The sequence below is a fragment of the Monodelphis domestica genome, chromosome 1, assembly GCF_027887165.1.
Source record: "Monodelphis domestica isolate mMonDom1 chromosome 1, mMonDom1.pri, whole genome shotgun sequence".
Classification (NCBI taxonomy): Eukaryota; Metazoa; Chordata; class Mammalia; order Didelphimorphia; family Didelphidae; genus Monodelphis; species Monodelphis domestica.
This window is the reverse complement of record NC_077227.1, coordinates 502,463,139-502,529,371: the sequence shown is the minus strand read 5'-3', so window position 1 is coordinate 502,529,371 and position 66,233 is coordinate 502,463,139. Positions and strand designations below refer to the sequence as shown.

At 38.6% G+C, this 66,233-nt stretch overlaps 1 protein-coding gene across 5 annotated transcripts; it reads right to left on the bottom strand.

Moving 5' to 3' along the window:
• Positions 1-28,965: 28,965 nt before the first annotated feature.
• KCNG1 (potassium voltage-gated channel modifier subfamily G member 1) lies at positions 28,966-50,294 on the bottom strand. Of its 5 annotated transcripts, XM_056812942.1 has the most exons (6): positions 49,999-50,235; positions 49,334-49,511; positions 48,961-49,111; positions 48,795-48,848; positions 34,218-35,024; positions 28,966-29,989 (listed from the first exon to the last, which is right to left on the bottom strand). In XM_056812942.1, exons 5-6 carry the CDS (start codon positions 34,980-34,982, stop codon positions 29,219-29,221), a joined length of 1,536 nt encoding a protein of 511 aa, XP_056668920.1. In that variant the 5' UTR covers positions 34,983-35,024; positions 48,795-48,848; positions 48,961-49,111; positions 49,334-49,511; positions 49,999-50,235; the 3' UTR covers positions 28,966-29,218. The 5 variants fall into 5 exon arrangements, with proteins under 5 accessions (XP_056668920.1, XP_056668919.1, XP_016283962.2 ...); XM_056812941.1 differs by lacking the exon at positions 48,961-49,111 and having other exon boundaries at positions 49,317-49,506; positions 49,999-50,294; XM_016428476.2 differs by lacking the exon at positions 48,795-48,848.
• Between the last annotated feature and the right edge of the window lie 15,939 nt (positions 50,295-66,233).

Here is a 66,233-nt window from a genome sequence, read left to right as displayed (position 1 = left end):
TGTATACTATTCTGTGTTCACCTAATATACTTATAGTTTCCTTCTTTATATTCAAGTCATTAACCCATTTTGAGTTTATCTTGGTGTAGGGTGTGAGATGTTGATCTAAACTTAATTTCTCCTATACTGTCTTCCAATTTTCCCAGCAGGTTTTATTTTGGTCCCCTCAGGTGGATTTTGGTCCCAAAAGCTGGGATCTTTGGATTTGTCATAGACTGTCTTGCTGAGGTCACTTACAAGTCTATTCCACTGATCCTCCCTTCTGTCTCTTAGCCAGTACCAAATTGTTTTGATGACCACTGCTTTATAGTATAGTTTGAGATCTGGGACTGCAAGGCCACCTTCCTTTGCCTTTCAAATTATTTCCCTGGATATCCTTGATGTTTTGTTCTTCCAAATGAACTTTTATTTTTTTCTAATTCAGTAAAACCGTTTTTTTGGCAATTCAATGGATATGGAACTAAATAAGTAAATTAGTTTGGGTAGGATTGTCATTTTTATCATATTAGCTCATCCTACCCATGTTTTTCCAATTGCTCAGATCTAGTTTTAATTGTGTGGAGAGTGTTTTGTAGTTGTGTTCATATAGTTCCTGTGTTTGTCTGTGCAGATAGATTTCTAAGTATTTTATATTTTCTGGGGTGATTTTAAATGGAATTTCTCTTTCTAATTCTTGCTGCTGAGATGAGTTGGTAAAATGTAGAAATGCTGATGACTTATGTGGGTTTATTTTGTATCCTGCTACTTTGCTAAAGTTGTTGATTATTTCCACTAGCTTTTTTAGGTGATTCTCTAGGATTCTTTATGTAGAACATCATATCATCTGCAAAGAGTGATAGCTTGGTCTCCTCAATGCCTGTGCTGATACCTTAAATTTCTTTTTCTTCTCTAATTGCTACTGCTAGTGTTTCTAGTACAATGTTAAATAATAGAGGAGATAATGGGCATCCTTGTTTCACTCCTGATCTTCTAGTTTGTCCCCATTGCAGATGATGTTTGCTGATGGTTTTAAATATATACTGTTTGTTACTATTTTTTTGGAAAGGCCCTTCTATCCCTATGCTTTCTAGTATTTTCAATAGGAATGAGTGTTGTATTTTTCAAAGATTTTTTCTGCATCTATTGAGATAATCATGTGATTTTTGTTGTTTTTTCTTGTTAATATGATCAATTATATGAATGGTTTTCCTAATATTGGACCATTCGTGCATTCCTGGTATAAATACTACCTGGTCATAATGAATAACCCTTGTGATCACTTGCTGGAGTCTTTTTGCTAGTATCCTATTTCTGTTTTTTGCATCTATCTTCATTAGGGAGATTGGTCTGTATTTTTCTTTCTCTGTTTTTGATCTGCCTGGCTTTGGAATCAGCACTATATTTGTGTCATAAAAGGAATTTGGTAGAACTCCTTCTTTGCTTATTCTGTCAAATATTTTTTATAATATTGGGAATAGCTGTTCTTTGAATGTTTGATGGAATTCATTTGTGAATCCATCAGGCCCTGGGGATTTTTTCTTAGGGATTTCTTTGATGGCTTCTTCAATTTCTTTTTATGATATGGGGTTGTTTAGGTATTCTATTTCTTCCTCTTTTCAGCTGGGAGATTTATATTTTTGTAAATAGTCATCCATATTACCTAGATTGCCATATTTATTGCCATATAATTGGGTATAATAGTTTTTAATGTTTACCTTAATTTCCTCTTCATTAGAGGCGAGGTCTCCCTTTTCATCTTGGATACTGTCAATTTGGTTTTCTTCTTTCCTTTTTTAAATTATATTGACCAGTACTTTGTCTATTTTATTTGTTTTTTTCAAAGTAGCAGCTTCTTGTCTTATTTATTAAATCAACAGTTCTTTGACTTTCAATTTTATTAATTTCTCCTTTGATTTTTAGGATTTCTAATTTAGTTTTCATCTGAGGATTTTTAATTTGTTCACTTTCTAGCTTTTTAATTGACATGTCCAATTCATTGACCTCTGCCCCCCATAATTTAATATATCAATTCAAGGATATAAATTTTCCCCTGAGTACTGCTTTGTCTGCACCCCATAAATTTTGAAAGGATGTCTCATCATTGTCATTTTCTTCAATGAAGTTGTTGTTTCTATGATTTGTTCTTTAACTAACCGATTTTGGAGAATCGTATTGTTTAATTTCCAATTAATTTTTGATTTACCTCTCCATGTACCCTTACTAATTATTAATTTCATTGCATTGTGATCTGAGAAGGTTGCATTTAGTATTTCTGTTCTTTTGCACTTGTTTGCAATGTTTTTGTGCCCTAGTACATGATCAGTCTTTGTGAATGTACCATGTGCTGCTGAAAAGAAGGTCCTTTGGACCTCTATTTATTTTTTTCCACATATCTACTAACTCTAATTTTTCTAAAATTTAATTCACTTCTCTTACCTCTCTAGTTTGATTTATCTAGTTCTAATAGAGGAAGGTTCAGGTCTCCCACTAGTATAGGTTTTCTATCTATTTCATCCTTGAGCTCCACTAGTTTCGCCTTTAGAAATTTGGATGTTATGCCATTTGGTGTATACATGTTGAGTACTGATATTTCCTCATTTTCTATACTGCCTTTTATCAGGATGTACTTACCTTCCCTATCTCTTTTCTCTAGATCTATTTTTACTTTGGCTTTGTCAGTTATCATGATTGTGACTCCTGCATTCTTTTTCTCAGTTGATGCCCAATAGATTTGGCTCCATCCACTTACTTTTACCCTATGTTTGTCTACCTTCCTCATGTGTGTTTCTTGTAGACAGCATATGGTAGGGTTTTGGTTTCTAATCCACTCTGCTATTCACTTGCTTTTTATGTGTGAGTTTATTCCATTCACATTCAGAGTTATGATTATCAGCTGTGTATTGCCCAGCATTTTGCTTTCCACTCCTAGTCCTGCCCTTTCTTCTTTTATTATTTCCTTCTATACCAGTGTTTTGTATTTAATTAGTCCCCCTAATTCCCATCCTTATTTTACTTCAGTTTTTACCCCTCTCCTTTCTTATTCCCCTCTTATTTTCTTCATAGTCTTTTTAAACTACCCCTCCCACCCTTGCCCTTTGTATTGATTCCCTCCCCACCAGTCCATTTGTTACACTTCTATTTCTCTGTAGGGTGCAAATCAATTCCCTGCCCCAATGTATTTGATTGTCTTTCCCTCTTCAAGTCAAATTTAATGCATGTAAAAATCGAGTATTTCCTATCTCCAACCTCTTTAGCTTTCCAGTGTATTGATGTTCTTCCCTCTCCCACCATGAGCTTCTTTGTGAAATATAAATTTACCCTATTTTGTTTCTTTCCCCATTTCTCTTAGTATTAACCGCTTTTTAAACTTTAGTTACGTGTATACATACATACATATATATATATATATATAAATATATCCATATCCATATTTATGTTTTGGCATTTCATCCTATACAGGTTGTCACTGTTACCTCTAAGTATAATTCTTCTAGCTACCCTGGTGATAATAACAATTAAAAAAAATTTTTATATGGTGAATTTCAAACATTATTCCTTGGTTACAAAAATCATTTTGTATTCCTCCTTACCATTCCCCCACTGCTCCCATAGCCGATACACAGTTCCACTGGGTAACGCATGTGTTCTTGATCAGAACCCATTTCCATGTTGTTGGTATTTGCACTAGGATGTTCATCTAGAGTCTGCATACCCAATCATATCCCCTTCGACCCATGCCATTAAGAAGTTGTTTTTCTTTAGTGTTTTTACTCCCCAGTTTTTCCTCTGAATGTGGATAGTGTTTTTTCTCCTGTAACCCTCTGTGTTGTTCAGGATCAATGAATTACCACCAATGGAGGAGTCCATTACACTTGATTATACCACAGTGTATCAGTCTCTGTGTATATTGTTCTGGTTCTGCTCCTTTTGCTCTGCATCACTTCCTGGAGGCTGTTCCAGTTCCCATGGAATTTCTCCACTTTATTATTCCTTTGAGCACAATAGTATTCCATCACCAACATATACCACAATTTGTTCAGCCACCCCCCAATTGAAGGGCATCCCCTCATTTTTCAATTTTTTGCCACCACAAAGAGCGCAGCTATGAATATTTTTGTACATGTCTTTTTCTCCATTAACTCTTTGGGGTACAAACCTAGCAGTGCTATGGCTGGATCAAAGGGCAAATAGTCTTTTAGCGCCCTTTGGGCATAGTTCCAAATTGCCCTCCAGAATGGTTGGATCAATTCACAACTCCACCAGCAATGAATTAATGTCCTGACTTTGCCACATCCCCTCCAGCATTCATTACTTTCCTTTGCTGTCATGTAAGCTAATATGCTAGATGTGAGGTGATACCTCAGAGTTGTTTTGATTTGCATGTCTCTGATTATAAGAGATTTAGAACTCTTTTTCATGTGCTTATTAATGCTTTTGATTTCTTTCACTGAGAATTGCCTATTCATGTCCCTTGCCCATTTATCAATTAAAGAATGGCTTGATTTTTTGTACAATTGATTTAGCTCTTTGTAAATTTGAATAATTAGACCTTTGTCAGAGTTTTTGTTATGAAGATTGCTTCCCAGTTTGTTATTTCCCTTCTGATTTTGGTTACATTGGTTTTGTTTGTACAAAACCTTTTTAATTTGATGTAGTCAAAATTATTTATTTTACATTTTTGGCTCTTTCTAAGTCTTGCTTGGTTTTAAAATCTTTCCCTTCCCAAAGATCTGACATGTATACTATTCTGTGTTCACATAATTTGTTTATAGTTTCCTTCATTATGTTTAAGTCATTCACCCATTCTGAGTTTATCTTGGTGTAGGGTGTGAGGTATTGGTCCAAGCCTAATCTCTCCCACATTGTCTTCTAATTTTCCCAGCAGTTTTTATCAAATAGTGGATTTTGGTCCCAAAAGCTAGGATCTTTGGATTTGTCATAGACTGTTTTGCTGAGGTCCATTACCCCAAATCTATTCCATGGATCCTTCTTTCTGTCTCTTAGTCAGTACCAAATTGTTTTGATGACCACTGCTTTATAGTATAGTTTGAGATCTGGGACTGCAAGGCCACCTTCCTTTGCCTTTCAAATTATTTCCCTGGATATCCTTGATCTTTTGTTCTTCCAAATGTACTTTGTTATGGTTTTTTCTAATTCAGTAAAAAAGTTTTTTGGAAGTTCGATGGGTATGGCACTAAATAAATAGATAAGTTTGGGTAGGATGGTCATTTTTATTATGTTAGCTCATCCCACCCATGAGCAGTTAATGTTTTTTCAATTGCTCAGATCTAGTTTTCGTTGTGTGGAAAGTGTTTTGTAGTTGTGTTCATATAGTTCCTGTGTTTGTTTTGGCAGATTGATTCCTAAGTATTTTATATTTTCTAAGGTGATTTTGAATGAGATTTCTCTTTCTAATTCTTGCTGCTGAGATGTGTTGGAGATGTATAGAAATGCTGATGACTTATGTGGGTTTATTTTGTATCCTGCTACTTTGCTAAAGTTGTTGATTATTTCCACTAGCTTTTTTAGGTGATTCTCTAGGATTCTTTATGTAGACCATCATATCATCTGCAAAGAGTGATAACTTGGTCTTCTCATTGCCTGTGCTGATACCTTAAATTTCTTTTTCTTCTCTAATTGCTACTGCTAGTGTTTCTAGTACAATGTTAAATAATAGAGGAGATAATGGGCATCCTTGTTTCACTCCTGATCTTCTAGTTTGTCCCCATTGCAGATGATGTTTGCTGATGGTTTTAAATATATACTGTTTGTTACTATTTTTTTGGAAAGGCCCTTCTATCCCTATGCTTTCTAGTATTTTCAATAGGAATGAGTGTTGTATTTTTCAAAGATTTTTTCTGCATCTATTGAGATAATCATGTGATTTTTGTTGTTTTTTCTTGTTAATATGATCAATTATATGAATGGTTTTCCTAATATTGGACCATTCGTGCATTCCTGGTATAAATACTACCTGGTCATAATGAATAACCCTCGTGATCACTTGCTGGAGTCTTTTTGCTAGTATCCTATTTCTGTTTTTTGCATCTATCTTCATTAGGGAGATTGGTCTGTATTTTTCTTTCTCTGTTTTTGATCTGCCTGGCTTTGGAATAAGTACCATATTTGTGTCATAAAAGGAATTTGGTAGAACTCCTTCTTTGCTTATTATGTCAAATAATTTGTATAGTATTGGGATTAGCTGTTCTTTTAATGTTTCATAGAATTCATTTGTGAATCCATCAGGCCCTGGGGATTTTTTCATAGTGAGTTCCTTGATGGCCTGTTCAATTTCTTTTTCTGATATGCAATTATTTAATAATTCTATTTCTTCTTCTGTTAATCCAGGTAATTTATATTTTTGTAAATATTCATCCCTATCACCTAGATTGGCATATTTATTGCCATATAATTGGGCAAAATAGTTTTTAATGATTTCCTTAATTTTCTCTTCATTGGAGGTGAGGTCCCCCTTTTCGTCTATGATACTGTTAATTTGGTTTTCTTCTTTTCTTTTTTAAATTAGATTGACCATTACTTTCTCGATTTTGTTTGTTTTTTCAAAATACGAGCTTTTAGTCTTATTTATTAGTTCAATAGTTCTATCATTTTCAATTTTATTAATTTCTCCCTTAATTTTTAGGATCTCTAATTTGGTTTTCTTCTGGGGGTTTTCAATTTGTTTGCTTTCAAGTTTCTTGATTTGCATGTTCAATTCATTGATCTCTGCCCTTCCTAATTTGTTAATATATGAACTCAAGGATATAAATTTTCCCCTGAGTATGGCTTTGGCTGTATCCCATTAGGTTTGAAATGATATCTCATCATTGTCATTTCCTTCAATGAAATTATTAATTGTTTCTATGATTTGTTCTCTAACTGGTTTTGGAGAATCATATTATTTAATTTCCAATTAATTTTTGATTTGGCTCTCCATGTACCCTTACTGATCATTATTTTTATTGCCTTATCATCTGAAAAGTTTGCATTTATTATTTCTGCTTTTCTGCATTTGTATGCCATGTTTTTATGACCTAGTATATGGTCAATCTTTGTGAATGTATCATGTGCTGCTGAAAAGAAGGTGTATTCCTTTTTGTCCCTATTTATTTTTCTCCATATCTATTAACTCTAATTTTTCTAAGATTTCATTTACCTCTTTTACCTCTTTCTTATTTATTTATTTATTTATTTGATTTATGTAAGTTTGATAGTGGTAGCTTCAGGCCTCCCAGTAGTATAGTTTTACTATCTATTTTCTCCTTCAATTCTCCCAGTTTCTACATTAGAAATTTGGGTGCTATACCATTTGGTGCATACATGTTGATTAGTGATATTTTCTCATTGTCTATACTCCCTTTTATCAGGATGTATTTACCTTCTCTATCTCTTTTAATGAGGTCTATTTTTACTTTGGCTTTGTCAGATATCATGATTGCAATTCTTGCCTTCTTTCTGTCAGTTGGGGCCCAATAGGCCTTACTCCAACCTTTAATTCTGACTTTGTGAGTATCTACCCTTCTCAGGTATGTTTCTTGTAGACAACATATGGTAGGATTTTGGATTCTAATCTACTCTCCTATTCATGTATGTTTTATGGGTGAATTCATCCCATTCACGTTCAAAGTTATGATTGTCACTTGTGAATTCCCTAGCATTTTGATATCCTCCCCTAGTTCTGTCCTTTCTTCTTTTGCTATATCTTTTTAAACCAGGGGATTAATCAATCCCCCTAATCCCTTCCCTTGATATGCTCCCCTTTCCGACCCCTCCCTTTTCATTCCCTTCTTGTTTTTTTAGGATCTGTTAATTTCCCTACCCATCTCTCCTTCCCTCCCTTTTTGTTCCCCCTCCCTCTTACCCCTCCTTAGTTTTACCTTCTCCTTTACCCTGTTATATAAGAAAGAATTCAAGATCCCAGTGGATCTAGATGCTCTTACCTCTCAGATTTTATTTCACTGAGTGTAAGGTTTAAGTATTACCTATTAGCAGTCTCTTCCTCTCCTTCTTATAAGAGTATTCTTCCCCTCCCCTTCCCATGTGTATCTTTGTGTGAAAAATATTATTCTATTTATTTTATTTTTTCAAATATCTTTTGGTACCATCATCAATTCCCCCTACCTTTTTTCCCCTATATCATCTTATAGCCCTTAATGCCCCAATCTTTCCCTATGAGTGATTCTTCTAATTACTATAATAATGAATACAATTTTTGAGAGTTTCAAATAACATTTCCCCCACATATTAATATATATATAAGTTGATCTAATTGTAGCTCTTAAAGAAGAGAGTTTGAATAAAAAACATTTTTCTCCTTTTCCCTTTCTTGCATATTTACCTTTTCATGTTTCTCTTGCTCTTTGTGTTTGGATATCATGCTTTCCACTGAGTTCTGGTCTTTTCTTTACAATTACTTGGAAGTCTTCTATTTTGTTGAATGCCCATACTTTCTCCTAGAAGTATATAGTCAGTTTTGATGGATAGGTGATTCTTGGTTGGAGACCCAGCTCTCTTGCCTTTCTGAATATTATGTTCCAGGCCTTGTGGTCCTTTAGTGTGGAAACTTCCAGGTCTTGTGTGATCCTGATTGGTGCTCCTTGGTATCTGAATTGTCTCTTTTTGGCTTCTTGTAGAATTTTCTCCTTAGCTTGAAAGCTTTGGAATTTGGCAATTACATTCCTGGGAGTTGTCTTTTGGAGATTTCGTATAGAGGGTGTTCTATCAACTATTTCAATGTCTATTCCCGCCCCCCCCCCCCCTTGTTCAAGAACATCAGGGCAACTTTCTTGGATGATTTCTTATAGTGTGGTGTCAAGATTTCTGTTTATTTCTGTTTTTTTTTTCAGGTAGACCAATGATACTCAAATTGTCTTTCCTTCCTCTGTTTTCCTGATCTGTCACCTTGTCAGTGAGATATTTTATGTTTTCTTCTAATTTGTCAGTGTTTTGACTTTGCTTTATTAATTCTTGCTGTTTTGCAAGGTCATTGTCTTCCAGTTGCCTAATTCTGGTCTTTAAAGACTGGTTTTCCTTTTCAGTTTGGTCTACCCTGCTTTTTGTGGCTTCCAGCTGTTTCTCCAATTGGGAGTTCTTGTCTCTCAGACTGTTGTTATCTCTTTGAATTATTTCCTATTTTTCTTGCCAGAAGGCTTCCATCTTTTGGATAAGCTCCAATTTGAATTCTTCCAGAGCTTGTGGACAATTTCCATTTTTTTGGAAGGTTTTGATTTTGTTTGAATTTCATCCTCTTTTTCCTTTGTAACCTGGGTTTTCCCTCTGTAAAATTTTTCAAGAGTCAATGTCTTCTTCCTGTTTTTCTTGGAGGGTGTCTATTGGTCCTGGGCACAACAAGCCATCACTGTGGTGGTTTTTCCTTCCCTTTTTAGTCAGAAATCTAAGTGAGATAGGCAAGTTCTCTGTTTATGGAGTTACGGAGCAAAGCTTTTGCCTGAGGCAAGCTCTCAAATCTTCACAGAGTCTGCTTTTCGCTAGAATGCCCACGGTTTGTGCTCTCCAATGTGCAGAGGTTTCCTGTGTATCTACTCTCATGGGTAGATCCCTGGCAGTCCTAGTCAGCTCCCAAGGACCTAGAGGTGCCCGTTGCTTACTCTAGAGGTGTTCCTCGCTCACTCGCTGTTTCTGGTATGCACCAACTCTGACTCTGGCTCCGTAGGTGGGGTGGGGAAGGGTAGATTGTCTTACATTTGGGTGGGAGCTTTTTCTCCTTATAGTGTGGAAATGCTCAAACCCCATGTACTTTCAATGCTGTGCCCTACTGTTGAGTCCCTCAATTCTTCTGAAGATGGTTTTTATGTTCTTTTCAGGTAGTGTATTTCGTTGGGTCTTGGGGAGAGGAAGGGTCTCGCGTATAGACTACTGCCATGCTCATCTGGGAGTCCGAAAATAACAATTTTTAAGTCTTACCAATATCCTCTTTTCTTGTGGAGATACATATCATTTTAACTTATTGGGTCCCTTAAAAAAGTTTTTTTCCCCATTTCTTAATTACTTTTTGATGATTCTCTTGAGTTCTGTGTTTGGGCATCAAATTTTCTGTTTAGGTCTGGTCTTTTCTTTACGAATGCTTGAAATTCTTCTATTTTATTAAATGACCATACTTTCTCCTGTAGGAATATAGTCAGTTTTGCTGGGTAGTTGATTCTTGGTTGTAGACCTAGTTCCCTTGCTTTCCAGAATATCATATTCAATGGCTTTCGGTCCTTTGGTGTAGATGCAGCCAGATCCTCTATTATCCTCACTGTGTTTCCATGGTATCTGAATGACTTCTTAGCAGCTTGTAATGTTTTTTCCTTGGTCTGATAGTTCTTGAATTTGGCTATAACATCCATGTGTGTTTTCAGTTGGGGACTAAGTACAGGAAGTGATCTGTGGATTCTTTCAATCTCCACTTTTACCTCTTGTTCTAGAATGTTGGGGCAGTTTTCTTGGATAGTTTCCTGTAGGATGATATCCAGGCTTTTTCTTTTGTCATGGCCTTCTGGTAGACCAATGATTCTTAAATTGTCTCTCCTGGATCTATTTTCTAAATCTTCTGTTTTGTGTATGAGGTGTTTCCTATTTTCCTCAATTTTTTCATTCTTTTGATTTTGTTTTGTATTTTACTGCTTCCTTGTTAAGTCGCTTGCTCCTAATTGTTGTATTCTGGTTTTTAACAACTGAATTTCATCCCTGGCTTTTTGGTTATCCTTCTCTTTCTGATCTTTCATCTCCTTTGCCTCATTTTCAAGCTGATTAATTTTGGCTTTCAAGACACTATTTCATTTTTTTAGTTGATGTGCCTCTGTTTCCAGATGACTTATCTTGCCTTTTAAGTTCTTTTCCAAGTTGTCTTCAGTCTCTCTTAATTGTATTTTGAATTGTATTTTGAGTTCTTCCAAAGCCTGTGTCCAATTCACTGGAGTTTCTATGTTTTTGCTTGGTGTTCCTTAATCCTCCACTCTTACATTTGCTCTTTGTTCATTGCCTGTATAGAAGCTGTTGTTGTAATTTCTTTTTTCTTTTGTTTGATCATATTTTCCCCTTCTTTGCCCCCTGGGGTTGTCTGTGGTCTTGCTCCTTTCATTATGTGCTGGATCTGTGATCTGGGGCTTTTCTGTCAGCCTTCACCCTTGGAGCTTAGCAAGGCTCTCAGAGCAGTCTGTGGGGGAGGGGTGTTTGAGCTTCAGCTTCCCTGCCCTCTGAAGGCATTAAGCTCAGCAGAGTTGAACCTGCAGAGCTGGATGTGCCTTGAGGATAAAACCTTGATTAGGAGGCGGGGGCAATATGGAGTGTCTCAGCTGGGATTGGGCTGCCTTCTTTGAGGTTCTTCTCCAGCTGCCACCTGCCACCTGTGTTCAAAGCCCTGAGCCTGGCACAGTTTTTCCTGAACGGTACTTCCTCTAGACTTGCACCCTTCCCTGTCCAGAGATTACAGCCACTGCTGGAGGCTCAGTACTGTAGGTCGGGGAGGGGTTCTGGAACCTTCCTTCTTCCTTCCCCTTAAAACTGAGTGTTCTCAAATTCAGGATTTTTGGGGGCATACCTTTTAAGTTGAGTCCAACAAGAGTGTCCCTTAGCTCTGTCCTGTTGTTAGATTTGGTTTTCAGTCCTCTAGGAGCATTTGGTTTTAATTGGTGAGGAAGGGTTTTCAGAAGTCTGAACTTTTGCTGCCTCTATGCTGCCCTCTTGACTCTACCCTTGTAGAAACCCATAATTTCTTATGGCACAGAAAATATTATCTTATATTATTGTACCATAATTTACCGTTTCCCTAATCAATGAGCATCTACTTTATTTCTAGTTCTTTGTTTTCACAAAAAAGTGATATGCTATATATAATTTGGTATCTAAAGGGACCTTCTTATCTATGAAGGCTTCATTGGAATAAAAGTTTAGTAATAGAGTCTTTGATCAAAGAATATGGACATTTTAGTCACTTTATTTGCATGATGCCAAATTGATTTCCAAAGTGATTTTAATAATTCACAACTCTGTCAAAAATGTGTCAGTGTGCTTATCCTTCTACATCCCCTCCAATATTGACAATTGCCATTTTTTGGTGGGAGTTTTCAGCATGTGAGCGTTGTTTTTATTTTATTGTTATATCATTTTTATTTTAAATTAATTAAATTAATGTTACCTCGTGTTAGTGACTTGGAGCATTCTTTCATGTAGTTATTAATATTTTGTAATTTTTTTTGAGAATGGTTTGTTCATATTCTTTTTGTCTTTTAATCAGTGATTTAATGGCAGAGCCCTACTGGAATCCAAACCTCCTGACAAAACTAAGGACCACTTTCTTTGAGTAGTTTTTAATTTAACATAAGGATCATAAGATTTGGAACTGGAAAGGATGTTGGAGGTCATCTAATTCAGTTCTTTAAAAAAATTAACTTTTATTTTCTACAGACAGATATTGAGACAGACATGTACACAGAGGCAGAAAGATAAAGTGATAGAGAAATATAGAGACACATGGAGACATAGACATGTGAAAATGAGACACAGATACAGAGAGTCATATAGAGAGTTGCCTGATTCACTTAAGTCTTTGAAGGTGATTCAAGAATGTCTCAGCAAAGGTTTTTAAATATCAGACCTCAATTTCATCTGTAGATGAAACTGACTTGTTTATAAAGAGGAAAAGCAGAAAAACACACTAGCTCTTATAGTGTCTATACCTAAAGCAGTTTAATATGGGTGGAAAATACTGGATTTGGACTTAGAAGGACCTGAATATTAGCTGTGCTATTGATTTCCTCTAAGATCTCAATAATAAGTCCCTTAGTTTTTATTAACCTCAGTTTCTAAGGTCCTTTCTAGCTCCATCTTCATCATATTCCATTAGTTAGTAAAAATTTATTTTGCACTTAAAATGTATTAGGCACTGTGGAAAGCATTTGGGCCGAAAGAAAAAGTGAAAATAGTCCTTGTCCTAAGCCCATTTTAATGCCCCCAGCACAGGTTGTCAGCTCTTCTTATGTTTTTTTTCTTCTGATTCTTTCCTTTTTTTAACTCTCCAGTCAAATTTAAGCCCCTTGAATGTAAGCTCTATTTCCTTTTTTCTTTTTCTTCTTGTTCTTATATCCAAACAATGCTTTGCATAGAGATGTTCAATAAATGTTGATTGAAAGTATTGGATCTGGCAAAGAGAAAGCCAGAGAAGCCAACCAGAGAAATGACTAACTTTTTAGAAAAACTACCCTCTCTTTGCCATCTTCTCTCACTATGCCTGTGATAAAAAGCTAATACCATTTGGGAGGGAAATGAGAGACAGTCCCTACTGGAACCAGCATTTCCAAACCAGCAGTATTGGATCTCATAAAGAAGTCCAGGACAAAGCCTGTTGGGCAACAAGGATGTTGGTCATAAGGAAGGAAAGTTAAATAGGTTTTGAGTTCAGTCACAAAACTCCATTTCTGGAGGCAAGACAGATGTAAGGACAAAAATTTATATCAATACCTTTCATTATGAACAGAAAAGGAGTTAATTTGGACTCTGTTTGAGAGGTGTACATTAGGCCAAAATAGGGAGGCCAGTTGATGGCAGCTCTAGGGTAGCAGTTCCTAAGCATGGCCTGGATAGTGTGAGAGAAAGGTAATAGCTATTTGGAAGGCAGAAATAGTTCTGAGGAGCCAGATGTCAAAAATGGAAAGGAATCTTAGTTGGTGTCTGTTTGATGAAGAAAATGCTCCAAAACATGAATAATAAGAGAAATACAAACCAAAGTAGCCTAGAGGTTTTACTTCACATGGAAGAAAGAGTAAAAGTGACAAAAGGTGTGAATAGTAGATGTTGGAGAGGTCGTTGAAAGATAGGCACACTCATGCCTATTGTTGGTAGAGCTAAGAACTGATATAATTCTTTTGAAAGGCAATTTAAGTTATGCAAATAAAGCAGAAAAAATGCCTATTCGTTATGACCCAGAGATTCTGCTGCCAGGTATATGCCACAAGAAGGTAAGTGAAAAAAAAAAAGAAAGATCTGATCTACACTAAAATATTTATAACAATGTTCTTTGAGGTAGCAAAGAACTGAAAACAAAGTAGATGCCCATCCATTGATTGGAGAATGGCTAAACAAGTTGTCATAAAAGAATGTAATGAAATGTTATTGTTATATAAGAAGAGACGAAAATGTTAAAATAGAGTAATATGAACAGATTTATATGAACTGATTCATAGTAAAATAGAGATAGGAAGTTAATATACAGAATAACATCAATGTTAATAGAAAGAACAATCACCACAGAGTAATTGCAATGAACGTTGCAAATTACAAAGAACAAATTTGGCCTCAAAGGTGAGATATGAAAAGACACTTCTGTCCATCTTTCTGCAGAGATTTGTGTCCATGATGTGGAACAATTATATACATTGTCAGATTTTTTTCAATGTATTCATCAGTTTTTGTTGTTTTTTACCCTCTAATTCCTTTATCCTAAAAAAGATTTTTTTTGTTATATAGGAACATTTTTTCTTTTTTCTTTTTTAAACCCTTACCTTCCATCTTGGAATCAATACTGTGTATTGGTTACGATTCAGAAGGGCTAGGCAATGGGGGTTAAGTAACTTGCCCAGGGTCACACAGCTGGGAAGTGTCTGAGATCAGATTTGAACCCAGCACCTCCTATCTCTAGGCCTGGATCTCCATCTACTGAGCTACCCAGCTTCCCCTTTTCTTTCTTTTTTTTAAACCCTTACCTTCCATCTTAGAATCAATTATGTGTATTGTTCCAAGGCAAAAGAGCAGTAAGGGATAGGCAATGGGGTTTAAGTGACTTGCCCAGGGTCACACAGCTAAGAAATATCTGAGGTCATATTTGAACCCAGGACCTCCTGTCTCTAAGCCTGACTCTTAACCCACTGAGCCACCTAACTGCTCCCAGAAGAAGGAGGGGAAGAATATAAGGGGAATAGACTATGTTAAAAAAAAGAACAATAATATTTATTTTTTAAAAAATACTACTAAAATAGGAAAGCTGAGCACCATAGAATCAATCCTTTTGAATTATGGTTCTGGAAAAGACTTTTCAGAGTCCCTTGGACAGCAAAGAGATCAAATCAGTCAATACTTAAAGAAATTAATTCAGGCTATTCACTGGAAGGTTAAATATGAAGCTGAAGCTTAAATACTTTGGCCACATAATGAGAAGTCAGGACTCATTGGAAACGACCCTGGTGTTGGGGAAGATTGAAGACAAAAGGAAGAGGGGGTGGCAGAGGGTGGGCTGGATCAATAGTGTTATGGAAATAATGAACATGAACTTAGATTTCAGGAGATATTGGAGGAGAGAAAAACCTGGCATGCTATGGTCCACGGGGTCATAAAGAGTTGGGCACAACTGAATGACTGAACAAATTAAAATAGGAACTTTGATCATCTAGTCCAGATGTTATCTGTGTTTTATTATATTTATATTTGTTTTGTTAAACATTTCCCAATGCCCATTAATCTAGTTCTTTTGGCACTTGGGAGTGTTTTTGGCCACATCTTCAAGCCTGCTGTTTGACATCTCTGATCTCTTCTAAGCCCTTCATTTACAGATGAGAAAACTTAGGACCAGGGAAATGAAATACCTCACACAGAATAAATGACAGAGTTGGGGCTTGAATCCAAATCTTCTGACTCTTAATCCATCAGTCTTTCTGAGGGCAAAAATAGGTACTGCCCAGAGAAACAAAAGACACGGTCCTTGATTTGCTACTCCCCCCCACTATGCTATTTTATGAGTACGCATTATCATCTCCAGGCATTTTGGGAGAGGTAGGAATACATGAACTGCCCATTTTATGGAATATTTGAAAATGGTGCATTTTTTCAGTATTGAGTTGTTGGGAAAAGGGTTGGCAATGATGTGGCAGATCCTACTAAAGGCAGGCCCAGAAAATGTGGAAGCATGATATTTCAGGCCCTGAGGATCCAAGAGCATCATATGACCGAGGATCAGAGGTTTAGATCTTTAAGGGACTTTAGGCATTAAATAGTCCAATCCCTTTACTTTACAGATAAGGAAATTATAGTTCAGAGAATTTTAAGTGACTTGCCCAAAGTCATGTAGTTTTTAATTGGTGGAACTGGGATTTGAATCAAAACTCTGACTTCAAATCTAGATGCATTTTTTTATTTTTCTCTGATTGGAACAGTGCCTGCAGTTAAAAGGAGAAAACTGTTTCCCTCCTAGAACCCGTCTCCGTTGTTGTGGTCATTGTTTTTTAATTTCTATTTTTCTTTGCTACAGAGAAACACTGAAAAACATAGGGCAAATGTGAGGTGTTATTACCTAATTGAAGAGGTGAAAACTACCAGTTAATAGACTTCCAAAGGTAGCATAGTATGTTTTAGGTGGTCTGGGAAAAGAGCACTGTACTAAGAATAATTAGACCTCAGTTCAAATTCCATTTTTGACACTTATTTGATGTGTGAATTCAGGCTACTCATATACTCATTAGAGCCTCTGTTTCCTCATCTGTAAAATGGGCATAGAAGTACTATTTCATGTTTAGAGTGCTTTTAAGACTTAAACAGTGTGATGATTTTGAGAGGTAGGCTAAGCAAACACCACTTTCCTCATTTTATAGGTGAGAAAATGGAGGTATAGAGAGATGAGTGACAAAGCCTAGAATTGAATGAGTATGTTGACTCCAGGTCCAATGCTCTTTCCCAGTACATCAATCTTATTAAGGCTTAAAGATGAAATGAGATCATGTATGTAAAGCATTTTGTAAAGTATAAAGGGCTATACAAAGGCCACTCTTTTCCTTAAGAAAGTCCTTCCTAAATTGTCTTTTTTTCCCCTTCAGAAACTCCTCTGGTAAATATTCTTTTCTTTTGTTCTTTTTTTTTTGTACCCTTATCTTCTGACAGCATCAATTCTAAGAAAGAAGAGCAGCATGGCCTAGGCAAATGGGATTAAGTGACCAGCTCAGGGTCACATAATTAGGAAGTATCTAATACCAGATTTGAACCCAGGTCCTCCTAAGCTAAAATTTCTTCCCTTTCTTCCTCTGTCCTCTAGTCAGGAGGGGATAAAAATAACTAACATTCATATTGAAACGCAGTGTTCAGGGCAGCAAGGTGGCTCAGTGGATTGAGAGCCTGGCCTAGAGAAGGAGGTCCTAGACCTAGAGGTCTAAACTGGCCCCAGATACTTCCTAGCTGTGTGACTCTGGACAAGTCATTTAACCCCACTGCCTCACCCTCATCATTCTTCTGCCTTGGAACCAAATACACAGGATTGATTCTAGGATGGAAGGGAAGGGTTTTAACAAAAACAAAACAAAACAAAGGAAGGCAGTGTGGTACAGTAGTTAAAGGGACTGAAGTCAGGGAGATCTGGGTTCATGTCTTTCCTCTGACATATATATTGGTTGTGTGACTAAGCAAATTTTAGAAGTTTCAGAGAAGATGCTACTTGCACTGGTTGAAATAGTTTTCCTCCTTGAGGGTTTTCTATACCAATGAAATCATGGGTACAGTTAAAATGCTAAAATATAACATTTTAAGTTTTGCAAAGTGCTTTGCATTTATTAATAATAACTAACATTTATTTATTTAAAACTTACTATGTGCCAGCCACTATGGTAAGCACTTTATTATTATGTCATTTGATCCTCACAATGACTTTGGGAGGAGGTTGACATATTATTATCCCCATTTTACAGATGAGAAAACCAAAGCAAACAGAGGTTAAGTGCCCTGCCCAGGGTCACTAAGTTAGTAAGAATGGATTTGAACTCATGTCTTCTGACTGCAGATTCCGTGTTTTATCCATTGTTCCATCTAGTTTTCTGTTATCTCATTTTATTCTCAAAAACAACTCTGGAATATATATATATATAAATAGCATATATATAATAATATACTATACATATATATAAAATATACTATATATATAATAATAATATACTATTATTATCATCCCCATTGAACAGATGAGGAAATGGAGGCAGACAGAGATTAATTGACTTGCCTAGGGTCATGTGGCTAATAAGTTTCTGGGGGAATATTTTGAACTCAGGTTTATGACTTCAGTTACAGAATGCTAGTCATCATGTCGCCTACATATCAAAACGAACAAACCAACCACCAACCAAACCCCCCCTACCCCCCCCCCCCCCAAATCAAACCCAGTTAGCTGTGCCTTCCATTCAGTTTCTCTTTACTGGACGTTCACGTCGAGCTGCCCCCTGGAGGGTAGCAGCCACATCACCAGGGATGAGGTTTTGACTTCTTGTTTCTTTCTCTGTGACAGTCCCTTGGCTCAGGATCCCAGATCAGGTGACCTTGTGCTAGGTTTCTCTGTTTCCCATTGAGAATGGAGGTAAAACCAGAGGTAGAGATTTCTGGCAGGAGCAGGATTCTGATCCATAGGAGGGTGATAACCGGCGCCTTCTTGCTTCCCCATCACCTTCTGCCTCCTACTATCTTTTACCTCTTTCCAAAAATAAGACCATCTCACATTAGATTTGCCTCCAAGCAGATGCTGATAATTACCCACTGTGCTGTTTCCTATGTAATGTACAACAGACTTGGCAGGTCTTCTAATTGGGAACCTTTTCATTCTCAGAGTTAACACATTTACTTAAAAGAAAACTGCATTTCTTTAAATATTTCCTATTACTGAGGTGTTCCATCACTTCACACCTACTTTCACCTTAGTCCAAAGCAACTGAACCCTGATTATAGTCTACTTTTTTCCCACTGCAATGGTAGATGGTATCGTAAAAGTATATTTTCTCTATTGTTATCATTTCCAACATGCATCCTTAGCAGTAACTAATCCTTGGCAACTAGATTGTGTAGGGGATACTATTACCATATGGACTGATAGGAACATCTGAGTAAAATTATGCCTTAGATACTTACTAGCTGTGTGTCCCTGGGAAAGTCACTTAATCTCTCCTACTCTCAGTTTCTTCCTAAGGAAATGAAGATAATAATAGCACCTACGTAAGAGGGCTATTGTGAGGATCAAATGTATATAATATATGGACATATATATATATACAAACATATACACACATATATGATAAGCACTTTGCAATTATTATCACATTTGATCCTTATAATAACCCTGGAAGTAGGTACTGTTATTATCCCCATTTTACAGATGAGAAAATTGAGGCAAACATATTAAGTAACTTGCCCTGGATCATATAGCTAGTGTGTGAGGCTGGATTTGAACATAATTATATACACATACATATGTACAGGTGTGCATGTGTGCAAGCATACACACATAACAGAAGAAGGAAAGCTTAAAAAGAAAGAGCAAAGGGCCAAAAAAAATCTGGCCATATTGAAGATATAATTTCTTCTGGCTATGTTTCTCATAACCTATATGACTTTGAGCAAGTTACTTTCACTTTCTGGGCCTCAGATATCTGGAAAATGAAGGAGTTGGGGTAAATGATCTATTAACTCTTATTTAATTCTAATTTTATCAACAGTTATTTTAACATTGGAGAAATGCCTTTGTGCCTCAGTTTCTCTATCTATAAAAAGGAAATAATTGGGGAATGGAGATAGAGAGACAGAGAGAGACAGAGACAGAGAGACAGAGACAGAGACAGAGAGAGACAGAGACAGAGAGAGACAGAGACAGAGAGAGAGAGAGAGACTGAAAGAGATTGAGAGAGCACTTCCATTTTGAGAGCCACAATATGGAAGTTAGGTGCCAGTCATTGGGGTTTTAGAAGGACTCACACTGGCATGGATGGAATGTTCAGTGGGTGTCCTTCCCATGATCATGTGACTCCAGACTAGGACTATTGGGGTAGTTTCTGTGAATGGTGGAGTTGGGGGAGTCAGAGCTCTGGAGCAATCCCTTTGCCAAGAACTGCTAGGCATGCTGAGTGAGGCTGTTGTATTGCTCTTAGGAGCTGTTGCTTCCTGCCCAGCAGGGAGGACTCATGCTTGTTACTTTGTCTATAGCACTCTGTATTTCTATGCTGTTTCAAATTAAAAGAAAAATAAAGGCAGCCACAACAGATCTTGGTAGGTAGTAGATAACTAGATAAAGATGGGAGAGGCAGTTTTTCCTTTTGTTCACCTTTTAAGGAGAGAAGACATAAAACAGAGAAAAAGGCTTATGTGGGATGAGACCTAGGCAGTTTTTAGGTAATGGAACCATGAATGCTGGGTAATAACTGTTCGCTTTGCCCTTGGTGCAAGAGAGATTTCTAATATTAAATCTAGTTCCCAATTGGACCTTTCCGTGAGTTTATACTCTTATTGTTATTCATAATTCCTTACTTAGGCTACACATAGGAAGTCATGGTGGGGACCCACTACGTTACTTATATTACAAGTTGGAAAGCCTCCTTATTTTGATTCCCCTTTTGAAACAGCCAGGTATCATAATGGTTATAATACTAGAGAGTCAAGAGGACATGAATTCAAATCCTACATTAGATACTAACTGTGTGACCTTTGGCAAGTCACTCAAATCACTCAGCCTTAGTTTCCTTTTCTGTAAAGTGGAAGAAATAATAGCACTTGCATCACAACTCTATTGTGAGAATTAAATAAAATCATATATGACAAGCATTTTGTAAAATTTAAATCACCACATAAATATTAGCTATGATTATTCTTTTAAAGTTACTTTTACTATAAGCCAGTCCCCTGGAGGTAACAATGTTGATGAGTTTCTTAGGAAGATGTTGTCTAATGTTGTATCTTTCCAGACATTCATGCTAAAAGAGACCCCTTGAATGCCTTTCACAGACCCCCTTTTTCAAATTCCCTCCCAAATACAAAGTGAGTTCTGTGGCAAGTGTTGGAACAATTCCTTGTGGTTTCCATTTCTGCTATATAGAAAGAACACTTGAGAGTTTTAGTCCAAGTTCTTGTTAAAAACTCATAAATCTCTAAGTGTGGGGATCTGTTCTAAGCTGAACCTTCTGATTCTTTCTTCTTTAAATGTATAACCAGAATCCAGACTCAAACTTTATAGGAGAGGGCAAAGAAATGAGAGTTTTGTTTTGGTATCCGTTGGGCCCCTAGTCTTTAAGATCTTTAGAAGGATTTAATTTCTAAGTGGAATTTCTTTTTATGTTATTGTAACTGTCCAATATGCTTCCATGGTGACTCATTCCCAATTTAATCCTCTGCAGAGAAATATTTCTCATCATTTACAAAATTGCTGCTACATGAATGAATCCTCTGAATAAATGGCAAGAATTACTTTGTCATTTTTTTTGTACTATGCTTAAACCATGAGCAGTAGAATACATAGAACAGGTAATCTATAGCTAACATGTAATTTTTCTTGGTACATTTTAAAGAGAATCTTTCATTCTCTTTGTATTTCAGCAAAGTGAGGGTTTTTTTTTGTTTAACAATTTATATGAACTGCAAGGTGTGTACTCACGGAAAAAGTGAAGTGTTTTGTTGCAATAGAATCATAATGTATAAAAAGCTGGAATGGATTGTCAGAGCTGGAAGGGATCTTATACTAGAGAATGTCAAGGCTATCAGTGAAGTGACCTATGAGATAATTTCATCCAATTTCATTTTATAGGAGAGAAAACTTGATTGAGAGATCAGATTGATGAGAGAAAACTCAGATTGAGGAAGATACTTGATGATAGATTAAAGAACTAGAACCCATCTATCATGACTCTTGACTAAGACTGTGCTTTTTTCTATCACCATATTGCCTCCTACTTCTGTGCCTGGAAATGACTAAGATTTCATACCTTGGTATTCATCTCTCTCTCTCTCTCTCTCTCTCTCTCTCTCTCTCTCTCTCTCTCTCTCTCTCTCTCTCTCTCGTTAGCTTATTTTAGAATAAGAATACACTTGTGGATGGTAGTTAGAAACCTCAGATCATCAATCCTTATTGTTTCTTAGCTGAACATAGCAGGCAATGGTTGATACTATACATTGGTTCTGGGTTGGGTTTTTTTTTTAATATTAAGTATTGGTTTTAGGCAGAAGAGTGGTAAGGGCTAGGCAATAGGGATTAAGTAATTTGCCCAGGGTCACATAGCTAGGAAGCATCTGAGGTCAAATTTGAACCCAGGACCTCATGTCTCCAGGCTTAGCTCTCCATTCACTGTGCCACCTACCTTCTCCAATGTGGTATATATTGCTGACTGTTGTTCAACAATATATATATGAAGCTACCATAATTAAGTTGATGTCATTGAATATAAGGAAGCATGACATAGTGGATAAAAACCTGGCCTTGAAAGTAGGGAGACTTGAATTTGAGTCCTGCTTCTGATATATGTTGCCTGTGTGACCCTGGATAAGTCATTGATATAGGCAGCATTCTAAGATGATAAATTACAGAAAATGGATTGATTTGCATTGGTAGAGGAAGTTTCCTCACTTGAGAGTGTCTCATATGATTGAAATCATAGGTCTAGGCCCTAACCTAAATTAATGTAACAATTTATATAATAAACTATTTTGAGGATCAAATAAGATAAAGGATATAGGAATATGTCCAAATGTTAGGTGTTATTGGTTTTTGAGAAAGAATGCTACTGCTACTTTTTTTCTTTTCTAAAAGGAAGAATATTTGGGGTGACTTTTTTGGTGTAGCAAAATCTGTTTTGAATATAAATTGGTCATCTTTTTTTTTGATAATCTATGACTTTAATTGTACCAAGTCACTGAATTTTAGAATCATAAAGGACTTTAAAGATTTTATTATTTTGACCACTCATGCAATTTCCCCAAATGTAATTTGAAGCATAACACCTTGGGGTCTGAAGTATATTGGCAGAACCTGTAAATGCTGGGCCCAGAGACATATCAAGGAGACATGGGGATAACCTTGGGATCAAGGGAGGCATGGGAAACTCTGGAGTAAAATAAATCCATTTTCCTACTGCAAAATTGCTACATGTAATAAAATATATGGTTACATGCATAATTTCACATTTACTGTTATAAAAAAGAAAGCATTGCCAGAATTTAAAATATTTCATAGTGTTTTTATTCACATTGCAAGGGACATGATTTGAGAAGTATTGTCCTATATAATACTGTAGAGAGGATGACTATGAGTTCGTCCTCAGGGATTGTTGAAAGGACAGAAGGACATGAGATGTTTATAGTCTGGAGAAGACAAGATCTGGATGGATATGCCAATTGTCTTCAAGTTTTTGAAAGTCAGTCATATGAAAGGTGGGGTAGGCATGTTCTGCTGGGCCCTTGGAGGGCAAAATTAGGTGTGATGGTTGGAAATAGAGATTGAGATTTAGGCTTGATGTCAGGAAAAAACCAATTAGAGCTATGCACGGGGACTGAAAGGATTAAGACAGTAAGTGATCATTTGTGAGAAGTGAACCACACTGACTCCATCTTGTGATAAAGTCCAACCTCCAGTCAGTTCTGGAATTGGCTTAGTTCCCTTTCTATTAAATTATGGGCCTAGTCAAAAGTTTATTTAATTTTGGCATAGGGAGAAAACCTTATTGCATTGTTTGAATCTAGACCTGAGTAGCTGGGAAACTGGACCACTTGTACCTACTATTTAGAAACCATTAACCAAAGACCTACGTTATATTGACTAGAAACATAGTCAGATCCTAAGATTTGATATATGGAGTTTTTCTCATAATTGCACATCTCAGGCAACCCATTTGGCTTATTTGAACACTGGCCCCATATTGATCAATCAGTTATCATTTCCATGTTCCGTTGACTGTTTATAGATATGTGGGGAGGAATGGGCACTCTTTTTCCTGAATTCAGGGAATTGAACCTGTCCACTCACCCCCTCCCCACTAGAAAAGTCTCTAGTCTTTCATCCTATTAGAAATCAGATTACCTAATATTGTATTGTTTCCTCTTAATTAATTGGTCTTATTTGTTTATTTTTAATGTATAAAAGTCAGTTTCCTCCAGTATTAGGGGTCCATCCTTAAGCTGAGGAAGGGACTTAGTCTCAATTTATTGGGCAATTGGCATGTACTACTTGATAAATTGATATGCTTTGTTTCCTTGGGTGTTTTGTCTTTTGCTGGTGACATATAAAAAAATGCAATGATATGCTTTAGGGAGTAGACCCTTTTCAATAGAGGCCTTCAAGTTATGGTTAGATGGCCACTTGATAGGGTCATCTTGGTTTGGATTAGATGGTCTTTGAGGCCTTTTCCAATTCTGAGGTTCTATAATTCTGTATCATGGACCAGGCCTGGAATTGTGGGGATAGATTGGTACTGGTCAGCTACACTCTCACTCCCAAAGCTTTTTTCAAGAGAGAAGGTTGGGCTGAGGAATACAAGTTGTAGTTCCAAAATGGAATGGATTTAACTAGTCATAAAAGAGTTGAGCCTTGGACTACCTTCTGAAGCATCAAGATGCTTATGAGCCCTCTAACTATCTCAGTAGAAAGCTTACAAAGACCAGCTCCAATCACTGTGTAAAGGAGGGAAACATGCATGTATTCTTCCACTGATCTTTGGTTTATATGTTGGTTTATCTCACTCAATATTCTGAGTTTTTGAAGCAAAATAATGGAACATCCCACTTACCTGCCACCAAATAGGAATCCTTTGGCAATCTGGGGTTGAATCCAGGGAACTTTGGAAGGTACATTGGCTAGCTAAAATATGTTCAAGGGAAAGTTACCTGGGTGGTGAAGGGCCTGGAAACTATACCCTATGAAAGAGTTAAAAAACCTTTAAGCTGAAAGAGAAGACTTGAGGTGGGGGGATGTGGTTTCTATCTTTAAATGTCTGAAAGATCATCATGTATAAGTGAAAATCAACTTATTCTGCTTGGTCCCAGTGAAGAGAACAGGACCACTGCTTGGAAGTGATAGTGAGACATATTTTGATTCAATATAAGAAGGAACTGCTGAGGTCAGCTAAGTGGTTCAGTGGATTGAGAGCCAGGTCTAGAGATAGACAGTTTCAAATCTGGTCTTGGACATTCCCTAGTTGTGTGACCCTGTGCAAGTCACTTAACCCCCATACTCTAGTTCTTACTGCTCTTTTGCCTTGGAATTGATACATAGTACTGATTCTGAGATGGAATTATAAGGGTTAAAAATAGAACTACATAAAAATAAAGCTTAACAGTGAGATGGGCTACTTTGGTACATGACAATTTTTGTTACTGGAAGTATTCAATCATGGGCTCATTGGGAATGTTGTAGAGGAAAATCCTGCTTCTGTCATGGAGTTGAATCAGATGGTAGCTAAAATCACTTTCAACTCTGAAATTCTGATAAGAATACCAAGTTATGCTTGACTTCCAAGAGAACAAGATGTTTAGTTTTCCTTGGGGTTCTATGATTTTTCTTTCTTGAGGGAGTTATTGGGAAATTTATACTTATTGGATGTCAAAGATTCCCATTCATGTCTTGGCTCTATCCTCTCTCCTAGCCACCTCCTGGAGAATTCCATAGGATCACAGGATTTTTAAGCCAGAAGAGGCATTAGAAATTGTCCATTCCAAACTAAGCATTTTACAGGTGATGAAAGTGAGAACTTTGTAGGTTAAATGACTCACCTCAGGTCACAAAGGTAGTGGTAGACCTGGGAATTAAACCCAAATCAGCTATTGCCCTCTAAATCTATATTTCCTCTTCCAACGCAGAAAGGTAATTTCTTTTGAATATCATAAATTTCTATCTTTTTCCCCCTGTCACATTTCTGTTTAACATTTTTAATTGTCTTCCCATCTCTCAAAGCTTCTTTGAGCTCTTAGAAAAAGAAAAAAATAGCAAAAGTAGCTCTGTAATTCTGAGGTATTATTATTATCATCATGGTAATTCTCTATCATTCTGACACCTGCTGAAGGCAAGGCTAATTAGTCGGAAAACTTACTTTTCAGCAGTGAGTCACTGGAAGCTTCTGTTATGGAAGACTTAAATGAGTCCCTCGTGACTTGGGTGATATTTCCTTTCTGCATCACTGGTACTTGGCCATGGTAATTTTGACTTCTCCAATGGGAGATAAAGTCCTAATGTCAGAATGAAGATGTGGTTAATCCAGTATAAAAGGACTGAATAGTAGGAAAACTAATTCTCCGACTCTGGTTTCTGTTCATATCTGTGTTGGTGACAGAGGGAGAAATGATTCCTATTTCTAAAGTTTCTTAAGGTATATAAGCCTATGAAAGAGATAGTGGAAGTATATTTTGGTAGGATGGATAGAATGCCAGACCTGAAGTCAAAGAAGACCTGAGTTTTATTCTGCCTTAAACACTTCTTGTGTGACTCAAGATTATCTGGGTCTCAGTTTCCTCATCTTTAAAGTAAGGGAATAGGGGCAGGGAAGCAGCACAATAGATAGAGGGCTGGGGCTGAAGTTGGGAGGTACCTGGGTTCATATCTGGTCTCAAATATTTCCCAGCTGTGCGATCCTGAGGAAGTCACTTGATCCTTTGTCTAGTCCTTGCCCTTCTGTCTTAAGAGTTGTTACTAAGACAGCAAGTAAAGATTTTAAAATAAAGGGGATTGGACTCAATGATTTCCTCCTTTTTAGCTTTAAAGTATGATTATAGAATCTTGATTTTACAGATCAGGAAATTCAGTCTCAGAGAAATATAGTGGCCATATAACCAGTGTCTGAGTAGGGGTAGAACTCCAGGTTTCCTGACTTCAAGTCCACTGCTTTTTTTTCATTACACCAAAATGAATGATGTAGTAGAAACATTGTGGCATTTAAGGAAGTAGGAGATCCTTGATTTGTCCTTGGACAAGCTATTAAACTTTTCCAGGCCACTATTTTCTCCCCTGTAAAATGATCTCTAAAGTTTCTTCCAGTTGATCATTGTAGTATTTCTTTAAAATTTTTTTTCAAAGCTTAGTTCAAAAGCCACTTCCTAAATGAGGTCTTCATGTCTTATCCTGTTTATATTTTGTGTATGATATGTGTAGATGCTGTCTTCCCTGTAGAATATAAGGTCTTTGTGTCTCCAGTGCCTAGTACAGTGCCTGCCACATAGCCAGAATTTAAAGAATCCTTCTTAATGGTCATTTCCCAACTTAGACATTAACTGTACCCTACTATGAGGGTTCCTAAGAAGGCTTTGACATGGTTGGTCATGGGTAACCTGATCTCTGATTTTGAGGGCCATGCATTTCTTAGGATGATCACTGGCAGACAAACCTTAGGTTGAGGAAACGGAACCTGGTCAAGAGAGAAGAAAAGGATCAAAGGAGTGGGAAGAAGAAAGAAAGTGAGGTATCAGATAAGAATCTCAGAGAAGTACAGTGGCCATATAATAAGTGTCAGAGTTGGGGTAGAATCCCAGATTCTATACCAGATGTATCTGATCATATGGCAAGTTAATACAAATCTAGTGTTCAGAACTGTTGTTCAGTTGATTTTAGTTATTTTCAACTTTTCATGACCCCTGTTTGGAGTTTTCTTGGCAAAGATAACTGGAGTGGTTTGCCTTCAATTTACCGATGGAACAAACATAGTTAAGTGACTTGCTCTGGGTCACACAGACATTTATAGCTGGTAAATGTCAGACCAGATTTGAATTCCAAGTATAGTGTACTTATCTACTGTGCCACCTAATTCCTTCAGAGTAGAGGAGATGATAATCATCATATTGTCCTATGTTCTGGACAATCTTTGTTTGAAGTATTTTGCTCAGGCCAGGATAACACATTTTAAGAAGGCTATTGATTTATAAGGTGGAGTAGAGTGGTTGTTTAACCTCCACCAGAGGAGGGAAACAAAGACGGTACAGAATTAGAAATCATGTCAATCAACCAAGCACTTATTAAGTATCTAATATGTATCAGGCATTGTGTTAAGCACTAAGGATACAAAGACAAAAATGTAATAGTCCTTGCCTTCAGGCAGCTTACATCCTATTGGAGAGACAATATACATATATATTTGCAAAATAGTTATAAAGTATAATCCAGGTAATTTTGAAGGGGAAGGCACTAGTAGCTGGGTAGATCAGGACAGGCTTCATGCAGAAGGTGGCTCTTGAATTGAATTCTGAAGACAACTGGGGATTCTAAGAGGTAGAAATCAGACTGAAGTGCATTTTAGACATGGAGTACAGCCAAAGCCAAGGTGTAGAGATGGGAAATAGAGTCTCTGATGGGAGGAATAACAGGAAGGCCAATTTGGCTGGGCCACAGATTGCATGGAGGTTAAGTAATGTTTAATAAGGCTGGAAAAGGAAGGTTGTGAAGATAAATGGATGGCCTAAAATATTTGCTCTGGAGAAGAAAGTCTATGAATAAAATTGCTGTCTTCAGGTGTCTAAAGGGTTACTATGGGAAAGATGCAATTCAGTTTTTCTGCCTGGCCCCAGAGGGGAGAAATTGAAGCAATGAGAAAATAGTATAGAGAAGCAGGTTATGCCATCCAGTCCAAGTAAGAGCTTGCCTATTAGTAAAGGCTGTCCAAAAATGGACTAAGCTACCTATGGAAGTAATGAGTTCTCCATCACAGTAGGTATTTAAGCAGAGGCTAGAGGGACACTATTTAGGAATGTTACAAATTGGCATTGTGTCTCAAGGATGAACTGAGTTTACTAGATGCCCTCTGAGACTTCTGCCATCTTAGAGTTTCTGATTATTCCATGGTCACCAACATCTCTTCCTTAGGCTATCTGCCATATGTCTGACCCTCACTAGAAAGAACCAGAACAGTGTTTAGTGGTACGCAGAAATACTTCCATGCACCATTGTCATTTTATAATGGCCACTATTGAAACCTGCTGTAAACTTTAGTAAATCAAGCATTTAAAGCAATGCACTTCCCCCTATACCACTGATTCAGTTGATGCATTTTTATAGAACTAATGAATGCTGTCAGGTAAAGTATTTGTACATCCTTTGTTTTTTTCTGAGAGGCACCTTTTCTGTATATAGGTTAATCATACAGCTCCAGAAGAAATTTTCTTTTTCATTTTTGTTTTAGATTTCTTTAATAGTAGACACTCCAACCTAAAATGAGATGTGTTTTTCTTGAAAATGATATCATGTATAAACATTTATAGGGACAGAAATTTCTCTAGGCAAATTATTTTTACATGGGCTAAAAAAAGAGGAAGAAAATTCACTTTATTGATGGACATGAACCTATTAACTGTGGCAAAATAGAGTAACTATCTATGGATACGTATTATGGGAAAGACCCAAGCTCCATATATAACACTCCTTTTCTCGCCAGTCTCTGTAGAGGCAATACCCACTGTTCAGCTGTGACAGACATCAGGGTGATCTTTGGGGAGGCCTCATTGCCAAGGCCACTTAAGCTTCACACCATAGGGTGTTCAAGGTCGTCTCATTTCAGTTATTGTCTCTAGCGTCTGAGGAGGTGCTGCCAAATAAAACATTGCTGTTCTGTGACATGTTACTTAACTGGGACTTGGTTTTGATCAGGAATTGTGCCCTTCTGTACATGACTCTTTCCTGTTCCTGCTTCAGCTCCAGGTAGGAGCGGGAGAATGTGTGGAAAATGGAAGTTACAGGAAATGCCATGAGGAGGATGCCACTGAGTATGCTGCTCAGAGCCACCACCTGGCCAGGAGTACTCCTGGGCACCATGTCGCCATATCCCACCGTTGTCATGGTGATGACAGCCCACCAGTAGCAGGCTGGGATGCTACTGAATTCTTGGCTATCAGCCATCTCATTCTCAATGACATAAAGCAAGGGGGCAAAGAGGGCTATAGCCACACAAAGGAATAGCAGCAGGAGCCCGAATTCCCGGGTACACCGTCGTGCTGTGAGCCCAAGTGTCTGCAGACCCAGAGAGTGTCTTGCCAGTCTCATCACATACAAGATCCTCAAGGCCCGAAGGATTCGGAGCACGAGGCCCACCTTGTCCAGGTAGCTGTTGCCAGAGCTAGGCTTTTTTTGGTCCACAGATGTGCTGTCCACCACCAGAGTGATGTAATAGGGAAGGATGGCAATTATGTCAATCAGAGTCAAGGGGCTCCGAAGGAAGGAAAATTTGCTGGGTGCCTGGATGAACCTCAACAGGAACTCGAGGGAGAACCAGCCCACACACACTGACTCCACAATGAAGATATTGTAGCACATCTGGGAACATTCACCCTGAGAGCAAGAAAAGATGCTAGAATCAGGAACAAAACTATAATATTGTTTGGCCTGGAAATAAAGAAAAAGGCTGGGAAAGAGGAGTATATAACTGGTCTATACAAGCAAACAAAATGAAGTACAGAGGGAATGAAGTTGGAATTATTTACTAAATGTTGTAATTGGAAGGGGGCAGCTAGGCGGCTCAGTAGATTGAGAGCCAGGCCTAGAGATGGGAGCTACTGGATTCAAATCAGGTCTCAGATACTTTCTAGCTATGTGACTCTAGTCACTTAACCTCCATTGTCTAGCCCTTTCCACTTTTCTGCCTTGGAACCAACACAGTATTGATTCCATGACAGAAAGTAAGGGTTCAAAAATATTATTATTGCCATCTTCAAATATTTGAAAGACTTTAGACCATATATGGCTATTTGCTAGGGGAAATCTAATAGAGAATGCTTCTAAAGGCCTTGAAACTGGCCACTCAATAGAGAGCAAACAAAAAGGACTAACTACATTGATTTACCTTGTGACCTTATTCTCTGAGAACCATCTCAAAAATGAGTGAGTTAGAATATCTGACCTTTTGTTCCCCTCCTTTTCTAAATCTATGATGATGATGATTCTACAGTTATGCTGGAAAGAGAAGCAGATAGAGAGGCATAAGATCACAGATTTGTAACTGGAAGAGAGCTTAGAGATCATTTAACCTGATGCTTTCAACTTATGGATGATGAAACTCAGGCCCAGAGAGGGCAGACGACTTGTTCAAAATAATATAGACAGTGTTCAGTAGAAGCAGGGTTTGAGTCTTAAGTTCTCTTAATCTAGATTCTGGGCTGTCTTCACTACATCATTTAGCCTCAGAAGATTTGCATTCATGTCCTGGCTGTCACTTTTTACTGAATTACTTTGGGCAAAACTCTCCAATTCAATAAGCATTTATTAACTGCCTGCTATGTACCACCCACTGGGCTATATGTTCAGGATTCAAAGACAAAAATGAAAAGCAGTCTCTGTACTCAAGAATCTTACATGGCATTCATTCTACTTAATCTTTTTGAAACTCAATTTCCTCATTGGGAAAATGGAGATAATAATGTCTGTACCACCTTCCCCACAAGCGTATTGTGAAGAAAACACTTTGTAAACCATTATTATTTTCAGTTATTCTCCAAAGAGGCTATTACAAGGCAAAAATATGTTTGAAGAGGGCTTTGATAAATGAATGAGTGAAAGGCACATAATGGGATGTTTGGGAACATATCCTTAACCTTTTTTAGAAATGGTGCTTTTACTAGGACATCAAAGAAGTTGATGAAGTAGCTCCCCCCCATTTAATAAATTATCCAAGTAAAATAGTCAATTGTAAGCATTCATTATCATATCATCAACAGTGGTGATACAGGAAATTCTTAGTGTTTTACAGTTCACACTTGAGCAAAACTACTTGGTGGGCCCCAGGGGGATATGGCAGGGGGCTGCCTCTTAGCCTGCTTCCCTGATGAACTCACAGATGAATGCTGCCAAAGAAACGTGGAGTCCCTGTACAGCTAGAGACAGGAAAAGATGCCTCCTGCCTCAGGGCTTAGCCAACCAAGGTACTTACTATCAGGGATAATTTGACTTGTTGGGAAGAGAATTATAGAAATAACTTCTGTAGTTATGAGGGCTCTCAGGGACAGCGAGAATAATACAAATTCCATAAAAGAACTTGAAAGTGTTTCTGCTTTGTGTCAAAGAAATTTATTCCTACAACGTCAGTGAGGAGGAATGTCAGCTGTCAGGCACCAGGATATGAAGTGCAGTGAACTAAGGCAACGTGTTGAGGTGCATGTCAGCAGTGGGAGTTCTGCCATCCAATACTGGCAAATCATTGCACTCCCCTCCTCTCTTTTGATGTGTTACAACACAGTGTGTGGCCAGACAGATTTCCTTGTCTTGTTGTTAGAAATGTTAGGCTCTGCTGGAATTTAAAAAACCTAAAGATGAAAGCATGTGATTTTTCACTTGTTTATTTGGATTTTTGTTTTGGGGTTTTGTTTTTTAATGATTATTCTCTTATAAAAATGAACAATACGGAGAAATGTTTTCCAGGATAATACATATATAACCCAGAAAAAAAGAAACATAAGGGTAAGGCAGCCTGTGATTAGTGTGCTGTAAGTACCTTAAGAATAGCAGCTATATTCTCTCTGTTGTGCTGAAAGAAAGATCCAGAGTCTGAAGACTAATCCTTACCTGTGAGACCTTGGGCTAGGCAAGTCATATTACCTCTAGTAGCTTCCCCAGCTTCCACAACTATAAAATATATTATTTGTGATGCTGTCCTCACAACTTAATTATTAGGAAAGCATCACATAAACTGTTGAAGTGCTTCAGAAATTACTGTTAGACCAATCCTGTGGTTGGTATAGGGAAGTAGTAGAGGGGAACTTCCAATAGGTGGCTGTTCTGCAAATTTATCATCTTGGAGAATTGCTTGGGACATGAGAATTTAAGCACTTTGTCCAGGGTTATAGCAATAATACATATCAGAGGCAAGACTTGAAGATTGCTTTTTTGACTTGGAGACCATTCTTTACCCATTATGCAACACTCCCTCTCAAAATGGGTGATTATTTTTATAAGTTCCTGAGCCAAAATGAAAGGATCACCAGATATCCAGGTTGAAGGGATGTCCCCTAGAGTCAAGACGTGGCTCTAGGGACTCCCAACAGCAAATTCAGTGTTCTTTTCATCATACTACATACCTCAAAGACAAATGCCATAACTCTTCAAAGGGATAATGTATGTTAGTTTTCACTGAGCAGAGAGGGATATGTATGTGTGTGTGTGTGTGTGTGTGTGTGTGTGTGTGTGTGTGTGTGTGTAGCTGATTGTGGGAAAATATTAAGGAAGGAGAGGGCAAGGGAAAACAGGGTGGTGGAGGGATAGAGAATACATTTTTTTGTTGCTTTGATTCTGACTCAGTTGTAAAAAAAGATTCTTAGGGAATAAATCTAATTCCATGGTTCTTTTCTTCAAACAGAAGACTTAGTATTACCCCAGTGAAAACAAGGTCAATTTAATTTAGAATTTATAAACAATGAATTAGCTCTCCAGTAGAAACTATTTTGTTTAATTAATAGTTATGTAATTTATTATATACACTATACAGCAGGGGTTCTTAAACCTCATTTGTGTCATTGACAACATTGGCAGTCTTGGTGACACCTGTGGACCCCTTTTCAGAATAATGTCTTTTAATGTATAAAATAAAATATAAAGGATTACAAAGGAAACTAATCATAATGATTTATAGTTAGCAAAATTTTTTAGAAAAAATTTTTCACAAATTTCATGTTAAGAATTCCTGTTATTCAGTGACAAACAATTTTGTGGGCATATGTTGGTGGGGTGGGAAGGAGATGACAACCTCTTTCCTCCAGTAGAATGTAAGTTCCTTGAGGACAAGGATTATTCCATTTTTGCATTTTCATATCCAGTGCCAAGCATAATGCCTTGCACTGAGTAGGTACTTAAGAAATTTTTGCTAAAGTGAAATAGAGCACTTGACTTGTATTTTAGAAGATCAAGGTCTGAGTTCTTTTTCTATCATTAAGTAGGGTGAACTTGAGTGAAGTGATTTTAGCCTCTTTGAGCCTTAGTTTCCTTAATTGCGACAATATAATAGTTTATATTATATATAGTTTGTCATATATATTTATAATAAAGCAATACTTTATAATAAAGGCTACTTTAGAATTGTTTCAAGAAAGTTCTTTGTGACTTCTTGGAAAGAAAACACTGTAAAATGTTAAGTAGTATATAAATGTGAAATATTACACATTATTCTAATTTGTATTTTAATTGTGCTTCTCCACTGAAGTCCTTCTCACCCTAATAGCTAACATTTATTTAAACTTTAAAAACTTTGTAAAAACTCTTCCCTTACATCTTTGAATCAGTACTGTATATTGGTACCAAGGCAGAAGAGTGGTAAGGGCTAGGCAATGGGGGTTAAGTGACTTGCCCAGGGCCATACAGCTGGGAAGTATTTGACCAGATATGAACTTATGAGAGAGGTTAGGATAAAGGACCTCTGAAGTCTCTTCTATCTCTATGATGCTATAATGCTATGAACCTATGCGGTCTTAGAATCTCCTTCTCTTCTAATATACTTCCTGAGACCTAAAACTCTAAAAGATAGTCTTCTGACTCCCATACAAGTAAATCTTCCCCCATACTAGCAGGAGCTTACTTGTTCTTCTTCTTCTCTCAAGCTGGGCATGGTGCTGATAGAAAGATTCACTGCTGTGATGGTTACAAATAGCACAGAGAGACAGGCAAACACCTTCCCTGGCAGCCCTGAATGAGGTTTCTCCACCATGTCCTGCAGTCTCTTCATGCACTGGCCCAACCTGGTCTCCTCGGCCATCTCCCCAGCACTCTCACTCTCTGGAAGGTCATCCTCCCTTTCGTTCATTTCAGCAAACTCCTCAATCTTCTGCAGGTATCGTCGACGGCAACACCAGTCTAAGTTGTCCTCCTCGATGCCCCAGTACAGAAGCTCCTCCTGGAAAGAGAGGGCACACATCTCCCTGAGCAGCCGAAGCTTCCCTACCCGAAGAAAAGTCAAGATTGTCCGGAAGGCCCCAGGATTGCGGTCAAAGAAGAACTCATTGCAGGTTACATCGTAGTCATCACAGACATTGAGGATGTCATCGAAGTTGGTACAGGACTTGAGCTGGCCCAGACGTGTCAAGGGGAACTCATCCAGAGTAGTCCATGGAAGCAAGTACTTGATCCCCCCCACATTAATGATGATCTGTCTTTTTCGATCTTCAGGTTGAATGCTTTGGTGGGTGTTGTCTTTGGGGTGAAGTCTCTTGGCTCTGCGGTAAAATACACCCTTGAGTGATTCAGTCCGTGGAAAGAATGCATGCTGATGACTGAAGGAAGCATCTGATGTGCAGCTCAGGGCACTGTAGTCATAATCTGAGTTCTCTCCAGGCAAGAGGGTCATTTTTGTAACTTAACATCACTTGCATGGGTCAGCAATGAAAATCTGTAATAGGGGAAGAAAGAAAAGGTGGAGGGACAAAAATCACATCTTTCTTACAATGATCAATTGTTGGGTAATAATAATAATAAAACTTATTTTTTACACAGTACTGTAAGGTTTGCAAAACACTTTCCATTCCATCCTCAAAATAATCCTATAAGGTAGATGCTATTATTATTCCCATTTTACAGATGAGGAAACTCATATTAGGAAGGGCTAAGTGACTTGCCTAGGGCCCAGACCTAGTAAGTGATCAAGGCAGGATTTGTACTTAAGTCTTCCTGTCTCTAACTCCAATCCTGTAATCATTTACCAACTAGTTGCCAAGATTTAGAGCTAGAAGGAACCTTATTGGCAACCAAGTCAAAGGATCATAGATATTGACTTGGAAGGGATCTCAGAGGCCACCTTGTGCAACTGTTCCATTTTACAGATGATGAAACAGAGGACCAGGAAAGTTCAGTTCATTGCTTAACGTCATCCAGTTGAGTAAGCTTCAGAGCTTGGATTTGAACCCATCATTCTTCTGACTATACAATCTGCCTCTCAAACAATCAGTGAGGTTTAACTAAGCACTTTATATGTATCAAAGGGCAGCCAGTGGATCTAGTGCCAGGCCTGGAGGCAGGAAGACTCATCTAGCTGAGTTTAAATGTGGCTTCAGACACTTTCTAGCTGGGTGACTGTGGGCAAGTCAATTAACTCCATTTCCATCAGTTTCCTCATATGAAAAATGAACTGGAAAAGGAAATGGTAAGTAGTATCTCTACCAAGAAAATCCTCAATGCAGTCATGAAGAGTCAGACATGGCTGAAAAGTGACTCAATAACAACATAATAATGAAAAGAAAAGTCATCACTGAAAGACTTCAAAATTCTGTTCAATACAATGAATAATCATGACTTAAGAATACTAATGATGAAGTATACTTCCATATCTTTTGAAAGTGGGGTGATGGACTAGAGGCAAAGAACAAGACATGCATTTGAGATGCAGTCAATGTGTTGATTTGTTTTGTTTGACTAATTTGTTACAAAAGAAGGACTTTTTTTTGTGGCGGGGAGAGGAAAGTTGGTTGTTAACAATGTGAAGAGCAAGGGAAAAACAGGGTGGGGGTGTGGAGAAGAGATTGTTTTGTTGATTATTTTGATGCTGGCCCAACTGAAAAAAATTAGACTCTTGGGGAGAATGTCCCCCCCCCCAAAGAAAGGAAAGAGCATCAATGAAGCATTAAAAATACAGAGAAGTTCAGAAAAGGATACGTATAAGTAGGGCAACATTGATACTACTATGCTAAATTTGATAAACACTAAAAAAGAGATTTTATGCAACAGAAATAGAATTTTATTAATGATCCTTTTTGTACTTTGAAATGTTTGTTAAGTTCATAATGAAAAAGAAAATTGAAAAGATTTCAACCCTTTGCCCTTACTACTTTCTTACCCTAAAACATGCCTGCCCTTGTGGTTCCTTTTCCCCACTTGTTAAGTTCTTGCCGGAACTTCCATTTTAAGCTAGCCATGTTAGCCATCTTTCATCCCTCAGAATCATCCTAATTTGGATTCTGACTCTCTGGATTTTACCACTGCTCTCTTCCCTACCTTCCCCAACCCTTTTTTGGAGTTATCTTTTTCCATTAGACTGTAAAGTTTCTTTTTGCTGGTATTTATAGCTTCAGTACTTAGCACAGTGTCTGCCACATTGCAAGCACTTAAGAAATGCTTGCCCATACAGTACTATAGGGAGTGGTCCCTGGGCTGAGCTTTGAAGTAAACTAGGGATTTGAAAAGGCCAAGGTGAGGAGAGAATACATTCTAAGCATGAGAGACAGCTTGTTCAAAGGCACAGAGATGGGAGATAAAATATTGCATGTGAAGGAGAGATGGGAAGGCAGGGTCAGTGGAACTGCAAAACTGTGAAGAGAAGCCATGAAAAAAAGGTTTGGAAAGTAGTTTTTATTTATGCATTCAATTACTCATTCATTTGCCAAAACTATTAGGACTGTTTTGGAGATTCAGCTACATGTGAGCTTGAACCACAAAATGTTAGTGAAAAAACTCATCTTAGAGCTGGATCAGACCTTAGAATATAGAAGGTAGATTGCGGGGATTAGAAGATATCTCATGACATAGTATAGAGAATATTTTAACTGGGAGACCCTTAGTACACAGGATATTAGATCTGGAAAGTACCATAGAACATGGCACCAGAGGGCTATAGAGCACAAACAGACTATTAGAATTTGAAGAACTATTAGGGTAGGGGTTAAGAACATCTTGGAACTGTATCATGTAAGTCTTTGGCAGTCTAGTGAAGTCTATGTAGACTCCTCAGAATAATGTTTTAAAAATATAAAATATGTAAGATCAAAAAGGAAATCAATTCTATAGGAATGGCTATCAAAATATATATATTTTTAAAAAGTTCACAGACTCTAAGTAAAAAACCCTGTGCTTTAGGCCCCTTTTCAGCTTTGATTTTTTTCTTCCAAGACCCTCCTTTAGTTCAAATAGACTAGTTCTTTGAATTCCGGATATGTCTATATCTAGAAGGGCCTGCACGGGCCATCTGTTCAATGCCATTATTTTATGGATAAGAAATCTAGGGACCAAAAAGGTTAAGTAACTTGTCTAAGGTCATATCTGTAGTATCAGAGCTGGCATTTGAACTCAGGCCACTCCAGGTTCTCCATCACTTTTCCCACTGTATCATGCTTCCTCCCTAAAATCTTATGTCCACTCAGCTCTGAAGATTTATCTTCTTCCAGATGACATAATCTAAACAATTCATTTCACAGATAAAGAAACTGAGACCCAGAGAAGTAACTCACTCAAGATCACACAGCTGGGATTACTGAACAAAAGAAATATGTGTGCTTGTTGGGAGCTCACCTTCTCCACATACTTGAGAAGGATAATGATTATCAGCAAATAATTCATCCAGAGAAGGGAAGCTTACAGAACCAGGACTAGGGATAGGTGGCTGCCAAAAGCTTGATGTTAGCAGGAGTGGGAAGGGCATGGGAAGAAGAGAACATAACAAGAGATAATTTTAATAAGTATGTTTGAATCTCATGGTTCTATGATCTCACTGGTGACAATACTCATTTCTCTGTCCATATCTCAGCCACACTTTCTCATCATATCCAATTCTATAGTCCATGATCATTTCTAGAGATCTTCTACAGAAGGGAGAACTCTATAGGGCTTTCCTCTAGTTCTTTGAATTTCTCAAGGTATAGTTTTAATACATAGGTTGCCTATTTATTATCTCTCATTTTTGTTATATATATGTATGCATATATATTATATAAATGCTAGGAAATTCAGGTTTCTGTGGGTGTCTAGTATTGTTGTGTAGACATCACATTTCAAGAAATCCAATGAAGGCTCTGGGCATTCCTTGGAAGCGAAGTGGTACTAACTCTGGCATCAAAGGTCCCAAGTGGAAATCTTGCCTTAGAAATGCTTACTACTTCTACTTCTGTGAATTTAGGCAGATAATTTAAACTCCCTTGGCCCGAGTTGATTCACCTATAAAAAGAAATTTGAGCTATATGACTTCTGAGGTCCCTTCCAGCCCAGTCAATTAGTGAAAGTAACACACAAGGGAGTGTAATTTTCAAATCTTGATTAGAGCCTTCTGAGTACTTTGTTCTGATGTCTCTGGGAGGAAAACCTGTTTGCTCAGGGCAATCAAAGATCCCCCAAAGTGGGTGAATTTCTAGAGGAAGAACAAACATACAAAATGTTTTCTGTTCTTTTTGTGTTCCCTGGGGAAATAAATTCTACAGCATTCAATAAGAATGAAAAAAGAAATCTGGTACAAAGAATGCCTCTTTCTGTAGAATAGCTGCTCCCAAAGTTGTCCATAAATCCAATAATATTTCACCTGTGCAAGAGGAAACTTCCAATTGAAATGATTGTGAATCCATTAAAAATATATTGGCTGCCCCATACCTTTTGCGAAATCTGGATTTTCCCAGCATGGCTCCAATAAAAAAGAACATTAGACTTTAAGTTAATGAACTTTGTTTAAGTCTTGGATCTGCTGGTAATACCCATGTGACCCTCAAGCATCTCATAGTCTCTGTTTCTTCTTCTCTGAATGAGCTGGTTGGACTAATTGAATTCTAAAAGTCTTTCAAAGTTTATATTCTGTAACAGAAATCTCTGCTTTTGTGGAGATTTTATACACATACAGACATTTCACCTACCCCCAAATATGCCAAGGTATTATTTATTAACACAGGACTTACTTTCTGTCTTAGTATCAATTCTAAGACAGAGAGTGGTAAGGGCTAGGTAATGGGTAGAAAATCAGGGTTAAATGACTTGCCCAGGGTCACATGGCTAAGAAGTGTCTGAGTCCAGATTTGAACCTAGTCCTTATGGAGATATTTGTAAAGTGCTAAACACACTGCCTGACATGTAGTAAGTCCTTAAGAAATTCTTGTTCCTTTCTCCTTTCCTTCCCATATTGAGTTTCTTTTTAAAAAGACGATAATTATAACAAGTAAAAACTGTTTTAGATACCATATTTACTACCTATGTGACCTTGGGCAAGTCATTTCCCTTCTTCTCTGCCTCAGTTTCCTTATCTGTAACATCATAAAGTTGGACTGGATGGCTTCTAAAACTTCTCTAGCTCTAGACTTATGATCTGGTGATTTTATGAATACTGACTTTCCAGGAAGTGTTTTTAACTTCATGTAAAAATGGAGCGAGAACTTTGGTGAAACTATCAGGATTCTATGGGAAAAGTATGACACAATCACATTCTATGCATTTCACATTAGCAATGCTGCTTTCCAGAGTTGGAATAATTTTTCTTTTGCCATTACAGGAAGGAGAAAAATGCCATTTTTGTTAATAAGGACAGTGACAGTGGCAATGAATATTTTTTCAGTCTTTACAGCCAGTGAAAGGTCTCTTAAGAAACAGAATAGTAATCACCTCTTTCTTCTTAGCCTCATAATGCTTTAACCATTTCAGTTGTCCCTCCCAATTATATATTTTCTATTTCTTTCTATTACAGGTGGCTCCCTGTCATGAATTAGATCATTGTCATCCTCTCTGAAAAGTTGTTCTGTCTTGACAATTTAATATGGAAGAAAAGTCACGCTTGTTCCTAGCCACTGGCTCACCGAGGGATGATACATATTTTATACTCCAGTTTTCCAGCTCAAGGCTCCCTAGAGATGGTGAAAGAATGTCATTTGCTAAAATGAGGTTGGGGCACTTATTCTTTTTATCTCACAAGTCAACTGATGTCCAATGTATCCATTTTGTTTCTCCTCTGAAGTTTAATAAACCAAACTCATTTACAGTACCAATTCTCTTGTGCCAGAATTATAATTTCCCTAAATCTTAAAAATAGCTACTTCAACCTAGCCTGATACTAAGCACAATTTCTCCTTAGTTACCACTAAAGTGTCAGCATTACTAAGTCCCCCAAAATATCTATCCTTGGGTCATTGGTACAGTTGAATTTTACTTCAGAAGGTAAAAGAGAAAGAGAGATTAGGGATAGGGATGGAGCAAAGGTTTTTAGTAAAGGTATGGAGGGCAAGAGTGGGTTATAGGAAGTTTTCTTGAGTAGGAGAGTGAAGGGACATAGACAAGCAAAGTAGCTTCTATGGCAAAGGTAAAATTTGTTGGAGAGTTAGAATAATGTTTGAAAATCCAATGTTGAAAATAAATGTTAATGGTGGGTTGAACCTTTGTATTGATTTGGAAAGAAGAGAAGCATAGGTCACTGATCAGGGGAATAGTAATGCAGGGTGAAGACTCTGGAGCCAAAGTGCTGCCACAGGAGTTTGTGAGATTTTGGTCCCTGAGGAAAAAATGTCTGACTTGGAAAGAGTGCTAGACTTAATCAGAAGATACCGATTTCAGCTTTTTACTAATTACATGACAGAACAAAGTTGCGGTAAAGTTGCTTTACCTCAATGAACCTGTTTGTTAATCTGAAAAAGAAAAATGGGGTAATCACATTTGTACTCCCTTTGTGATGAAGTTCTCTACCCTGAGAAAGCCGTCTCAGAGGACAGGTCTATTTTTTTTTTTAACTCTTGCCTTCTGTCTTAGAATCAATACTAGGCATTGTGGGCAGAAGAAGTGTGGTAAGGGCTAGTCAATGAGGGTTAAATGACTTGCCCTGGGTCACACAGCTGGGAAGTGTCCGAGGCCACATTTGAACCCAGGACCTCACATCTCTAAGCCTGGCTCTCAATCCACTGTGTCACCTAACTACTACCAGTGTAATTTTTTTATAACCAGATATAAGCAGTGGCATGTATGGTTCGGATGTTATATTTCACACATGAAACCCTGGCTTTTGATGTCAGTATAAAATGGTCATCACCTCTCCAATAGGGCTGCCAGTCTCCCTGATCCAAGGGGAGCCTTATCATCTTGTTATTCTACCTGTCACCTATATCACTTCTACCTCCTACTTTATATGTCCAACTTTAAAATAATTTATGAATGAACAGCCAGCTCAGGCCCACCTATTGGCAGCTTCAACTTGTCAGGAAGAGTTGAACCTTGAGAAGTACATGGGCAAGGAATTGTGATGGTGAAAGAACTGTTAGTGGATTGCTGTTGAAGAGGGTCCAAGTGGACTCTCCTCCACTTTGACCTTGGCTGTGAGGCTCCAGCAGTCGGTAAAGAGCTGAGCCCTTTGTCTTTCAGGCTTGGTACATGCCATGGATTACAGGGTTTTTAAATCCTTACCTTTTGATTTAGTTTCGATTCTAAGATAGAAGGGCTAGGCAATTGGGGTTAGGTGACTTGCCCAGAGTCATACAGCTAGTGAGTATCTGAGGTCAAATTTGAACCTAGGTTCTCTTGACTCTACTATATCCACTGTGCTACCTAGCTGCTCCTATGGAGCACAGTTTTGGTAACAGCAAGTGTCATATTTTCATTTTTCCCTGGGAGGTTTGTTCTGACTGCTTGAACTCATCACCCCCCCCCAAAAAAAAAAAACAACTCCCCTTATCTTGTGGGTGCAGTTTATGGATTCTTGTATTGTCTGATTGGTGAGAAGCAGTCAGTCTTGGGGAACTCTATTAGAGGAGTGTGGATCCAACTTTGTACTAATGTCCTTAATTCTTTGTGAGTATGTGTGTGTGTGAAACAGACAGAAGAGAAACAGAGACATGAGACAGAAACACGAGAGAGAGAAGAGAAGTGGAGAGGAAGAATGCTTTTAAAGCAATTGACCAAAGGAATTACAGGACACTAGCTATGACTCTCTGGATACTCTCTTCCCACCATTATTTCTTCCTGGTTCCTCTCCTACCTGACAGCTCCTCAGTTTCCTTTCATTATCCAAGTCTTGCTCCCTTTATGTAGGTGTATTTCAGAGCTCTATCTTGGGTTCTTGCCTCCTTCCATATTCTCTTTCTCCTGGTAAGCTCATTAGCTCTCATGGATTAATTGTCATCTCTATGCAGATAACTGCCAAATCTACCATCTGACTTTTGTCTTTCCCAAGCTCTAGTCACTAATCACCAACTGCTAACTGAACATCTCCACCTGTATACCCCAGAAGCATCTTAAACTCTGATGTGTCTAAAATAGAATTCTATTTCCCTAACCCTCCTCTCTTCCTTATTTCCCCAATTTCTTTTAAGGGGACCATCATTCTAGTCCCTCAAATTTAAAACCTTGGAGTCTCAACACTTCACTCATTCTCACCCACCAGATATATTTAAATGCTAGGTCTTATGGTTCCTGCTTCCACACTGTATCTCTTATCCATCCCCTTATGGATGGCTATCCCTGAGTATTTTATTATCTGTTTTCAGTCTACTGCTAAGTAGCTAAGTAGCCTTTTACCTCCAGTCTCTTCCCTCTCCAATCAGTCCTTCATATAGCTGCCAAATTGACATTCTTAAAGCACAAGTCTGACCTTCACACCTGTAAACCCCTTTCAAGAAGCTTCAGTGCCTCCCTATTATCTTCATAATCTGGCTTCAGCACATCATTCCAGGCTGATTTTACGTTATTCCCTTCCCCCTCTATTCGTCCCCCCCTATACCCCAATCCCCACCCTAATGTACCTTATATTCTAGCAAACTGGCCTACTTGTCATTTCCTGTATAAAAGAATTCCAGGTCCCACCTCTGCATCTTTGCACAGGCTGTCCTCCAGGTCTGAGTTGCTCTCCTATCATCTCACAGCTTTCTTGGAATCCCTAACTTCCTCCAAGGCTTGGGCCTTTCTGAGAACCTCTCATGCACCCTTTAAAGACCCTTAACTATACAAGGTCTTTCCTGATCCTTTTAGTTAGTACTGTTTGCCTTCCCCCATTTTCTATTACTGTTATTTTGTATATTGTTCATGTTTACTTATCTCTGTACATAAGGTTTCCCTGAGTGGAATATAAGCTTCTTTAGGGCAGGGATTTTTTTGTTTGTCCATTTGTTTCTGTAGTTAGCAAAATTCCTTGCACTTGGAGTAATCTTAATACACCCTTGTTGAATTGTATTGAGTTATCTTTCCATTGCTAATTCAAGGTTTTATGGCACCAAATTTATTTGGAAGTCTGTTTGGTTTCATCTACCAAGACAAGAGGACATAGAGTAAATACTGATGGCAGTGAAGGATTTTGATATTAACTGTTACATAGGCTTCTGACCAAAGGTAAAGGCAGCATGTTATATTGCAAAGAACACTGGCATTGAGTCAAGGGAGCTGAGTTCAAATCTTCTCTTGAACATTTATTAACTGTGATATCTAGGACAAGGCACTTAACCTATTTAAGCCTTAGTTTCCCTATCTGAAAAATGAAAGGGTTGGACTACTTGGCCCCTGAGGGCCCTTCTAAGCCTATGATCCTGATGCCTTCCTTTCACTATCTTTCTCTTTCTCAAATGATGAATAGGCACTTTGACTATTCTAGACTTTCTTCACAGACTCCCATGTATCAATCTATGAAAGCCAAGATATCAATCTTCCAAAGTGGGGTCTGGGGATGGATGAAGTTACTGCCTTTCAAAGAACACATGAGAAAGAAATCTAAGCTCTGGTTCAGTTAGAAAGAAGTAAGGTTTTCCATGCCACTGCCTCAGCTCAATGCTGGCAAATGCATCCAACAAGCTCACTCTGATAATAAATTAGGCACCTCCTCAAAAACATAGAAAACTACATTAGTACCTTTCTCTAATCTAGCTCTGGTAAGGAGTCCAAGGAAACACGGGGCTTTGTCAAAGAAGTCAGTGCCAGGTCTATAGATCTTGCTTCCCTTCCTACTTGATGATATGGTCCTCTTTCCAAAGACAGAAGATAGTCACACATCAAGGCTGAGGAAAAAATTTTGCCAACCCCCAAAAGGGTTATCTACCTTTCCCAACAAAAGGTCACTCCTTTCTCCTGTTGTCCCAAATACTACCACTCTCCAATTGTGTAAAATTTAAAATAACGAGTCTATGAAAGTGGGAGGAAGAAGAGTGTTTATATATAGATATATCACAAAAACTGAATTTATATAGAAATTTGAGACTTATGAGATTATCTTATCTTGGTCCCCACATTAATGCTATCAGCAAATTAGTCTGTGTATTATTATTATTACCATTTGACTGTTAAGGAAACAAGGCATAGAGAAACTAAATGACTTGCCGGAAGTCATATGATTAAGTGAAGTAACTACCCTGGGACATGTAACCATAAAGTTGAAGTTTTTTGGGTAAAATCATCAGTTCATCTTTTTTTAAAAATACAAATTTTCTTAAATTTGTATGATGTGATGGAAATAACATTGGGCATTGAATTCAGGGACTTTTCTTTTTCTTTCTTAAAACTTTACCTTCCATCTTAGAATCAATACTGTGTTTTGGTTCCAAGGCAGAAGAGCAATAAGGAAGAGGCAATGGCGGTTAAGTGACTTGCTCAGGGTCACAAAGCTGGGAAGTGTTTCAGGTTGTTTATTTGTTTTTGGTAGAAAAAAGCATTTTGAAGTTGTAAAACTTCATGGAAATGTGAGTTTAAAATCCTATTCAGTCACTTTATTATGGCAAAGAGGGGGGGCAGCTGTGAGATAAGAAAGAAGACCAGATTTTGAGTCTAAAGGTCAGAGTTTGGGTCCTAGCTTTGACACTTGCTAGTTGTATGGCTTTAGGCAAGTAATTTCCCCACTCTGAGTCTCATCTGTAAAGTGAAGGGGTTAGACTAGATGCTTATTGAGGTCCCTTCCAGCACTGAATCCTACAATCCTGTGTTGATGATACTGGCTCCTCAAGGTTCTCTCCTGGTAGAACACAAGCTTTAGCAGTTCCTATTAAGTACCTAAGGTATATTCATAGATGTGTGTATGGTAGTTTTAGCTATATATTTCTTATAAAATGGGACTTTTCTGTCATGCATTTCCCAACCTTGGGACAAGCCATCCACTGTAACTGATGAGGGCACAAAGATGGAATGAATTTATTGTTCCTACACAGACATTTGTGAGCTCTAGGAAATATAGAATGCCAAGAACTCACAATGAAATAATGCTTAAAGTTTTATAAATAAATTTCCCACAAGAATCCCGTGAGTCAGGTAGTATATTAGCCTCATTTTCTAAATAAGAAAACTGAGGATCAAAGTGACTGTGCCTTGTGACAAGTGACTTATCCAAAATCATGGGTTTTCTTTCACATATTCTTCCTGAATCAAGACTAGAATGGTGATATGGACATGGAATATGGACAGAGGGATATGGACCAAGGAAGTGATCATTATGTCTCTTCATCCCTACCCAACCCTGTTCCAACAATCCCCCAATATATTTCCTCTTTGGTCCTTTACATGTACTTATTGCCTTTCTTTTCTTTTTAAAAATGTTTACCTTCTATCTTAGAATCAATACTAAGTATCAGTGCCAGTAAGGTCTAGGCAATGGGGGTTAAATGATTTGCCCAAGGTAACAAACTAGGAAATGTCTGCGCTCAGAGCCATCAAGCTGCTCCCATTCCTCAACTTTCAATGCAAACCTCTCTGCTTGAAGCCTGTCTGCTTTGGGGACAGGGAATTTTAAGAGGAAGGAAGATATCACCTATTACCTCTAGGATAAAGTACAAACTTCTTACTTTTGGTATTTAACATTCTTTATGTCGCTAGCCTACCTTTTCAGGCTTATTTCATTTTACTCCCCTGCCTGAACTTTCTATTTCCAATGAATCAATCAAAAGCATTAATAAATATGTGAAGTCGTATGTTAAGTGCTGGGAATCAAAGAAGAAAGCCCTTTCCCTCAGGGAGTGTATATTCTTGTGAGGAGATAACATGTATATTTCTAGAAACATTCATATTATTTACAAGGTGGATTATAACATATACATATATAAGTACATTCAGAAAATAAATAAAATCAATGCAAGGTAGTTTTTTTTTTCTTTTTTGAGTATTCCTTAGCTACTGTGTGAGTGGGAGAGAAATCTGGATTGTCTTCATGAAGGATTTCATCTAAGAGGCAGCTGGGTAGCACAGTGGATAAAGTACAGGGTCTGGAGGCAAAAAGTTAAAATTCAGCCTCAGACCTTTAGCTGTGTGATCCTGGGCAAGTCATATCCTTTACCTGTTTTAGTTTCCTGTTCTGTAAAATAATTCTGAGGATAAAATGAGATAATATTTGTAAAATTTTTTGTAAACCTTAAAGCTTTATTGAAATTTTAGCTATTACTATTAGATCCTTATAAAAAATTTCTACATCAGTACATATCTATAATGTCTCAAATGTTTCTCACTGATTTTCCATTTCTCACCTTTTGCATTTCTTCTCTTCAAGTCTTTGTTCTGGTATCACCTTCTTTGGTCCCCCCTTCCTACTCCAATTTGTTACTTTTATATCCCTCTCCTGTTGTTAGAATAGAAGCTCCTTGAGGGCAAGAACTATTTCATTTTAATACAAGTGTCTTAGACCTTAGCATAGTGCCTAACCAAAGTTAAGTGTCTGATAAGTTCTTCATTGATTCAAATGACCTTGTATTTACTTCGTAGAATACCAGTTTTATCCCTAGCAGAACATTTGGCATTGTCTCAAACATAGCAGGTAGTTAATAAATTATTTTTAGTTGCATTCCATTGATAGCATGTGCCTTTAAGTCTTAAATCCTTCTTCCCAAACTATTCTAGATTTATTCAAATTCAATCTTACTTAAAGTATGCCACCTTGTTTTGAGGTATCTTTCATGATAAACCCTTTCACATTATTTCTGGTTTCCCCATAAGACAATAAGGGGATCCACACCAGATGAAGGTCTATTCTTTCCCAACATCTCTTTTAAGCTTACCCCCCCCCCCCCCACTTCCTCTCTCTAATGCTGTCATCTCTGCAGGATTAACTCAGGGAACTATGAACTTAGATTTAGCACAAGGGGAAGCCCCCAATTCACGCCATAGTTGGTCACCATGAAAGGCATCCTATTGAAATCTTTCATACCACACTAAACATAGACTCAAAGACTATCAGAGCTAGAGAGGACCTTGATAGTTAACTAGTACAACTCCATTTTATAAACTAAGAAGCTGAAGTATACAGGAGGGTGTATCTAAGGTTATTATATATTCAGAGTCAGGGAGAGACCTAGTGTTTTAACATGATTTCTGTTATACTATGCATTTGTATTCAGTTTATATCATGAAATGTTTTTCAGAATTTGTCTTTTCTATCAAGGTCCACTCCACCCACAACCCCACCTTAAGGCAGAAGAATGGTAAAGGCTAGCAATTGGCATTAAGTGACCTGTCCAGGGTCACACAGGAAACAGCTGAGATCACATTTGAACTCGGGTCCTCCTGTCTCTAGTCCTACATCTTCATCCAGTGAGCCACTTTACTTCAACAAACACATATTAAGCACCTATATGTGAAAGGCACTGGGGATATTACAGAGACAAAAATTAATCAGCTCTTGCCTATGAGGAGCCTACATTTTCCTAGAGAATAACACACACACACAGATAAGTCAATTGTATATGATTTGTATTTACAAAATACAAATAAGTTTTTTTGGGGAGGGCCTAAAACAATCTAGATGAACTAAAATAGATTTTTAAATCCACTCACTCAGGAAAGGATAAAATCTTCGATTCATAAATATTTGTCCAGATCTACAGACTTGGAGACTGCCTAAAAGTTTCCTACTCCTTCCTCACAACTATATGGGACTTTCCTCAAATCCTTTTTTACATATGACCTTTTCCCTGGAGCAATACGTGGTCAAGACTGAGAAATCTTTGGCAACAGTTAAGATAGGGGTGACTTCCTGCTATTCCATTGTTTTCCTCTTTTATAGTAAGTATAACCAGCTTTCCTCCTATTTTACCAACCAGGCTCTATATGCAGGCAGATCCAGCCTTCCCTAGATAAAGTCACTTCCCCTCTCTGGGCTCCCGTTCCTAATCTGTAAAATGAGGGCTTTAAACTAGGTGATCTCTAAGATCATTTCAGTTCTAACACATTTTGCTCTAAGATCCCTTCCAGCTCTGATATTTTATGCTAGAAGGTCCCCACCAGCACTAACTGTAAGATTCCAAGTTCCCCAAAGTAGCCTTTAAAAGCAAACCAGATCAGCTCTCTCACCTCGCCCCCAATGAGGGGGGGGGGTTGTCTTTCCATCTTCAAGGGCAAATAAACACCCAGGAGGAAGGGTTTTCTCAGGGTTGGGGGAACAAATACACCTCTTTCTGGAAATCCCAATGGAAAGATGCCCCCATTTTGCTCAGTAGACAAGAACATTGAATAAAAAGCACAACAGCCAAGTTCAATCCAAACCTACCCAAAAGGACAGCGGGTTCATTTTTTTCAGGATCTCTTATTCCGACACCAGGTACTAAGTAAAAGAAAGAGGAGAACTTGCAAACCCAGGGTCAACCATAAAAACACAAGGGGAAACAACCTTGAAAGGAAAGGATCCATCAATAAATGCGAATAAAGATGAATACCTCTGGACAGGCCGAAGGTTTTGCCACCCAAGGTGGAGAGGACAGGAGTAGATGGTCACTAGCTCAAAGTTCAGATCATATGTTTCTTTCGCTCTCCAGCCACTCGAAGTGGGAAACTCGGCAACCTCAAGTTACCTCCAATTTCTGACGCCTGGGGCGGGTGGGGGGTTGGTCACCCAATCTGTGGTTTTCCCACCCCACCCCCACCCTCCAGTGCCGAATCCTAATCAAGTCTGATCCTGGGTAATCAGATATTGGGGGTTTAGGTCCAGATGGCCAGATGTGAGGACTGGGGGCACGGGTCAGACGCCTGGACCTCCCTCGTTCCTCCCCTGGTCCTGGGAAGAGCTTCTTACCCAAGGGAAAACTTTACCGGCTTATGCCCAGCGCCCGGAGAAGGAGGTGGTGAATGGAAGGACTCCCAGCTCTGTCCCTGGGAGGCTCCAGCCAAGGCGGGCGTGGTTTCCAGGAGGCAGCGGGTGTCCCTGCCCTGCCCTGCTCGCCTCACCTCGCTTGATTCTGCACTGCTCGGGGCTCGGCTCCACACTGCTCTGGGAGAGAGTAGCTGCTCCAGGCGTGCCAGCAGGCTGGGGTTGGGGGGCGGGGAGGAGGGAGGAGGGAGGGGGGGGGAAGAGGCTGGGGACTGAGCGTCGGAAGAGGAGGGAGGAAGGGAGCGCAGCGCCCAGGGACCAGAGATGGTCCTGCTGCGGGGGCCCTGACGCTCTGGCTGCCCGGCTGCTTCAGCCCTCCCAGCACGTGCTCGCACCTGCGTGGGCTCCTAAGCGTCCCAGAGCCCCAGCCATTCCCCCCAACCCCCTTCCCCCGCGGCGCGTAGGCAAGCAGACCCACCCGCGTCCCAGCTAGCCCCTGGTTCCTAGCTTCTGGTTCTCAAGACGTGATACTGCCCCCTGCCCCCAGAGCACTCCAAAACTGCCCCGCCGCTTCCCAGGTCGCTGGCCGGAGCGCGGCTCCAGTCGTTTTCCCGCGGTTCCCTGTCCCGAGCAGGTCTCCTCCCCTGGAAACTGTTGCTTTGCTCACCGCCCGCTACATCGGCATAGGCGCTGCCACCGCCGTCGCCTCCTTTGCCGCTGCTCAGTGTCAAGTTGTTAGGTCTGAGGAGCGAAGCCAGTGAGTGGCTGGACTCGCTAGGAGCTTGAGGGGACCAGCGCTTCTCGCGCTTCTCTCAGCCCACCTAGCCGAGAGCGAGCAGGAGCTGGGCGCTGGGGAGGTGAGAAATCACGGGGCCACCTGAAGGGTTTGCATTGCCCCTCCTCCCCATCTCTCTCTCTCTCTCTCTCTCTCTCTCTCTCGTCTCTCTCTCTCTCTCATCTCTCTCTCTCTCTCTCTCTCTCTCTCTCTCTCTCCTCTCTCTCTCTCTCTCTCTCTCTCTCTCTCTCTCCTCTCTCTCTCTCTCTCTCTCTCTCTCTCTCCTCCTCCTTCCTCTCTCTTTTCTCCACCCTCCTCTACCACCTTCTGACCTTTCTCTCTTCTTTTTTTCTCTCTCCTCTGCCTATCCTCCATCCTCTTGCCTCCTCCTTTTCCATTCTTTTTTCCTTTCTCTTCTTCCCCATGCCTTTGCCTAAGCATCCTCAATATATTTTTCTTTCGGCCTCTCCATCTTTTCCCATTGCTCTTTTCCATTTTCCTCCCTTCCCTCCCCCTTCTCTTCACACTCTTTCCCTCTCCCCCTTCTCTTTTCTGCCTGTTCTTTCTTTCCCTCCTTTCTCCTACCTCCCGCTTCTCTTCCTCTTCTTCCTTTCCTTCCTTTTCCCACTTTTCCTTCCTATCCTATCTTCTTCCCATAACTCCAAACCCGACATCCTTCGAAGATTTCCTTTCCTCCCTCTTCCCTTTCTGCGTCCTCCTGTTTCCTTTTTTTTGGGGGGGGTTTAGCCTCTCATTCTTTATTCTCCACCCCACCCTTCCCCATCTTTCCTCCTCTGTTGCCTCCCTTCCCCATTCCTCCTTCCTCATCGTTCTCAATCCTTTTACTCTTCACCCTTGACTCCTCTCTTCATTTGCCTCCCTCTCTCATTCTTCTCCTATACACTCCCCTCCTTCCTCTTTTACTTGCTCCACTCTCCCTCCCACCCTATCCTCCTTTATCCTTCTCCCCATCCTGCCTTTCCTCTCTCTTCCCTCTTCTGTTATATCCCCTCCTTTCTTTCCCTTCCTTGCCACCTTCTCAATCCTACCTTCCTCTCATCCTTCTACTTTCTTCTGTTTCTTCATCTTTTTCTTGTTCTCCCTTTTCCTTCTCCTGTCTCTTATCCTCCCCTTTCTTTCCCTTTTCTTCTTTTTCCTCCCTCTTTCTTTCCCTTCTTTCAGCCTCATTCATTTCCCCATTTCCTCCTTTCCCTTAACATTTCCTTTATTTCTCTATTTCCTCTTTCTTCCTCTCTTCCTCCCTCTTCTCCTTATCATTCCTCCCTATTTCCCTCCCACTATTTCTCCTTCTTCCTTCCTTCCTTCCTTCCTTCCTTCCTTCCTTCCTTCCTTCCTCCCTCCCACCCTCCTTCCTTCTTTCCTTCCTTCCTTCCTCCCTCCCACCCTCTCTTCCTTCCTTCCTTCCTTCCATTGCTCAAAGCAAAAAAGGAAAAGGTTCAGAAAAATCCTTATTAAAAACCATGGTTGACAAATACTTTTTCATCTATTGGAGACCTGGCAAAGAGTTTCTTTTTGTGTCTACACAAAATAAAGACATTAATTATCTGTGTGACCTTGGGCAAATCATCTCACCTCCTTGAGATTCAATTTCTTTAACAGTAATATGAAAGGATTGGGCTAGGTAATCTTTATTCATTCTAGCCCTGATATTTTTTGTTTATGAGGATATAGATTTTTGAGTTGTGACAGATCCTGGCAATTATTTTGTCTAACTACCTTGTTTTGTTGATGAAGAAACTGACATTGAAGGATGTTAACTAAAGGACTGAATGATTTTAAAAATTCCTTCTAGGTCTTAAAGTTCTAGGATCCCTATGAGATTAGGGGCCCAATAGATTTATGATGTCTAGAAGTTAGATTACTATTGTAGAACACCTTTTTTGTTTTTAAACCCTTATCTTCCACCTTAGAATCAATATACTATGTATGAGTTCCAAGGTAGAAGAGTGGCAAGGACTAGGCAATGAGGGTTAAGTGACTTGCCCAGGGTCACACAACTTCGAAGTGTCTGAGGCCAAATTTGAACCTAGGACCTCCCAATCTCTAAGCCTGGCTCTCAATCTATTGAGCTACCCAGCTGCCCCCTAAAATGGCTTTTAATTGCAAATTAAACATTGAATAATGAAATGAACACAGAGTCTACATGACATCAAATGTCTGATTTCTGTTTGAGACTGAGTTAGTCATGTAACTTCTCTGAATCTCAGTTTTCTTGTCTGTAAAATGGAGATAATAATATTTGCACTGTTTATCTCATAGCCAGGTTGTGAAGCAAACCCTTTGTGAAATGTGAAGCAGTATATAAATGAGAGTCATTAATGATAAATGAAAGTATACAGTAAATTCATTAAGTTATTGCCACTGTAACAGCTCTCCCTTCCCATAACATAATTTAGACTTATAAAACCAAAATACATATCTAGGACTTTATACTTCCCTTCCAAAAAGATTTCCTTGCTAGTATTTCATCTAGATGAATAGGATTCTTAAGCTTTTCTGTGTGATGTAGACCCTTTTGGCAATTTGTGGGTCAGTCATTTTTATGACTCTTTGTGACCCCATTTGGGATTTTTCTTGACAGAGATAATTGGGATAGTTTGCCACTTCCTTCTCCAGTCTACTTTATAGATGAGGAAATTGAAGCAAACAGGGTTAAATGACTTACCTAGATTCACATAGCTAATAAGTATCTAGAAAATTTGGCATTCTAGTGAAACCTATGGACCCTGGGCTCAGAATAATTTTTAAAAAATGCATAAAATAAAATACATAGGATTATAAAGGAAGTCACAGGTTAGTGAAAATAAAGATGTAATTTTTTTCCATCCATGTTCACAGACTCCCTGAAATTGATCCCATGGGCCTAGATTAAGAACTTTTTATAGAAACAGTTATTGCGCATAGGGATCTTTCTAACATTCAGAGCTGTTTCAGAATAGAAGAGGGGATGATCACTTGAAACTTTGGAGATGTTGTAGGAGGAATTCTTCATAGACAGTGATTGGACTAGAACTAGATGATTTCTGTGGTCCTTTCTAATTCTTGACAGCCTGTGTTCAACCTTTTCTGATCCTGTGCTCCTCCTGAGTTAACAAGGTGCAAATTAATAATCTTGGGTAAGCCACTTCCCTTCTCTGAGACTCAATTAACTCATGTGTTTGAGATTTTCTCTATCCCATTTGGAGTTCCTTTCTTTCCCTTATGTGAGTATCGTTTTTTTTTTCTTCAGAAACATAATTCCTGTTTGAGTAAAGGGACATTTGAAAAATTTTTAATCTGGTGCTATTTCCCAGGAAAATACTGAATCCTTGATACTGTCCAATGATGTGAGATATTAACAGATTCTTCCTGAAGAGAGTGCTGCAGTGTTATATTTTAGATCCAGACTTTGCCCTGCAATGCTCCTAGCCTTTCCCTGGTAATCCATAATTTTCCCCAAAGACTCCCTGTCTTTGCTTTATGGTTAGGCTAGTCTTATAGTCTCTTCTTCCCCCCACTCTAGGCTTATTCCTGATTCTACAACCTCTGCTTCCACTTTTCTTTTGTCTTAGCAAGACACAGAATCCCAATGTGTCAAGAGACCCCAGAGAACACTTAGTGCATTCCTCTCTGAATAGAATTTCTTTCCTGATAAATGGCTGCCCAATTCTTCCTGCTTAAAGAACTCTAGGCCCCAGAAATTTGCCACCTATTGAGACAGTTTATTTGAATTTCCCTCCCCTCTGCCTGAATAAAGTATAATCTTTCTTAAGCCAGATCTCATCTTTCCTGCAATGTTTTGCCTGACTACTCCAAACCCTTTTTAATCTCTCCCTTTCCTGTTCTCCTGCCATCTTTAGAAGCCACACTGAATAGTACAAGCACTAAATTCTCTACTACCCTATGTTGTTTTCTAATCGTTTCACTTATGTTCATCTTTTTCCCTTCTCAAAGAGACTACAAGCTTTTTTGAAAGGAACTATGTATTATATTTTTTTGCATCTCTCCCTTTTGCTCCACTTCTTCCCCACTGCTGGTGCCAACCATCAGTCTAGGCACATAAGACTCACTCCTAATTACAGAGTTCTTACTAATATTAAATTATAGTATGGTAGGATGCCAGAGCTGGACAGGATTTTAGGACATAGAATGTTAAAATGGGAGAGAACTTTAGAAATCATCCAGTTTAACTTCTTCATTTGATAAATGGGGAAACTGAAGCCCAGAGAGAGAAAATGATTTGCTCAGGGTTACATGCTAGGTGGTGTCAGAACCAGGAGTGAAATAGGTCTTTTATTCCTCACCTTCAATGCTCCAGGGGAATGAATGTCTTTGTGTCTCCAGAATTCAGAGTAGTACCCTGTGCACAATAGAGGCTTAATAAATACTTGTATTGGATTAAATTCTGTCAGATGATCTTTCCATTATACAACACTGCCTCAAATCCATTCTTTTTGATCAATATTAAGTCCCATCAACACAGCATGATCCTAGAACACATCTATCTCTTGACCTTTTTGGATCTTTACAGATATTATGTTCATAATAAACAATTAAGTCAACACTTCTTTCTTAAGTGCACCTCACTTTCTTTCCAGGGAATCCATACTGAAATCTAGCCTTAGAATACTATCCAGGGAAGCCTTCGAGTGTATGCCCCTTGAACAAAACTTACAAAACCAAATTATGGAGCTCTAACATAGATTTGGCTTCTAGGTAGCAAATGTTAGCTCGCTATAACAATTCATAATACATAAGTCTGCTTAACTGTGGAGAGGAGAGAGGAAGCAGCCATGCCAAAATAACGAACTATTTGTGAAATATAGAGCTCATTATCTTTAGTACTATATACAGAATATGGAAGTGCTAGGGACATACAAAGTTCAGGTAAAAACCCTATGCCTTACCTCAAGGAGTTTATAATTTACATAAATGGTGCCTAACTAGTACTTGCTGAATGGTGACAGTAGGAAAAGCATACCCAAGGCATTGGGAATTTGTCCATTTGGATGAGAGTGGCGGGCCTGGGTCATCATCTCCTTACCAGTAAGATTTTGGGTTGTCATCTCCCTTATTTCTTTGGGCCCTTCATTTTTCTCCTTTATAAAGTGGAGGAGGAAGGGATTAGTCAAGATGATTTACATGGTCTATTAGTAGTAAATTTTACTGATTCTTATGATCCTTTAAGTCTCATATGCTGACAAATGGTATCCCCTCCCCCCATCAGATTGAGAAGAAACACATCTATTCTTTGTTCTAATCCCTGAAAATGATGATATTTTTACTTCCTGCCAGTCCTTTGTTGAATCCCAGGCTTTCATTTCTTGGCACTGGGCTAATACTCTGCAGGCCATTGGGGCTGCCATTCATGGAGGCTGATTTTGATTTAGAGACAGGAAGAAAGAGATAGACGATAGCACGCTTAAAACAAACAGGGCAAATAGCTCTTGGACAAGTTCTTTTAAGTAGAGCCTTGGGGTTTAGCCCAGAAGCCAGACCTGCTCAACCCAGAGGTCCTAGCCACAATGCACCATTCAGAAAATTACCATTGCTGCAGTGGAAGATTTTCTGTCCACTCAGTATGACTTTGCATTGCTTCTGGGCTGTTTTCCCTTATTATTTCATTCTGATTGGAAGCCTGGTTTGCCCTCCTCTGTCTGCCATTTATTTCCATTTGTTTCCAGGAGAGAATGAAGATGGTAGGTCCCGGAGTTGCTGACAGCCAGACTGAATCCTTTCAGTTTCCAGCACTTCATACTCCTCCAGACCTCCACACAGAGTCAGAGACTTGAGGCCTGATAATATCTTCCTTTCCTAGCAACAGAGAACTCTCCCAAGCTGAGGCTCTGGGACATCAGCTAAACTGTTAGAATGATTCTCCCCCCTCCCCCACAGTGGAGTTTTTCCTTCTTTGTTCCTGCCCCTCTACAAGATAGGCTCCCCCCCCTTTTCTGAATAACAATTCAGTGATTTGGCAAATTCCTCTTTCATTTATTACTTATGAAGTATTATGCTAGGTGCCGAGGAAAGAGATAAAACTGCTAAGTTTAGTGAAGTTGTAGTCCAAAACCTCAAGGATCTTACAGCCTAGTAGGTTGGGATAAGACACCAATACAGATAACTTCCATGTTTAGATAATGGGAGACCCTGAATTGAGAGTCAGTAACTTCCAGATGTTAAGGGCAGCTAGGTGACTGGGTGGAACACTGGGCAGTAGTCAGGAAGACTCATCTTCCTGAGTTCAAATCTAGCCTCAGACACTTCTTAGATATGTGACCCTGGGCAAGTCACTTCATCCCTCTTGCCTCAGTTTCCTCATCTCTAAAATGAGCTGGAGAAGCAAATGGCAAACCACTTCAATATCTTTGCCAAGAAAATCCCAAATGGGATCATTAAGAGTCAGATAAAACTGAACAACAACAAGATACTAAATTGCTTTACACAAATCTCTAGGTCTCAATTGTTTCCTCTATAAAGAAAGGAGGTTGAACCAGAGAATCTCTGAGGTCTCAAACTGACCATTCACTCAATGACTCATTCATGCCAAACAAATTTATTAAGTGTGGGTAGAGCACAGGTTATTCCCTTCATGGAACTTACTTCTAGGAAGGAGATAAAAAACAATAAAAATATCTATAGTCCACAGTTATATATAAAAAGTGCACCAGAGAGCACAAAGCAAGGTAGTTTCAAGATGGAAGGTTATAAGGATAAGGAAAGACTTCATGGAGAAGGTAGCACTTGACTTCAGCTTTAAAGAATGAATAGGAAGTTAACCCTTAGAGAAAGTCCAAAGGAACAATATAAGAAGAAACCAGAAAGTACAAAGTAAAACAGAGTATGGCTGGAGTTTAGAATGAGAGGGAATAGGTAACAGTAAGAAGCCTGGAAAAGCAATAAGAACCCACCCTACAATTATATCCTTCTTTGAAGTTTTCAAAGTGCTTCTACACATCTGATCTAATTTAAGTCTCATAATAACCCTGTGAGATAGGCAAGACACAGGTAAATTTCCCCATTTTATAGAGGAGAGAAGTAACTTACCTAGTCACACAGCCAGGTAGCAGCAGAGCTTGACTTAGAACTGACTATAGTACCTAGAATAGGCTACAGGGACTATTGATGGTTAGTGATTTCTTTCCCACATTTTGGAACCCTCAATGAATATATCTAGTGATCTCAAGGGGACTCATGAAATATTTTAAAGATGCTTGAAATAAAACTTGAATTCACTTTAATTTTTAAAAAGTACACATATATCATACAACTTTTTAAAGAGGAGGCATGATTAAACTATTAAGGTATTTGAAATCTCCCCAAAATGGAGCATTATGGGTTTCTTCCAAAGGATCTGCTAGCCCTCTCAGGTTGACAGTCTGTTGTTGAGTCACATTAGATATTTTGTGACACCATTTTTGGTTTTGTTGGCAAAGATATTGGAGTGGTTTGACATTTTCTTCTCCAGCTCATTTTCTAGATGAGAAACTGAGGAAGAGTTGATTTGCTCACCATCACCCAGCATCTAAGTGTCTGAGGCTGAATTTGAACTCATGAAAATGAGTCTTCCTGATTCCAAGCCCGGTGCTCTATCCAAAGAGTCACCTAGCTCTCCTTTCTGAATAATAGGACTTAAAGCTAATACTGGAGGGTAAACTGAGACTATGTCATTATAGAAAACAACGTGAGTCCAGATAGTTCATGGGTTTATATGATCAATGAAGGTGACTACTTCTTGTCATTGTTCTAACATGGATATTTTTAGAGGTTATTTTGTTGCGTCTAAGTTAATTCAGTAATTATCAGATCTCTACTTTGTACTATGTATACTCATCTGTTGTGTCCATCTCTTGAACTTGGGACTCAAATATCACCAGGGAGAAGCTGCTGAATAGAGGAAGGCAGCTTGATCTAATGTAAAGGGCATTTGAGCAGGAGATCTGCATTTGAGTCCTATCTCTGTCTCCAGCCATGTGAACCGTGTCTTTTCTGGGTATCAGTTTTCCCATCCTTAACAACTCACATTTTTAGAATCCTGATTTTAAAGTTTGCAAAATGTTTTCCACATGATACTCCTGTGGGATAGGTATTATATACAACATTAGCCCTATTTAAAAAAACAAACAAACCCTTACCTTCTGTTTTAGTAATAATTCCAAAACAGAAGAGTGGCAATGTGTAGGCAATCAGGGTTGTGACTTGCCCAGAGTTGCACAGCTAGGAAGTATCTGAGGTCAAATTTGAACCCAGGATCTCCTACCTCCAGGCCTGGCACTCTATCTGTTGAGCTACCTACCTATCTCAGCCCTATTTTTTGGAGGAAAAAACTGAGGTTGAGAGGCAAAATAATATGCTTAGGATCATAGAAACAGGGTCCTTAGCCATCTCTTTACCTTGCTGTCTATACTCTTGCCATCATCTTTATCTTCCCTTCCTACTCTGCCTGATAAATTCCTATATTCCACTCCTGGATCTCCCAACTATGACAAGTTATCTTACTTCCACCCAGACCTCCATGCCATTTCCTGTCCATTTTCTCATCATACTGTCTATACTCTGACACTCCTGCATCCCTCTCTCAACCTTAGCCTGTGACCCTGGTTTCCTGGGTCCTAGGGTGAGCTTTCATCTAATCTTACCTGGAACCAAACCTCCACACCCACTTCCATGCTATCCTATCATTTACCTCCTCACCTCCATCTCCCTTTTGTATGTGTTTTCTTGCCCCTTTAGTTCCTTGATGCCAGGGATTCCTTTGCTATTTCTATTTGTATCTCCAGTGTTTAGCACAGTGCCTGGCACATTGTAAGCACTTAATGCTTTGTTAATCTCTCTATCTGGCATCAAACTTAAATCAGATTTTCTTGCAGTTTTTGAGCTTTTTACTTGCACAGGACTTTTTGTTTGTTTGTTTAAAATTAACAACCCTTACCTTCTGTCTTAGATTTGATGTCAGTTCTAAGGCAGAACAGCAGTAAGGTTAGGGAATTGGGGTTAAGTGACTTTTCCAGGGTCACAAAGCTAAGAACTGTCAGGTCAAATTTGAATCTAGATCCTCCCATTTCTAGGTCTGGTGCTCTATCCACTGAGCTACCAAATTGCCCCCATAACACAGGAGTTTTTAACCTAGGATCCACAGATTCATTGAGGGGTCTTTGGAAAGTTTTCAGATGGTCCATGACTTTTGATGAGAAAAAAATAAATCTTTATTTTCATTAACTTTTGGTTTCCTTGGTAACCCTATATATTTCAATTTATGTACTTAGAAACATTATTTTAAGGAGGAACATAGTCTTTACCAGGTTGCCAAAGAGGTCCATGGCACAAAAAATGTTAAGAATCCATCTTTTACATCGTGTTTCTCCTCTATAAATAAGCAGGTTGGACTAGATAATTGCCAAGTTCTCCTTTCGGCTTCAAAACACAATGATTCTGGTATCTGGCATTTCCTTCCAAATGTATTGTTCTCCCATCTGCCCAACAAGCTATAATACCTGAGGCCCTGGGAACAGTCATCCCAGAAGTGGACATTAGCATGTGATGGGGACTCTCTTCTTCCTGGGCTCAGAGAGAATCTGTCCATGGAGGTTATTTCATTTTTCAATCTTGGGGAACCCACATGAGGTTTTGTTGGCAAAGATATTGAAGTGGTTTGCCATTTTCTTTACCTTACTTTACAGATGAGGAACTGAGCAAAGAGGGTTAAGTGATGTACCTGGGATCACACAGTTAGTACGCATCTGAGACTGGGTTTGAACAAATGAATCTTCTAGTTTCCAAGCTCAGTGTTCTATCAAGTATGCCTATAAATGGAGTTTACTTCCCAGTTGAAGCAAGGTAAATATTATGAAGCAAACTCTGCATTTATTAATCAATTGGAACAGGATTTGTACTGGCCAGGGGCAGGAGGAAAATCACATTTTCCTTATTTTGTTCCTTCTGGGTACTCCTTTTCTGCCGTATGAGAGAAACAAATCAAGCCCTTTATTTCCCTTTGGTACCTAATTCAGCCATCACTCATAGAAAGGAGATTTTGGACAATCTGATCAGATTTCAGGAGTTATTTTCCAGAAAGTGACTCTTCTTAAATGGTATCAGTCTTGGGTAGAGGTAAACTCAGCTCTTCATTTTACCTCTTATTTTCCCAAAGTGAGATTAATTCTAGGAGAGAAAAGAGTGCCATTTTGCAACTCCTCCATTCTCTTCACTATCCCTACTCCTTCAGACTTTGAAGATCTGTCTTCTTATCTTCTTAGGTCTTCCCCAACAACTTTCCTTTCCTTTGGACTGAATTATCTTGAAGTGACCACATACTATAGTGCAACAAAATACCAGACCCTGGATGCTAAAATGAAATCCGTTAAAGCTGGAAGACATCTTTGAACATAGAACATGGAAACTAAGAGTTCAAAGAGACCTTAAAACATGGAATACAGAACAGGCAAACTGTCCTCTGTATAGCTTCCAAATTGAGATTCCTAAAACATAGAACTAGCCATATTATCTTTTCCTCCCATATCTTTAATGACTCCCTATTGCCTCTAAGTTAAAATGTAAAATCCTTATCCTGGAATGTAAAACCTTTTGCTAAGGTGCTTCCATCTCTACTTCCACTTAACTTTCTACTCTTATTTCAGATTATTGCACTTCTTCTTTGCCAGTTCCAGTCAAACTGGTTTGCTAATTGTTCTCCAGGTGTCAAGATGAATACTGTAGGATCTGGAGTCTGGAGGACCCAAATTCAAATCTGGCATCAGAAACTTCCTAGCTATGTGACGCTGAGGAAGTCATTTAACTGTTTGCCTCAGTTTCCTCATCTGGAAAATGAACTGAAGAAGCAAACAGTAAACCAATCCAGTCTCTTTGGCAAGAAAACCCCAAATGGGATCATGAGCATGCCTGAAAATAACAGAAAAACAACATTGTTTGTTAATTGTCTTGTGTCTTTTCTCTACTAGATTTGGAAAGGACAGATTTTGGGCTCTTCCCTCCTCAGCACTTAGAAGTTATTGTTAATTGGTTGAATTCAACAAATGTCACTATTACTAAGCACTTATGAAAACCTAACAAAGTAATTCTTATTAACTCTATTCAGAGAGATGAAGGCCAGAGGGAGGGGTGCAAGCCAAGGTACCTAAACTGCTTTGCTCATGATGTTATTGAGTTACAGATTCAACACCAGGAGCTCAGTATCCTGTATGCCATACCTAAGGTGCACAAGTTCTCAACTTTGGTGTCATCCTTGACTTTTTACTCTTCCCCTATCCCCCAACCCCATATCTGAGAAATTACCAAATCTTGCCATTTTCACCTCGGCTTCTCTCCCATGGATTCTTCTCGCTATTCACATAGTTACCACTTGTAGTTCATGCTAATATTTCTTCCTACCTGGATTATTGAAATAGCCTTCTAACTGGCCTCCATGTTTCATCTTGCTCCACTCCACTCCATCTTCCCCTCAGGTGCCAAAGTGACTTTCCTCAATTTCATTCTCCAGATCAATAAACTCTACTGGCTCCCTATTACCCCAGACTTCCTAGCTGTGTGAGCTGGACAAGCCACTTAACCCTCACTGCCTAGCCCTTCCTGCTCTTCTGCCTTGGAACCAATACACAGTATTGATTTTAAGATGGAAGGTTAAAAAAAAAGAAAGACTGATTATATCTTGCCTTCTGCAGAAGGCTTTTTCCTAGTATCTCCCTTCTTCCTACTCCAGTGCCTTCTTTTTGAGAATATATTTCATCTACTCTAAATATATGTTGTATTTATGTATTTATATATCATCTCCATTAGAATATAAGCTTCTTGAGGGTAAGAACTTTTAAAACAATTTTCTCAGCAGAACTTAGCACAGTGCTTTATATAGAATACTTGCTTCTTAAGTGCTTCTAAATGCCTGACATTTAAAATAATTTGTCGTCTTGTCCCAAATACTATAGTCCAGTGAAATTTGGCTTTCTTCCTCTTCCTCATACATGGCCCTGTGAGATATTTCCCCTCTCAGTGTCCTTGTACTGTCTATCCATCTTGTCTAGTATATACTTCTTCTCAAGTCTTCTTTGATGGAAATCAATTGTTTCCTTCAAGGTCCAGGGAAGACGCCTTTCTGAAAGTGCCTTTTCCCCAAACTTACCTTGTAAGAACCTCTCTCTGTCTCTATCTCAGTCCCTGTTTCTGTCTCCCTTGGCTAGGATTATAAATTCTTTGAGGTCAACGTCTGTTTTATTTTTTTCTTTGTGCCCCCAGGGCCTTGCATGGTTCTTATAACATAATTCTGTTTTGTTTTTCAGTCATTTTTCAGTTGTTTCTGACTCTTTGTGACTCCATTTGTGATTTTCTCAACAGAGATACTGGAGTAGTTTGCCATTTCCTTCTCTAGCTCATTTTGCAGATGGGTAAACTCAGGCAAATAGGGTTAAATGATTTGCCCAGGGACACACAGTAAATGTCAGAGGATTTGAACTGAGGAAGAGAAATCCCCTTGATCCAGACCTGGTGATCTATGCAGTATTGTACCACCTAGTTGTTCCTTAGAACATAATAGATGCTTAATGAAGGCTCGTGGATGGACCAGCTTGTGAATGAAATAGGATGTATTGCAGCCTAGAAAAGTTCAGGATAGAAATGCTTTAGAGGCTTTCTCCCTCCTGATGGAGGTATGACAGAATTCATAGAATCCCAGATTTATCTAGAAATGCATCCAGAGTCATTTAGTTCCATTCTCTCTCTCATTTTGCAGTTATGGAATCCTAGGCCCAGAAAGTTTCAGTATTGTACCTTGTAATGCATGGCAGAGCAAGAATTTGATCTCTAAGCCAGTAATCTACAGCTCTACAGTAATTTATAACTCTTTCCCCTTTAGAACTATGGATTAGATTTGCTATTTCATTTGTAGATGGAACTGTTAGATGAAGAAACTCCTTCAACCATTGGAAACTAGCATCCTCTCTTGAATTTATCTTAGAGAGTTGCTGGGAAGTGTGAAAGATTAAATTAGTTTAGATTATGAGCTACTCGAGGGCAGGGGCTCTATTTTGCTTTTTGTTTGTTTTTATTTTCAACTTTAAAAAATTTAATTTAAAATTAATTTTTAAAATTAATTTTACCTTTGTATCTCTGGTGCTTAGCACAGTGCCTATTACATAGTAGGTGCTCAATAAATGTTGACTGACTGACTAACTGACTTATCCAGGTCATATAGACATATATACCAGAGAGGTAGAACTTAAGCCCAGATTTTCTTGGCTTCAGTGCTGGCTCTCTGTCTCTATCAGCTACACCATTCTGCCTTTTCTCTTTCCATAGTGCCAAGAGTTATTTACAGTTTCTAGGCCTCCAAATAATGATGTTTAAGGCTTCCAAGGCAGAAGCATTTTTCTGTAGCAGCAACTCAACTCCTACTTTGAAGTTGATACTCACTATGACATATGAGGGGGAAAATAATCAAGTGCATTAGTCCTTAGAAAAGTGCTAGTTTGTGGGACATCTTTCCTGATGGCTCAAATGACAGTCCTTTGACTTGACTTCAGTGACCTCTATAGGTGGTAAGTGACTTGGATGTGTGTGGGCTGATTGCCATCACCTCTTGTAAGGCAGAGGGGGAGGGAAGATGTTCTGGATACAGGACAAAGCCTGAGCAAAGGCACTGGAAGATGTGCAAAGTATTTATGCATTTAAGGAGAAGAGAGCATTTTAGTTAGGCTGGAGACTAATGTTTATTCAGATGTAAGTTTTGTCTACACTTAATGATTATGTAGTAGAACCATTTATTTCCCAGGATTTTGAAGTGGAGGTGAGCTTAGAGATTGCTTTAGAAATACCCCTTTTATTTTATAGAAGAAGAAACTGAGGCTGGAATAGGAGAGAGTGATGTGTATGGTCACACAGGTTTTAAGTACCAAAGTTGGGATTCGAATTCAAGTCTAAATCAAGGACTCTTTCTACTTTTGCCTCTAGTCTTGCTCTATTGGTGGGGTGATGCCTCCCCACTTGGCTTCTCATGTTAATTTGGATATGAATGGCATCCTTTTTCAGAATATGATAGCAGAGGTGGCTGATGGCACAGGAGATAGAGTTCAAATCTATCTTCAAACACTTACTATCTGTGTGACCCTGAGCAAGTCACTTGTTCTCTGCCTTAATTTCCACAACTTTGAAATGGGAATAATGACAGCACTGCTTCCCAAAGTTGTTGTGAGGGTCAAATGAGGAAATATTTGTAAAAAGCACTTAATACAGTACCTGGAACATAATAGGTACTGTATAAATGTTTATTCAATTTCCTTCTCCATTAACAACTGTAATGGAAAGTTGTTGTGACCAGTGAAGCTTAGGTACCTTTTTAAGGTCCAGGGAGTCAGAGGGGAACTAGTTCTGGGAAACTAGGGTTCAACAACAGCATCAGATTCATCTTGGAATTGTATGAAGGATGAGAAGAATATCCCTAGGGAAAACACAACCTCTATGGAACACCTACCTGCTGGGTAGTTTCTTCTTCTGTGAAATGGGAGCAATAATGCAACTCGATCAATCAATCAAGAAGCAGATATCAAGTGCTCACTAATTGTCAGGCACTGCACTAAATGTTGAGGGTACAGAGACAAAAATAAAATAGTCCTTGTCCTCAAGAAATTAATATTCTGATGGAGAGGCAACATAAATATATATATATGCATATATATATATATATATGGAACAAGGAAGAAATGACCATTTGCACCTATGGATTGAGAAGAATTCATAATTAAACTTGTGATGGAGAGAATCAAGGGATAATTTTGACCATATAAAATAAGAAGTTTCATACAAACAAAACTAAAAATAAAAATTAAAAGAGAAACAGGTAACTAGAGGGAAAATCTTTGCAACAAGTTTCTCTGATAAAGGTCTCATTTTCTGTGGAACTGATTCAAATTTGTAAGACTAAATGCTATTTCCCAATAGCTAATGGTCAAAGGATACAAACAGGCAGCTTTTTTTTCTTTCAAAATATTGTTTTCTGTCTTAGTAGCAACTCTAAGACATAAGAGTGAGGCAAACAGGGTTAAATGACTTGTCAAGGGTCACATAACTAAGAATTTGAATCCAGGACCTCCCAACTCTAGGCTTGGCTCTATCCACTGTACTACCTTACTGCTCCAGGGCAGCTTTCGAAGAAGAGATCCGAGCTATCAATAATATATGGAAAATTTCCTCTAATTCACTAATAGTTAGAGAAGTCCAAATTAAAGCAACTTTGAAGTTTCTCCTAACACCTATCAGATGGATAAGGATAACAAAAGAGGAAAATGGTAAATGTCAGAGGAGTTATAGCAAAATAGATTGATTCACTGTTGGTTGGGCTGTGAATTGGTCCATCCATTTCTTTGTACAACAGATTTGTCTCTATGTATAAAAATAATTTAGAGCAGCTCTTTGTGTGGTAGTCAAAAATTGGAAACTAAGAAGTAATGGCTAAACAAATTGTGATATAGAGATGTAAGGGAATATTATTGTGCTGTAAAAAGTGATGAAATGCACAATGCAAGAGGAATGTGGGAAGACAAAAAAACGTAAAAATATTTTTATTTATTTATTTATTTACCAATTACATGTAATAAGTTTCCATACAAGTTTTCCTTAGTTATATGATTGAACTTGTCTCCCTCCCTCCTTCCTTCCCCCTTCCTGGAGATGGTAAGCAATTCAATATGGGTTATACATGTATTATCATGCAAAACATATTTCCATATTGTTCATTTTTGTGAGTAATCTTATAAAATCCAAACCCCCAAACATAAACCCAAATAAACCGTTGAAAAGTCATATGCTTTCATCTGCATTCTGACTCTAACAGCTCTCTCTGGAGGTGGACAACATTCTTTTGTCATAAGTCCCTCAGAATTATCCTGGATCCTTGTATTGCTGATAATAGCTAAGTCTATTGGGAAGACCTGTTTGAACTGATGCAGAATAAAGTAAGCAGAAAACTAAGAGAACAATTTCTACAATGGCAACAATGTTTTAGAGGAAAAGAACTTTCTGCTGTATCCCAAATACTGTGTTAAATGATTTACTAATATTATCTCCTTTGATCTTCACAATAACCCTGAGAGGTAGGGGCTACTGTGATCCCCATTTTACAGTTGAGG

Excerpts from the sequence above, each read along its gene's own strand:
- KCNG1 (XM_056812941.1), bottom strand. The coding sequence starts at position 34,982 with ATGACCCTCTTGCCTGGAGAGAACTCAGATTATGACTACAGTGCCCTG. Across the intron at positions 29,990-34,217 it reads TGAGAGAAGAAGAAGAACAA|GGTGAATGTTCCCAGATGTG; the intron begins GTAAGCTCCTGC and ends TCTTGCTCTCAG.